The sequence below is a fragment of the Ixodes scapularis genome, unplaced genomic scaffold, assembly GCF_016920785.2.
Source record: "Ixodes scapularis isolate PalLabHiFi unplaced genomic scaffold, ASM1692078v2 PGA_scaffold8__174_contigs__length_109621045, whole genome shotgun sequence".
Taxonomy (NCBI): domain Eukaryota; kingdom Metazoa; phylum Arthropoda; class Arachnida; order Ixodida; family Ixodidae; genus Ixodes; species Ixodes scapularis.
This window is the reverse complement of record NW_024609883.1, coordinates 38,372,796-38,433,743: the sequence shown is the minus strand read 5'-3', so window position 1 is coordinate 38,433,743 and position 60,948 is coordinate 38,372,796. Positions and strand designations below refer to the sequence as shown.

At 46.2% G+C, this 60,948-nt stretch overlaps 1 protein-coding gene and 2 pseudogenes across 1 annotated transcript; 1 reads left to right on the top strand and 2 right to left on the bottom strand.

Annotated features, from left to right (window-relative positions):
• Positions 1 to 13,863: 13,863 nt before the first annotated feature.
• Positions 13,864 to 15,012, bottom strand: LOC120837842 (annotated as a pseudogene).
• A 1,506-nt stretch (positions 15,013 to 16,518) lies between these two features.
• On the bottom strand, positions 16,519 to 27,769 carry LOC8023592 (chitin deacetylase 8). The gene is made up of 4 exons (XM_029993985.3): positions 27,599 to 27,769; positions 24,509 to 24,899; positions 19,578 to 20,027; positions 16,519 to 16,995 (listed from the first exon to the last, which is right to left on the bottom strand). Exons 2-4 carry the CDS (start codon positions 24,874 to 24,876, stop codon positions 16,629 to 16,631), a joined length of 1,185 nt encoding a protein of 394 aa, XP_029849845.2. The 5' UTR covers positions 24,877 to 24,899; positions 27,599 to 27,769; the 3' UTR covers positions 16,519 to 16,628.
• Positions 27,770 to 28,757: 988 nt separating this feature from the next.
• On the top strand, positions 28,758 to 30,189 carry LOC115331755 (annotated as a pseudogene).
• The last annotated feature ends 30,759 nt before the right edge of the window (positions 30,190 to 60,948 follow it).

Here is a 60,948-nt window from a genome sequence, read left to right as displayed (position 1 = left end):
TCTTTCGAGCAACCGAATTCTGTTGCTAGCTCCGATTAGCTAGAGTGACTTTAACTGAGCTCGTGAAAATATCGCTTTTTTGCCGACTGTGACTCATATTGCAGCCCAAAGTTCGTACAATGAAGGTTCTCCCCTCGCCTTCCCAAAGGCGCCTGTCACGATCCTTCTCGAACGTGGACGAAGGGGGCCAAAACACCCGCCGAGAAGAGACGACACGCAGCCTGGTTGTGAGGGTGAACGATGACTGACCGGTCACCGGAGCGGCGTGCGCTCAACGGCGTTTATTGGGCGCGGTGATCAATGTTGCCCGCCGAGCCTGGCGGCCACAGACGGGCGGACTGGAGGGGGCGCTACATGCTTGTTACACTCCTCCCCCCAGTTTGTTTTTCCTGAAAACAAAATAACTAAATACGCAACGCGCACTTCCGACACCAACTCGGCGTCTGGTCATTTAAAGTCTTGGCCGGTCGACGATGAAGGTCACCCCGGCGATTAGCGGTCAGGTGGCCTTCGCTGCCTCGTACTTCGCCTGGGTACTGATGTCGACGAGCCGGGTTTGGCAACGCCGGTCGCTGCCTGAATCGGTCGCGCTCCACCCGGTGGAGCTGCAAAGACCGGATTTGGGTGTGGCAACGGTCCAACTGGTGCCACAGGACTGGGGACTCTTGTCGCCTCCGTGGTGAGTGGCGCTCCACTGGCCGCAACTGGTGCTGTCGTTGGTCCCCCTGCGGGCTGGTCCTCTGAAGCGACGGCCGAGGGTGCAAGCCAGGTCCCGGAGCTAGGCCTGACATGGTCGGCGTGCCGGTGCCAGGTGGTCCCGTCGGGTATGTGGACGAGCAGCGACGAGGCACTCGCTGGTGAAACCACATGTCCGGCAGACCAGGGTGGGCCAGGACGGAAGTTCCTGGCGTAGACCGACGCTCCCGGCTCCGGCAAAGGCGCGGGACGGCACCCTCGATCAGCAGCCAGCTTCTGCTTCAGCTGCTTCAGGAGCGCCGTGGACCGGAGGTCTGGATGCAAGACGTCCAGGGGGGTCTTGACCATCCGGCCTAGCAGAAGCTCGCAGGGGGCACGGCCAGTGACCTCATGGGGTATGGTCCGGTACTGGAACAGTACCCGGGCCACCTGCGTCTGGAAATCCCCGGGCTGGCTCTTCTTGAGCTTGTTCTTGATGGTCTGGACCACCCGCTCTGCTGCACCATTGGAAGCGGGGTGGTATGGTGGAACCAGCATCCGGCGGATCCCATCCCTCTGCAGCCAGTCCAGGTACTCGGCGCTGGCGAAAGCGGGACCATTGTCGGACTCAATAACGTCCGGCAATCCCTGCGCCGCGTAGACTTGCCGCAGCGCCGCAATGGTCGCGCTTGCCGATGGACTGGTTACTGGCAGTGCCTCGACCCACTTCGAGAAGGCATCCACTACCACCAGGGAGTAGTTGCCCTTGAAGGGTCCCGCATAATCCACGTGCAAGCGGGACCACGGCCTCTGTGGGAACGGCCAGGGGGTGATCTCCACGCGGCGCGAGGCTCGCTGGTTCTCCTGGCAGACCTGGCAGCCTTGCACCTGGTGCACGATGTCCTGGTCTAAGTCAGGCCACCAAACGTGCGACCGTGCCACCATTTTGGTCTTTTCAATGCCAGGATGCCCCTCATGCAGCAACTGCAGGACGTTGGCTCGGAGACTCTGTGGAATCACCACCCTGGAACCCCACAGCAGGCAGCAGGTGGCTGTACGCCTGGTGACGCAACTCCTCCCCTCGGGCAACCGCCGTGACCACCTGAGACAGGACCGGGTCCCGGCTGGTAGTCTGCGCCACCGCGGTCCTGGTGAGCACCCCCGGGTAGGCCCGCTCCAGCAGAAACAGGTCAGGTGGCTCTGGAACGGCAGCCGGCACCTCCGGCAGGGGCAGGCGGCTAAGGGCGTCGGCAGGTCCGAGGTCCTTCCCAGGGCGGTAGTACAGCTTGTAGCTGTCGGCCGCCAGCGTCAAGGCCCAGCGTACCACCCGAGGCGAGGCTTGCACTGGGACCGCCTTGTGAGGTCCCAGCAGCCCCAGCAGCGGCTGGTGGTCCGTGACCGCCTCGAATTTCCGGCCCCACAGGTACTGGTAGAAGCGCTCGACCCCGAACATGAGGGCCAAGCCTTCCTTGTCGAGCTGGCTGTAGCGTTGCTCCGCCGCATGAAGCCGACGTAAAGCAAACGCCATAGGGTGTTCCTGACTATCCTGACCCCGGTGCGACAGGACGGCTCCTAGCCCGTACGGCGACGCATCCACAGTGAGGACTACAGGCTTGGCCGGGTCGAAGTGCACCAGCACTGGAGCCTTAACGACCAACTCCTTGCTGTGCTGGAAGGCCAAGTCCTGCTCCTTCTTCCAGGCCCACTGCTGCCCATCACGTCGAATCCCATCCTCGTCGCCAGTGTCACGATCCTTCTCGAAGTGGACGAAGGGGGCCGAAGCACCCGCCGAGAAGAGACGACACGCAGCCTGGTTGGTTGTGAGGGTGAACGATGACTGACCAGAGCGGCGTGCGCTCAACGGCGTTTATTGGGCGCGGTGATCAATGTTGCCCGCCGAGCCTGACGGCCACAGACGGGCGGACTGGAGGGGGCGCTACATACTTGTTACAGCGCCTTTTGTTTCTATAAAGTTTGCCCCCAAAAAACCCTCAAACCAAAGGTGTGGTTTTACGGAAGTAAAGATGCCACCCTGAGGTTCAAGCAGACCGGGAAACGAACTACGAGAACAATGCAGACTTAAAGAAATAACAAATAGAAGAAAATGAGAAGTGGACACACACAAAAAAGTTGACATTTTTGTTTTGCTTTTTGTATATTTGACCGCGCTAAAGCAAAACGTCGAGGTCTTTTCTTTTTTTTTTCTTCTTTGTGTTGTCAGTCCGGCAGTTATTGTTCTTGCAAACACTGTCTGTAAGCGAACATTTTTAAGCAGAGAACAGTACAGGAAACAAACTAGGAGCTGGTTGACCTCTCAAAATGCCAACAAAGTGTCCCCCAACGTTGAGTGCTTTTCTGAACGCAACCTACTTGAAGAAGGTGCGACCACTGCCGTGGTTAATATGTCGGTTTTCTTTGCTATCCATTCACTCATATCCGTGTTCCAAGTTCGTTTATTAGCCCCGAGAGCGAACACAAGCGTCGCTGCGGTCGCCGCGCCCTGATTGGGTGAGGTGTACCGTGACGTCAGGGGAAGGACTCCGCTCCGCGATCTCGCATACGGCTAGGTTCCCTGCACCCGTTTCCTGGTTTGGCGTTGTGTGCCGCAAGCTCTTCGAGGAGCGGAACCTCGTTTACGCGGTGTACAATACACTGGTTTAATCCGATATTGACGTGCTTCCGTACATTTTATAAGTCTGTTCGTCACTTTTAGCTTTATAATTGGGTTATGAATCCAGAAAGCTATCGGTGGAGGCAATTCCGCCGATGAACTTTACCGTCCGTCCACACGACACAAGGCAATCTTGCGAGGGGTCGGTGAAGTGGTGGCGTAAGTGTTTCAGACGCTGGAATTCTATTCCTTGCATGTTCATGTTTAGGGGAATATTACATCCCGCTTTGCAGTCATTTGAAATGGCATTTATGTCAAGGGCCTTTGGTCGGTCGGCAAATTAGCTCGCGACTTCGACTTTACGCGTGCCACTCTGCATGCTCTAGTTCGCAGGTGTTTAAAAGGCCCTGGGTCTGAAGGCTTTTGAAGTACTCGTGAACAGGGTTGTTTTACATAAATATAGCTTCTTCGTGAATTAATTATACAGTTCATACACGTATGCAGGCATATTTTTTAGAAGATGCACAATTACTGGAAATTAGTTTGTATGGTAGCAGGAAAAACGGCCGAATTGCTCCCAGTTGCCTGTATGATATGTATTGAACTGACCAAAATATGCACAGCAATAGTACCGTAATTTGGTATGTTTATACATTTTGCTGGCATTCTTTATTCCTGCCTTGGGTATTCAGAAAATACACCGTTTAGTTTGAACTGTCATTTCCAATTAAAAGAGACACTGCTGCAAGCCCCCAAAAGCTTCCTTAGCCTCCGAACTCCCTACAGCTGGAATATCTGACAACAGAGGAAAACAGGAGGAACAGCAAGCATTCGAACGGCTGTCCAATGGTAGATGCAGCACGTAGCAAAACATGTGGAACCTATGAAGGGTGACAGTCTGCGTGAGAAAAGCTTCTGGTATGTTAGCTTCAGGGCAAATTGATTTACCTAAAATATAAATTTTAGAGCCTAAGGGACTGATAACGAGTTAGACACCTTCGCTTACGTTTGTTGTACATTACTTGACGGTTGATATAAACAAGTCCACAGATACCACCAGTGTAGTCCACAGAAATACTATCCGAATCCAGCAAAGGTCAAATGCGAGTAATGTATATAAATAAATGTTCCTTCATTCATTACTTTGCCCCTGTACTTGGGCTGTCTCACTTGCGATTCTCTCTCCTTGGCCCAGACTGTATTTGACATGTTGCTCGAACAGCATGCAGCTTTTCTGCTTCGGCGATCTTGTTAAAAAACAGATACAAAAAAACTCATTTTTGAAAAACAGCGCGAATATCACACGGACAAAAAGGAGGAACACACAGGACGAGGCGCTGTCCTTGTGTGTTCCTCCTTCTCGTCCGTGTGATATTCGCGCTGTTTTTCAAAATGAATTCATACCAACTCGCCCAACTTTCCATTCTACAAAAAAACAACACAAAATAGTATATGCACAACCTGCCAATTCCTTCAGACCATCAGCAGCATTAATTGTGTGAGATGTAAATCTATAGTGATGCTCGTGCAAATGTGGCCATATTTCTTTATTTTCATATACCAGTTGCGATTCATGTGTTGCCTGCCCTGTCAACCGTGACTGAAAGGTTGGTTCAAGTTTCGCTTGCAGCTACAGGCCACGCCTCAATAAAGCCACATATAAAAATTTATACTTCCTGCAAAAAACACGCAAAAAAAAAAAATTGAATAGAAACGAGCGCGCCGACAGCTAACGTCGTCCCAGCCTCCACAAGGCGAGTGGGTCAAGTCGGGGAAAAATTCTGTCCTCGCCGTGACGTCACCCCGGTTCGCCGCAAGGGAGCGCCATGCGAACTTCTAGGGGCTAATAGCGAACTCCCCGTATAGGGAATATGGACTGTAGTTAAACGATACGTCTAACGTGCGCCGAAGGATGTGATATTGAGCGATGTCACTATTGGCAAAGCGCTCTGACCGGTTTGTCCCCCCCGCACCCCGGTGTTAACCCAACACAAGGCCTGTGCACATGCCCACAGTCCTTGTGGGCATGTTCGCGCCATTTTTTAATAGAGTGCGGGGCACAGCGTAATGAAAAAATACCAACAATTAGTGAAGTTACCTTAAGTGCCGGATCTCCCCCGAAAGCAGTCGTCAGAGGATGCGAACTTGACCCACTTGGGCTTTTGTGCTGAGCTGGGCAAGGTGCATGCTGCATTGTTCATGCAGGCCGGAGTGGTAACAAAAGAGCCCCTCCCCCCCTCACCGGAGAACACCAACTCCAGCCGAACGCTGACGCCGCGTTCGGTTAAGTCAGCCGAGCGCTGAGCCCTTGCATTTGTTGTCCCCATCCATTTAGTTCTAAAGTTAACCGCTTGGGGCACCACGGTCTGATCTCCTCCCCAATAGCTAAAGCGACCTCTTTCTTGTTGTCCCAGAAATGCTTTGTAACCTTGTTGCTTTGTAACCTCCATCATAACCGCCTTGTTGCTTTGTAACCTCCATCAGTGATATTGCCACCTGCGTTGCCCAGCGAGCGCGTGGCCGATGAGCTCCGCTGGAGCGGCTTCAGCGGCCCCGAGGGGCCGCGGTATCAGGTCAGCTGAAGTGACTCAGGATTATTCAGTCGTTTTGCCTGCACTGCCAACCGGGTCTGTAGTTTTAAACACTGTCTTTTTGCACGCCGACGTGATGGGGCGGCCCTACCGCATCGAAAAATTCCGGAACGAGCTGGTTCGTCTGCGTCTGCTCCAAGAGGTTGCCGCCATCGGTGCGTACCAAATGAACCACGTCTGGGCGGTAACGTTCATGAGCGCCGAGGGCAGAATAAAGATGCTCGTCACGCCCGAAATCGTGGTAAAGGACCACCGGTGCATTGTCATCGACCCCGACCACCAGGACGTTCGCGTCAAACTGCACTTGCTGCTCTTCGGCGTCGCCGACGACGACGTGAAAGCAGCCGTGGCACCGTACGGAAATGTTTTAGAGGTGACCAGAGAGAGATGGCGCGTCGACGGCTGCATGAACCTCGGCACTACGACACGCACGGCAGTCCTTCGGCTGAAGGGGGGTGTTACCTGCGATAACATACCACACCAACTTTGTGTCGCCGGTGAGACTGCTCTCGTCGTGGTCCCGGGCAGGGACCACTCTGTCTGAGGTGCGAGAAGAAAGGGCATATCCGAAAGGATTGCCGTGCCCCCAAGTGCAAAGTCTGTCGGCGGGTCGGCCACGACGGCGCCCACTGCGAGCGTACGTACGCAGCGGCAGCGACCCCCGCGGGTAGCGACGAGATTTCGGAGCTGCGCATGGACGAGGCTGACGCCGAGGACGCCGTTAAGGGCTCGACCGCCAACACCTTGCCGTCGGCGAAGCCCAAGACTGCACTCGAGTGCAAGTCTGAGTCAAGTGTGAACGGTGAAGTATCCGCTGTAAACGCAGAGCGGCCTGCAGACCAGCAGGCTGCTTCGTCGGATGCGAAGACCGTGCCGAGCCCGGCGGCAGTCAACGCGTACAAAGGAGTCAACAAGGAGAAGGATGACAGCGAACCCATGGAGGACGAGGGAATGCCAAGTGCCGCCACCATGAAAAATTCGCGGGAGAACGGCGGTGTTGACCAAGACGGGACAGGCCAGGGGGAGCCGCCTTCCAAGACGGTTCCTGCTAGAAGTTCGCGGATTATTGTGAAACCGGACGTTCCCGATGACAATAGAAGGCCGTCCAAGCCACCCCCGTGAGGGCATCCCGCGGGTCAGGCGACAAATAGAAGGCGTGGTAAGCAACATGCGGAATTCCTGTTCTCGTATTCCTGGAATGGGCCTGAAGCTTGATAGAGCCCTAAATGTGGCGACTATAAATGTTCGCGGGCTTACTGCATCCGGGCGACAGTCCCAGCTAAGTAGACTGTTTTCGGAGAAAGAGCTGAATATAGTTGCTGTCCAGGAAACTAAAGTCGAAAGTCGGGAACAGACTGACCGCATGGTGAAACCGTTTCTTTCTCTTTTTAACGTTGGCGTGGCTCACTCGGTCGGGATGTCGGGGGGTTGTTGTCTGTTTATTCGTCAGTCTATAGGTATCGTTGAGAAAGCTGTGGTGGTCTGTGGTGCAGGTCCGTTTGTATTATGTGATTTTTCTTTTTCGAACCTAGAGTGGAGAGAGATCTGCATCTATGCACCGAATCGCGAGAGTGAACGCAGAGTTCTTTGAACGGATAAGCACGTATATTGAAAGTGATAAAGTTACTATTTTACTAGCCGACTTTAACTGCGTATGTGCCCCAGAGGATCCAGCAAATCTAGCACGTCTTCGCGACCAGAGCGCCTCTCTTTTAAACGTGTTAATCGCAGAAACGTCTATAGAGGACGTGGCAGCGTTCGGGTCTAAGGGTAATGTGCAATTTACGCATTTTCAGAGCCATAGTCACGCGGGACTGGACAGGGCGTGTATTTCGCTCGACATAGTTCCGTTATGTCACAACTATACAGTTGAGCCAGCGCCATTTAGCGATCACTCGTTAGTTATTTTCACCTTGGGTAACAAAGCGAAAATGCCAAAATGGAAATGGGCGTTGTGGAAGCTTAATGCTAGTTTAATAAAATATACCGAGTTTGTAGAGAAAGTGAGGGAATCATTCAGAAAGTTTTTCGTGGATGAGCAAACAGCAGTAAAGTGGAGATTTGGGCCAGTTGGTTCATTGCAAGCAAAAAGCGCCGAAAAAATACAGGGACACAGACCAAGGGAAACAGGACAAGGCGCACTCTCAACTGATGTTTATTGAAAATTCACACGTTATATAGCCCAAAAAAAAAATATATATATCCCTCTACTTTTTTTATTCAGCCCGCGTTTCAAACAGAGTGGGGCGTGAAGTGGGAAAGGTTTAAGGAGGAAGTTAAAATAAATGCGATAGAACGAAGTAGCTGCATTAATTATCAGAAAAAGAGGAAAGAAAACAACCTGCGCCGAAAGTTGCAGGCTCTCGTCATTGAAGAAAGCGCGAACCCCGGCGAGTTTGGGCAGGAAATAAGAAAAATAAAAAATCAGCTAGAAGCGGTCGACGCAATCGTTCGAGCACGAAGTGAAAAACTTTGGTCTAGTGAAATGCCGACTAAGCGAGCGTTAAGCGATGAAAAACGATACGCATTGCGTAAAGAGATAAAAGAAATACAGTATAATGGCGTGAATACAAGCGATAAACCATTGATAGAGAAGGCTTTTGTTGAGTTTTATCGTTATCTTCTGGGGCAAAGAACGCCGATAGAGAACGGATCTGAACGCAAATTTTCGTCAATGATGCCTAGTCTAGAAGAGCAGGTTCGCGAAAGCTTAGAAGGGCCGATTAGCGCCGAAGAGCTTGAAAAGGCTATCGAAGAGTTGAAGGCTGGCAAGACGCCGGGACCGGACGGTCTCAATCCAGAATTTTATAAAGTGTTCATTCAAGGAAGATGCTGTAAGGGCGCTTCGCGAGGTACTGTCTGAGGCTTATGTAAAGAATAAGCTGCCGTCATCATTTTCTAGAACGCACACGGTTCTTATTCCAAAGTCCAATGACCCGGTGAAACGTTTGTCCGTGGCATCATACAGACCAATTACATTAACCAATGTAGACTATAAAATATATATGAGAGTTTTGGCTCGACGTCTACAATGTGTTATTGAAGATATTGTGGGGCCGCACCTGGACGTGCGGCATAAAAGGCCGTACTATTTGCACCAACATGCGGCATAAAAGGCCGTACTATTTGCACCAACGTGCGGCATAAAAGGCCGTACTATTTGCACCAATCGCTAGGAGTGTTCTCGAATGCTGCGACGCCTTTGCAGGTCGAGTTGCAATGCTTCAGCTAGACCTTGAAAAGTCATTCGACCGAGTATCACACCAAATTTTGTTCAGTATTTTGGAATATGTGAATGTAGGTTCAATTATTTTGGAGGGTTTAAAATGGCTTATGCAAATTGTGTTACGTCTATAATAGTAATTATAATGTTAGTGAATATGTTGCAGTCCGCTCTTCTGTTAGGCAAGGTTGCCCACTTTCGCCGTTCCTTTTTGCAATATATTTGGAGCTCTTTTGTTTGAGACTAATCCGCAGTGCAGGAATCCGTGGTTTTAAACTGGAGACAGCTGAAGTAAAAGTACTTGCGTATGCGGATGATATCGCAGTTTTCTGTGTCGATCAGGAAAGTATCCGTCAGGTAGCTAATATCGCGACTGACTACTGCAAAAAAATGGGAAGTTTAATCAATTGGGATAAGTGCGTAGGGTTTTGGCACGGCAATTGGGTCTCACTGTCGGAAATTTTTGTGAATGTTCGATGCACTATACTTTACCTACAAAGTATCTCGGCGTTCTTCTCGAGCACTATCGGGACAGCACGGAATATTAGATTGAAGAAACAGAAAAGGTAAGGGCCAAAGCTGAAAGTTGGAAAGGAAGAGATCTGTCAAGTTTCGCCCGCGCCACAGTATGTAATCTTTTCCCAATAGCGAAAGTCTGGTATATATTACAGTTCCTGTTCATGCCGCGTCTCAATGTGCAAAGGTTACATAAAGTGTTTGCCGTTTTTATCTAAGGTTCAAGTTGGGAACGCACCAATCGCACAAATTTGTTTAGACCAGTCAGAACTGGCGGGCCAAGTTTATCCTATCTGTTTATACGACAAATTGTGTCTAGGTTTATTTTCTTGAGAGATCAGAATGATCCTTTTTTGCGCACAGTGATGCAGGCGCGTCTGCGAAGTGTTCTACCTGAGTGCGTCGTCTCGTCCAGTGACCGTATGTGCGCCGGGGTGCGAGGCTATATGCGGGAGGTTGTGCTCTCTTTTAGAATATTGAAGGTTAGGTTTTCAATGAAATACCTTAGTTCGGTTACGCGTAAAAAAATGTATCATGATTTAATCGATGCGTTACTGCCAGTACCTCTTTATAGATCAATTTACAGTGAAGGACCCGGCCTAGGTGTGGTGAAACGTGTAAAACAGATGCCAATAAGACCAACAGTGAAGTCTTTTTTCTTTAAACTGCATTGCGGTGCACTGCTTGTGAAGACCTGGCTGGAGAGGAAGGCGATAGATGTACCCTGGTCCATAAATTGTATTCTTTGTAAGAAACCAGAAACCATAGAACATGTCTTCGTCGATTGCTGGGACGCGGTTTTCCATTGGGATATACTTCAACGTACTTTAAAAAAAAGAGCTAGTAATAACTCCCCAAGGTATCCGTTTCTTACCTGTGGAAAACGAAGGCAGGGTTCCGTATGACACGTTTATGGTTATTGGTCTGCACAGCCTCTGGAAAAACAGAATGGCAGTACGCCACGAAGACCTGAATCTCCGGACTGCCACAGAACATTTTATTGAAAGTGTGTCGTACATTACAGCAGTTTCTAGGGCACAACCGGAACCCCCCAATTGGTTGCCAATCCTTGATGATCTTGTGTGTTTGAGGCGATATTCATGTAGCCACGTTTGACATAGAGTGGAAGACGTGTTTTAGCAGTTGTGCTGTAAGAGTTTTTTGTAAATGTCAAAACAGGCAAAAAAAAAAAAAAGCGCGTGGCCGAATGGTTATCACGCTTGGCTCTCGCGCGGAGGCTTCGGATTCGAAACCAGAAAGCGGACTTCTCTTTTATTGATTTCTTCAACTTGACATTCTGGTAAGTTCGAGAATTTTGTCGTTTGATCGAGTTACGAATGTTCTACGCGCCGAACTTTCGACGCCGAATGTTCCAGAAACACACGCGGCTACTAAAAGGTGCTCCGCGTGGCGGTCCGGAGTCAGTCTCGCCCCAGCGGTCGATCCTGCTGTTTTGCCGACATCGACGCCTGCGACGCTAGCCTTTCCCTCTTTTGTTTTGGGAACAAGTTCGCCCCATTAAACGTTTAGTTTCTTCGGTTATTCGCCGCCTTGTCATTTATCATTCGTGACAATATTTTGCTCTTTATGCATAAAATAGCCCTACGATACCTTTTTTTCGTTTTGTGTTGCTGCGTGCTAATAAACCATTCTGGTAACCCAGATTTGCTTAGCTGTATAATTGTGGTTGTCAATGATGACGATACAAATTAAGCAATGCTGAAGTATCTTCAAAAGTAACTGAAATACATTTCTAAGTATCTGTACTCTGCTCAAGATACTTTACAGTGAAAGTAACTTGAGTAGTATTTTAAATACTTTTTGACGCAGGCGTTTAGTAATTTAACTTAAATACTTTTGTCGAGAATTTTGTCCAACACTGACTAAAACTCGCTAGTGAAAGTTATGGACCTTAGATAATGTATAGAATAGGGAAGTGGGGCAGTTGAAACTTCTGCCGCGGGATAGAATGATGGGATGACTACGAGCTTCCTTGCGGCTACCTCCGGCAGTTTATTGATTTTAAGGTATCGGCGTTTATCGAAGCGACACTTGTGTTCGACTTTTGTAGCAGGACAAATTAGCATTGCCAATGGCACCAACGCCAAATTCAACTGAAGAAATCTTCATTGATACAAGCGCGTTTTGTTTTTTATCTGGCATACGTTTGCATCCGGTTATTAATTAATATTTTTTAATAGGAAACATTGCGAAATTAATCTCCAAATTTCGGAGAATTTGGGATTTACGAAAAATAAACTACGATAAACACCGAATTTTCGCTAAAAATTAACACCGAAAAACACCCTCCGAATTTCACAAAAAACAAACTCCGAAAAGACAGAGCCCTAGTTCTAAATTATAATAAGTGAGGGGAGGTCGCCCAGTCTACAATAGTACGAGGGAAGAAGGAGGAAGTAAAATAGATCGTGTTGCCTGCGATGGGGGTGGGAAACGTGGCACGGGTGATTTATCCGCGATGAAGTTCGTCTGGGGGTAGGAGGAGAGGGTATCGGAGCGCAGGGAGGTGGTAGTAAATTTCGTGAAAGAGACAGAATCGCGCTACCTTAGGGCGGACGTTTAGTAAAGGAAGGTTCAGTTCGCGCTTTAGGGCGGATACACTAATTGACCAAATATATTTCTTCAGAAAATAAACCTGGCAGAGCGGTTCTGGACTGCCTCGAGATGATTTAATAAGTATATTTGGTGAGGGCTCCAAATGGCCGCAGCATATTTCGATTTGGGTCGAATTAATGTCTCATTAGTCAATTTTCGCACGAATGGGGGGAGCTGATTTAAAGTTTCGTCGGATGTAACCGAGGCAGCGAGACGCTTCAGCGCATATAAGCTCGATGTGAGCGTTCCAGGTGAGATCGTTCGTTTGAGTCACACCGAGGTATATTTATAGGACGGGACGGGACGTCTTCGATTAAGGTATTTTCTAATTTGCATGAGAACTGCGATCCTTGTCGCTTTTGTGAAAACTGGACAATCTTGCATTTTGATTTGTTTAGTGTCATTAACCACCTGGTGCACCATGCCTGGATTTCGTTCAGGTCACTTTGAAGTAGAAGATGGTCTTCAAAAGAAACTATCCTTCGATATAGGACGCAGTCGTCAGCGAACAGGCGGATGTTAGAAGAAATTTTGCCTATAATGTCATTAATAAAGATAAGAAAAAGTGGGGGACCAAGATTCGACTTCTGGGGAGCTCTCGAGGTGACCTCAGCGCGGGTGGATGAGGAACTAGTAATTGTGGTGAATTGAGTGCGAGAGGAGACGAAATCTCGGGTCCAGGAGAGAACGAGAGGTTCATTTCCGAGGCATGAAATTTGGGCAAGCAGGCGACAGTGGGCAATGTGGTCGAAAGCCTTTGGAAAGTCCCAAAATAGGGCATCAGTTTGGTGGTTGGTTTCAAAATTAGTGTATAACTCGTGGGTAAACTCTACGAGCTGCGTCTCACAAGACAGTCCCTTACGAAAACCGTGTTGCTTGTTGTAAAAGAAGTTATTTCTCTCAAGATGAGATACAACGTTTGAGTAGATAATATGCTCTAGAAGTTTTGAAGCTACGCATGTTAGAGATATAGGGCGGCAATGGGAAACCGAAGAACGATTTCCAATTTTAAGGACTGGAACGACCTTACCCAGCTTCCAGACGGAGGTAGGCATCCCTGTGATAGTGACGATGAGAATATTAAGTAGAGAAATTCGCTAGACATTGCTTTGGTGTAGTGAAGAATTTCGGGGGTGATGTCGTCAGGTCTTCAGAAGGATGTAAATTTCAAGTTGTCAAGGAGTTTATTTATCCAGCGCATGAGATGTCAATAGGTTTCATAGACTCGTACGGTAATGCTGCTAATATACGGACGTCGGCGTCTTCTGATGCAAACACAAACGAAAAATGGTCGTTTAATGCTGTGGCACTGTCCGTTTCAGATATTGGGGAACCGTCCTCATCGGTTAGCTGGATAGAGGAGGAGCGATAGTCAGAGGATATTACCTTCCAGATTTGTTTAGGGTTGTTACGCAGGATACTAGAAAAATCCTCAAAAAGAACTTATGTCTAGCCAGACGAAGGTTCCGAGTGTAGGTCTTAAGACACAAAAAGTAGGCATCCCAGGCAGCGTCCCAGTCTAGGCACCCTGCTCTTCTAAACGATTGCTTTTTTTATTATTGAGAGACCTTAATGCTTAGTTATACTATGGGTTGCAAATCATCACTTCGTACAAGGACAGAGGGTAGAAACAAGTCAAAGAGATTATTTAACTTGTTTTTAAAAAAGTAACGAGTTCTGTGCCGCGGTCCTATAGAGTAAAAACTGGCGGCATATATCATAGATATGCAGAAAGATTCCTGTTCATTGCGTCGAAATTGGCGTTGGAGTAGTCGTTGATAATACTTTGAGGATGAGTTTCTATAATGGATAGGTAAGGAACGATAACTCCGAAGTCAGCCAATTGTGGTCGCTAAAACCTTTCGTTTGGCTATGGTGCTTGGACCGCGTCTCCCGCTGGTGTGTTTACCGCGGCCAAAAAAGTGGTCCCTCAATTTCCGCCTGATGACGTCATAAAAGTGTCATGCTGTCGCCGGTCGCGACCCTGGCGGCGTCCCAACAGTTGTGGTATATATGGTAGACGCCTGTTCTGCTGCAGGTCGCTCTTCACTGTGACAGTTCACGGAAGCTAGGGCAGCCGGAAGTTGGGACGCCTAGGACGCCGTGACGACAGCGACACTCGCGTTCGCTCGTGCTTTTCGACAGCATTTTTACGGCCAACCGCCAGGATCGCGACAGGCAACAGCATGACACTCCTGCTTTTATGATGTCATTTGTTGCCACTTGGGGACCACCTTTGACGTATGGGCGGGATAAGACGTTAAACACACCAGTCGAAGCCGCGATCCAGGCACCATAGTTTGGCTAATGGATGTCACGAGGCCTGGTGACGTCGTAAACAAGATCAGGGATGCTGTCTTCACGTGTAGGTTTGTTGACGACTTGGGTGAGATTATGGTTTAAGCATAGATTGAGTATATCCCTGGCTTCACTGGATTCACTAGTTGTTAGACTAAGATAATCTATGTTAGGGAAGTTAAAGTCGTAAAAGACTAAGACATTTGACCTTGGGTACCGAACATTGATTTCAAGCATGCTTGAAATCAATGAGCGGCTTCATTCTCTGCTGCAGCAGAGAATGAAGCTCTTTGCAAAACATGCCGCTGATAATTCGGGGATCGGTAGCAGACGCCGATAATAGTTTTTGTGCAGGACGATGTAACACAAAAAAAGTAGCCTCAATATTGGAGCTCGTAGTAATATGAAAGGAAGAAATAATTTTTTTTTACCGCTATTAGCACACCGTTTTCTCTTTCTGCGAACCGATCACATTGGTAAATATTTAATCAGAGAAGACCAACGCTGGAGACAGATTGGAAACAAGTCTTGCGTCAGCGTTTTTCATCGAATCAAGTTTGAGCCGAACGTTGACAGAATCGCCGCGTCCAATCGGTGTCCAGCGTTGGCCTTCTGTGATGACGCCATCTCATTCAGCACTACGGCTTTGGTATCTATGAAGTGTTGTGCCGCGTCGCGGTGAAATGAGGGTGTGCTCAGTTGTCGCTCTGCCGTCGCCCGTTGTTTTCTTTCGCTTTGGGTTTCCGTAGTAGCAGTGCGTGGCAGTGATGCGTGTGTGTAGTTAAAACGATGGATGCGGTTCACTCTGCGAGTGATATGGATGACTGTATCCAAGGGCGTCGACGTACCCTGACAGGCAGAGTAGAAAAAAGGGGTGAACAAAATTACAGCAACATGCATTGGTGGGTTCTTGAGGAATTCGTTAGCGTAACCCATGGAAAACGCCACGCACGTCCTCCTTGGGAAACGATAACACTGATCCAATAAGAAGGCCAAAAAGAGGCAGCAAAAATAGAGGAAGCAAAAGGGAAAGCCAAAAGAAAAAAGTGAAGGGGTCAGGGTTAGTGTTTCCCTGTGGCGTTTTCAAGGGTCGAGCTAACGCATTTCCGAAGAATCCACGAATGGAGTTTTTCTTGGTGCGTTTTTTGTTTTAGTTTTATCTCCAAACGGTGTATAGGCTTGAGACTACCTCAAGATGCTCCTGAAACTTTTTAGTCCAATCGGCACTCAAAGAGCAAGAACAAAGAAATTGAAAGCTAAACAGAGAAGAGGACGATTGCGCAAGTAGTCAACCAAGTGGCGTCGTAACAAGAGAGAAGGGGGAAGGGAACGCCCCCCCCCCCCCCCCCCCCCACACACACACACGCGCATACACTCCCGAATAGTCCCCACGCCCCTGAGTTGATCACAGGTGAAGATGGCCGTTTTGAATTCGTAAATATCAAAGACTAACATAAAATTTCAACAACACAAAAAAAAAAAAAAAAAAAAAAAAAGCATCTTTCCGTGGTGAATGATGTTGATCGGGGCGAAGCTCTGGTGGTGCTGATGATACTGATTTTGTTCATATGTAGTGCGGTTGGTGCTCAATGTGCTGATGATGCAAAGTTTAACGCGATTATGTACGAATTTGACCGCAGCGCCCTCTCCTGTATAGACGTTGAGTGTCTACATGCAACCTTTCATCCATGACATCTCCAGCTCTTGAGTTACTACAACATCTCAGAGCCCCCGACTCATTACGCAGTCCTGGCCGAGTGGTTAAGGCAATGGACTAGAAATCCATTGGGGTCTCCCCGCACAGGTTCGAATCCTGTCGACTGCGCAAACATCTTCTCTTTCCATAATTTTTTTTTGCCCTAAACGAGCACGTGAGCATGTGAGCACGTGAGCACGTGAGCTCACGAGCACGAGCACAATCGATGTGAGCGCGAACGAACAAGGCTAGACTCTAAGAAACTTCGCCCCTAAAAAAAGCCTGCGACAGGAGCAGTTTTGAACTTGTTTATTTCAGAAGCGAGCGAAAGCGTCATAAATAAGCGCCGAACATCAACGCTGAGACAAATGAAGAAGGGGAAGAATGGGGACTGAGATAGGCTCAGTTGTTTTCGGCTCTGACCCACGGGTATTCCGGAGCGCACTTGACGCAACTTCGCATCACCCGGTCACCAATGTTGTAGCCGATCTTGACCCTGGGGTAGACGCAGACCTCGGGGTTCTTGCACTTGTCACTCGGCTTGACTTCGGTCACGCACCGCGACTCCTTGTAAGACTTGGCGGGCTTGGGGTCCTTCATGAACTCGATGACCTCTTTGACGGTGACCAGGAAGACGTCGTCCTTGGCCAAAAGCCAGTCGATGAACCTGAGGAACCCTGCCTTTCTGTCTCCTTCTCGAAGCCAGCCTTCGTGCAGGAACATCGGGAACGGTGCCTTGTTGTTCTCGTAGAACTCCTTGAAGTTGGCCCTGTGAGATTTGCAAACGTGTGTTTATAAAATAGTGTTTTTTTATATACTTTGTTTCGCATTAAGTCTAATTAGAGCTGACAATCTGATCCGACGGAGCCAATCAAGTCGCTTGAAAAGATACATCGTCATGGCACACGTCGTCTGTGTTTGCTCGCAGTCACCGGCTCAACCGACAACGCACAGAACAAAGCGCAGGATTATGGGGCGTTCACTGTATACCTGATTGGTGAAGCTGGGCACGGCAAACGCACAGAGACGACGAGCATTTTTGCTCGTCGTCGAAATACTGTAACAAATGCATTTTTGGCGCTGCTTGATTGGTTCCTACTTATCTCGTTCGAGAAAGAAAAAAATAGAACCTGTGTCGGACAATCGGTAGGGTGTCCCCGAAAAAATTTACAGGATTTTTTTTTCGCCACAAAAATAAATTAGGCATTGCCGGACGCTCATTCTCCGCCCCAATGTAGTGCTAAAGGTCCGAACCAGATGGCAAAGTTTCAGCGAGAACCAATATTTTCTTCAAAAGTTACAAATTATTTTTCTGAAAATGTCAATGGAAAAATTGTGGCCGACAACGCTTTCGGATACGTGGTGTGCTCTAATGGCGGCAGGAACGGAAACCGGGCGAAAATGGGCCCTATTTGCCCATAGAAATTTTCAGGAAATCACTTATAACTTTTTAACAAAATATCGTCAACTGCCGAAACATCGGCATCTCGTTCGGACCTCTAGCGTTACCTTTCGGTGGAGAATGAGCGGTCGGTCATTGCGTAGTTTAATTTTGCGGTGAAAAAAAACCCTGTAACTTTTTCTTGTTTGAACACCCTCGTTTTTTCCCGCGCGACGCAGACGGTGCTCGTTGACTCGGAGACGCTGCCGGCAGATGGCGTATGCATCCAAGGCGCAGCAAGCGTGCCTGGCGTGCCGATTCGGGTTTCGATAGCATACGATCTAGCGGAAGATGATGATGATGAGGATGACGTTTTAGCTGTTCCCTTTGAATCGGGCGGTTCCGAACAATGTTGGTACCTAGCAAAAGAAATATCAAACGAAAAAAGCACCTATTTCTTTCACTTTCCCCTTGTCCTTCCCGGTCACTTTGCTTTTGTCCTTTGCCACTAATCCTCCAGTCATTGAAAGAAAACCTAAAAATGAGACAGATAAAAAAAAAAACAAAAAAAAAAACGGATAACACGACGCAGTTTTTGTTTCGTGCTGTCCGTTTCTTTGTTTCCCAGTATCAGGTTTTCTTTCAGTGATGTTTACCAACCAGCTCTCCTGCCTACTTTCCCTCCTTGCGTATTCTCCAGTCTCCTTTTCGTTCTTTCGGTTGGTTTTTCGATGCACACGCCATCTGTCGGCAACGTCTTCAAGTTAACGAACACCGTCTGCATCGTAGTTTATTCGTTGATATTTTAACCTTATGCGTGCACAACCTAGACGCACCTCTGTAGCAAATTCCAGCACGATACGTTGAGAAACCGATTTTTCTGGACGGTCCAAAGTGGGATCAAAGTGTGTATGCTGTGGATGATGCTATTCTTTTATACAGATGCGTTCATAGATAATGTTTATTGCATTATAATCATAACCTTAAATTGCAAGCTTCACCCTTGTTTGTGTTAGACTAGTGGCGGCTGATAAGACCCGTTTGCTCTACTGACGCCTAACCCCTGGTTGGCTGTGTTGGTACGCGCTCCACCTGTAATGGAGTGGTCCCGGCTTCGATACCCGGACCAGGCGGATTCTTTCGGTCGCGCACCAGTCACCGGGCTGAGTTTAGAGATTTGTGTTTGTCCTCTGTCGCTCTTGTTCACCTTGTCCAGGGATTATTTTCGTCAGTCAAGTTTGCTTCGTTTCCCCTCGCCGCGGTAAACATTTGTCAAAAACACACCATAAAAAAAGAAAAAAAAACTTTTTTTGTCTGCAAGTCGAAAGTTAGTCCACTCCTAATTTTCACCTAATTTTCGCCCAATTTTCTTTTGATTTTGTGTAGGCTATATATCGGCATATCACGGTAATAGAATATAAATCGAATGATTTTTTTTGGTAATTGGGGGCATAAAAAAGTGATGCACATGACGTCAGGGCACTTTGTTATTTAAATAAGGTGATATTGCACGATCGATTTAGGGATTTCGTTCCAGACGAAATATTAGGGCCTCTGTGGAAAGGGGGGGGGGGGGAGAGGGTATGGAGACGCTATACTTCGTTCACCCATATATGTATATATATGCTGGCAGTGCGGTCGAAGCTATGTGCTAGTTGGACCAGCCGGTCATGCGTCTCTATTTCGTCACGTGATCAAGCTGCCGCCCATATCCACGCCCGGAGAGCGAAGTCAGGCGATGGAAGGAAGGCGGCTAGTTAGTTCGGCGAACGCGTAGCTTCCACAAGGCTGTAAGCTTAGCACGCAATGGGTCTGTAAGTACGTACACTCTACGATGTATGTGACAGGGTAATGCCGAATACTACCGTCAGAACGTCGTTAAGATAGCGATGTGCTCCACCATAAAGATGGTAATGATACCGGAATCGATTTGAAAATGTTCGCGCCTTCAAGATGTGGAGGCCACTTACATGAGGAACTCGTACGCTTCGTCCGCCGACGCAGGCGGCGGTGTGCAACTGTCGATGGTCGAGCAGGGGAAGTCTATCTTCAGGTGTTCGATCTGGTTTTCCTTAAACCACACGTTCAGTGGGATGGCCCACACTCCAGGGTACTTGTCCTCGGGGCAGGGCTCGATGACGCAAGGGGTCTGGAGCCCATAGTCGAGCGTGTACGGGAACATGATCCTGCCGCTGTCCTTCACACGGTTGTGCGGGATAGATGCGTCGTAGAGGAGTCCCGCCTCCTTGATCATCTTGAAGCTCTTGTCGCCGCCGGTGGTCAGGAGGGGAGCCTGCATGCCGTAGATGTCCGAAGCCGGGATTGCGGCTTGGGTGGCCAGCAGGTCGCGCTCGCCGACGATCTCGGCTTTCCAGCCGTCGGTGTCGAGGTCCGACCAGTAAGCCATGGTGCCGTTGAGTCTGGAAGAGGCAACGGGAGACGTCAGCATTCTCATGTTCCCATGACTGTCTAAAGGAAGTCTCAAACCGCAGTCTGCTAATACATAATACAGAAGACTGGGAGTCTCTTTGGGGACACGATGACAGATTTATCCGCGGAGATCTTCTCAAGCATCTATGACGCATGTCTGCTTTATACATATATATGCTTAGACCATGTCTGTAGACAGTTTTCGTATGACCAATATGACGGGACCGTTATACAAGGAAAAAACGTACGCCTCGGACCGTTTCTGCAGACTTTCCTTCGCATGAGGTATTAGCCGTATAACTGTGGCTTAACGAGTTCGGGTGTCTAATCGAGGCAACCGACCGACCCATGGTTGAAACTCGTTGTCGGCACACACATTCAGCAGCAACACGAGTTGTTGCGAGCCAGCGAGCGCGGTTCCCGTATAAATGTGACCGTTAAATGTTTCCCGGTACGATTACAAGTTGTTCCGGTACAGCCTAACGATCGGTTAGAGTCATGTACGTTTAATCTTACGATTGCGGTAGTGGTTTGTTTGTCGGGGAATTTCAGTGAATCATTCCGGAAAACTCCGATAACGGTATACACCATGCATGTGCGAAGGTGCAGCCGGAGTGTCCAGCATCGTTATCGGAGATGGCGGAAGTTTCTACTGAAACTTTCTACTTCCTCCGCTCTTCTTATGTTGTAAAAGTCAATGAAGCGCCAGTGATATGCATTGCTCGTATCCGGCAGGTACGCTCAACGTTATGCAGCGACTACGCGTATAAGAACTCTCGTACGAAATCCAACCGCCGATGCCCCGCTCACACGCAAACGCCATCTCTCTCTCTCGCTCAAGTTTCGTTCGCGGAGGAGAGCTGCCCTGTTACCAGACCCTCCATCAGAATCTCTCAACTTACTACGCAGCGTACACCTCGCTGAGCCGTTTCGTTACGTAGTAAATAAACGCATTTTACCGCAGCATATGGGAAAGCCAGTTTCCTGTAAAAATATATCTGGAATTATTTGTTAAATTAGTAAGAAATTAGTTAAATTAGTAAGTTTTATCGTCTAATTTGACGAGGAAAGCTTTTAATCTCAGTAAGATAAGATAATTATCAAAGTTGCGAAAATAAATAAAACGAAGTAAATTTTGATTTTTGCAGTACGGTGAATGTCAAAATCGGCTAAATAACAAATTTAGGGGAAAAAAAAAAAGAATAACAAAAAAACAACAACAACGAGACCATGTTTTACAGCACAGAGCGCGAAGCATCTTGCGCGAATGCGCAATCGTCAGTTTTCCCAATTTTTGTTTGTTTTGATTGTATTCAAAAACAGTATATATATTATCAAAGCGAGAACAAAATTTGCTTATGCGGGCCACCACCAACTTAGATTGTAAAAGTTTTCATTTCACGCGAATATGTGCGAATAAAAGTTAAAACAAAATATCAGCGATTGGGCTAACGAGGATTACGTTGCGCGGTGTACAATTGCACGGAAGATCCATTACATGATATACCTAACGTCTATTAGGCAGGAGATCAAACTATAGGAGGCGCTTTATCTAGCTTGTTGCTTCCACAGCCCAATGTTCTCTAACAGGGCATAACAAAAAAATTGAGCCTCGTCATGCAGTGTCTGGGCACGAGCCCTTCGCTCTTACCAGCGCTTTGGTCGCACGAGGAGCGGCCCTTTTAATCGTCATCTTCAATATCGTTGATCAAAAACAAACAAAAAAAGTTCGGTTTGTTATCCCCACAGCTGAAGGATGCCACTAGAGGCGGGACTGTTCGATCTCCCCCTCAATAGCTTTAGACTCATTATTTAGTGACGAGAAGATGCCGTACGTACAAAGTATCACAATTAAAAGTCACAAAGAAGAACGGTAATTTTTGATTGTTCACACGGCCAACGAACAAACTAAATGTCGTATAATTTTTTTTTTTGCTTTGCTGCTACCTTTAATTTTTTTAATCTACACAGACGACTGCGTTAGTAACCTTTTTTGTTGTCTTCTTTAGGATGTTTCTACAGGGTGATTACACTGGATCCTAGCGCGGTAAAACGAGTAGGAAAAATCGAGGCCTGCTCATAGAAAGTTCAAAATTTCACTGAATGCGCATTTAGATAGTACATTTTACCCGGTGCAATTTCATGGCGTAGGTGTATTCTTGAGACTAACAACACTATGATGGTGCTCTTCTGATGTTGTCTGATTGGCCACATCACCTCGTATTGTCGACTACGTCCGAAACAAACGTTAGTCTAGGGTAGTAGGGCTGAAGACAAATACGCTCTGCCTAGCGAATCCCTGTTCGTTGCCTTGTTACTTGTTTACATAGCTCAATGGGCAACAAAAACGAAATAATATCTAAGTAGAAAACAACAAAAAATGCAAGAAAAAAATAGTAAAAAAATATTCGTAACAAAAACGCTACATATTGTGCACATTGGTTACTTAAACAGTTGAACACGATTATTCAAAAATTAACAATGGGGTACATCCTTGTAATCAAGAGGGCAAGGTAAATGACGTGTTAGAATATTTATTCTCCAGCATAATAGGTTTTTTATGCTGTTTTAAAACTGTGCGTTGAGCTACGTACAGTTTTGCTTAATTTATAAATTGGCTCAGTGTTTGTTTAGGAAATCAGGCATTAAAGGGTCATGAAACGAATTTTTCAACATTTTCTTTCTTAGCTTTCCTCCTCAACTCAAAAATCGCGCCTTGTAACAAACAATTAAAGAAAACGGAAAGGAGGGGCTCCCCTCTTTCTCGGACCCTCGTTTGTGTACCCGGACGCCCCCACCGCCCATTCTCCTCCTATACTCCGCAACAACGTTTCTTGGCGATGCAGTGGAAGGTACAGGCCCGCGTTCTCTCTCCCATTTTGAGTGTACGCAGGCTCTCCTCCTCTCCTCATTTCCGGAGAGAGGAGGAGCCCGCGCACACTCAAAATGGGAGAGGGGACGCGGGCCTGTACCTTCCACTGCATTGCCAAGAAAAGTTGTCGCGGAGTATAGAAGATTAGCCCGTCGCTCAAAACTCGGACTAAAGTAGCTTTCCCCAGCTTGTTCACCCTTGAAGTGACAGTGCCGCAGAAGCTACGTGCTCGTTGGGCCAGCCAAACTTTTGCCATGTGATTACGCTCCCTCGCGCAGACCCACCTGTAGTAAGTTAAGTCAAGTAATGAAAAGGAGGCGGCTGATTGGTCCGGCAAATGCATAGCTTCCAACCACACTGTCAGCTTAGGGGTAAAGGGAGGGAATAAGTGAAATCCGGTGTCGTGTGATGTGCGGTTGGTCCGGGTGACGCGCTTTGGGGGTACCGCGGATGTATCACAGTGAAAAGGCAGAGCGCTTTCGAAGGGAGGGAGGTAGAACAGAGTCCGCTGTGTTTTCAGGTTTTAGTAACGAAAGTCAGGCTTTTGACTTTCAACGTTCTTTCTTTTGGCCCATTAAGCGATATGCTATTAGTGAAATCCCAATCTAGGTTCATTTATCCCAGCCCAAAATTCATTTCATGGCCCCGTTAAGTAGGCCAATTGATATGTGTCATTGTTGCTTCTTGACCGAGGTGTTATATGAGCTATGACGAAGAGTCTAGTGCGTACTACTTAGAAAGAATGATTCGAAGAATGGGGGCAGGCCACGTTTTATGTCATTGTAGATATGAAGTGAAAGCTTCAGTTCCAAGAGTTGGCGCATTCTATTTTTTTATCTTTTAGTTTTATCTGCTCGCAGTCGCTGCGAGCAGATAAAACTCTTCGCTGTCCGCTCGCTGCGCCTATCGGCAGATGGCGCCAGAAGTTACGGTCATCGCTAACTCGATCGTCTGCAAACACTTTCGCCATTCATCCTGGCGAATTCATAAGTATATTTTAGCACAAACCGAAACCTACGTCTTCAGATTTCACCAGGTAAAAGGACAATCTAAAGGCACATTCAATGGAAAGATTGAGCTGCCTATCTGCTGCCACCAGTTTTTACGGCTCGTTTTACACCGCTAAGATTCATTGTAAAACTACATTCATAGTTTCTTCTTTATAGATAAAGCTGTTAGCGCCCCTTACTCGTAAAAACTGCTGCTGTACGAACGAAAAACTCCACTCTACAGCAGAGGCACTGCTCTCCCTCTTCCCGTCGTTCCTCCCCCATACACGCCAACTGTGCGAGGGCTCGCTCGCTCCCCCTCCCCCCCCCCCCCCCCCCGGCCTCCCCTCCTCCCACACACAGATGCACTGACCCCCACCACCTGTAGACCCCCGCTGTTTTGAAGAAATTCCCCCAAAAAATACGTGATCACGGGGAGAGTGCCCTCTGACTCCGCCCTCCCATCGTTCCTGCTACATCCACGTACCCTTCGGCGATGCAAGAAAATCGGTGTGTGGAGAGCCGATATTATAGGCGTGGCCTATTTAGTGGCCGTAGTTAAACCCTTCATGTAGAAGGCGGCAGACAGAAAGCCGGTCTGTATACGTACGTGATTGATCGCAGTGCGATTTCGCTGCCCCTGTTGTGGAGCTCGTGCACGGCCGAGTAGTCGAGGTACTCGTGATTCACGAAGAAGGTGGTTCCGATCCTGCACCCGCTCTGCTTGTTCTTCCTGTCGGTGGTGTCCATGAGCTCACGGTAGAAGGGCATGTTCACGGTATTCACGGCACCTTCGAAGGCGAGCATGACCAGCTGGGGCATGTCCTTGGCCTCTATGCCATTGGGAGGCTTGATGCTGGCGCACATGCAGTTCTCGCTTCCCTTGCACTTTGCCGGGTCGCATTGCTCTTCGCCACCGGAGGCAGGAGCGGCCACCGCGGCGGCCAAAAGGAACGGCACCACAAGGACTGCCCTCATGGTTTGGTCTTTAACAAATGAGTCTATGGAAGACAATAAAAAAAAGTTAAACTTCGAGGAAATAATACTCCGTTTTCACACCACGGGACTAACGACGAGTAAAGGCTCATTCACACACGCGGCCGACTGAGACGAGATAGGTTTTCAAACCTCTTGTGACGGCTTACGTCCGGCTGAATTGCTGCGCAGCCGGTCGTAAGTCATCAGTAGAGGCTTAAAGACCAGTCTTGTCTCAATCAGTCGTATTCAAAGACAGAGCGTGAACGGGCCTATAAGACCCGTTCGTACCCTTGCGTTTGCTCGCGACCGAGTTCTTGTTATCTCTTACGACAAGAGAACGATGATGATGATGATGATGTATATAGCTATCCCATTTTGAACGGGGGTCTAGTACTAATCGTGTCTAAGCCGGCGGGCTCCTCTGTGTAGCCCTAGAGCATACCAGCGCGCTTTCCCTTTGTGTAACCCTAGAACGCACCGCGCGCCGGCGCCATCTATGAGGTGACCCTGGAACTGCATTTCACTAAAGCGAATGTTTTGCGGTATTTGCGATATCAAGTGTACCTATACTATATATGAAAATCGGTCGTCTATACTCTATAACATTGTCAAAAGTCTGCAAAAAAAAAAGTAATGATACGCGAAATAAAATAAATATAGAGAGAAATAAGTATTCCGCGCGGTTAGCTGATAGATAACGTCAGGGTGTTCTCTTGCCGTGAGACATTTGAAGAGGTTCAAAGGCTTACGGTCGTAAGCAGTTTATTGCAAGTGTGCGAACCAGCTGTAGGCTTATGCAAGAAGCGAATTCGTTTGTCTAGGAAGAGAGAAAGCGAGCGAAAAAAAGTTTAATCAGGGCCTCCTAGATAACAAAGACCTATTGCAGGATTTTTTTCACTTCCCCTATCAGAGGTTGCAGCAAGGGGCACAGATTAAGCACGAATGTTACGACAGCGTTCGTCTGGGACTCGCGCCTTATTAGTGAAGACACGTGCTCTAGCCGACCGCTGACGCAGTTCACTCTATGTCCCACGCTAGCCTCCGGCCGGTGACGTCGGAATTCCGGCGACATGGCCTTGTTATCATTAGACTCGTCACCTCAAGAAAAAAAGAAAAAGAAAAAGAGCGAGTTTTGCGCATTGTTCATAAGCCGCGCGAAGTAGATGGTACACGATTTGATGGTTGGAGGAAGCCCCGTCTTGAGAAGATAGCATATATCTAATCTAAATTGTACCTACACCGCGTAAAAGTGGGAAATTAGTGTTCCTCCGCGAGGAGCCGGACTATACTTTTAATGGGGTTGTTGCGGTGAAAACGACTAGAGGAGGAGTTCGTTTCTCTCACTGTGATGCAGCGGCAAGCGTGTGACTTGCATTCTAAACAATTTTAACCCTACTGTCACCTATGGTGCCTGATTGCCTACAAATGTTATCTCCCTTCGAAAGTTTTTAGTTCGCCTTGTTCGGTAGACGCAAAATAGAAACCAGCTGGCCGGTAAGCCAAAAAGGAATCAGTGAACTTAATTTGTCCTCCAGTGTGTAGTGAGGTACTTCAGAAAGCATTTAGTGGCAGTAGTAGCGAATGATTCGATAACTACGAAAACTATATCTTTTTTTTAATACTTTGACAGATCATTAGGAAAAAGATTATGTCTGAAGTATCCGACTGTACTTTGCCGGCCGTAGATAGAGGCTAATGCGGGGGGCAACGCATTACTAAAACAACAAAAATGTAATTTACCAGCTAGTGGTTACAATAAAAAGAACGTGTTCCTCGCGACCTGTGAATGCACCAACAGCCCTTGCGTTTTACCACGTACGCAATAGGACGCGTCATCCAGACAGTCAACTTTTGTGGTCACTCAGCCTCCTTAATTAGAGAAACTTACTATTTGGATGCCAGATTTAGGGCGGATTTTGTGACGTTCGTTTTAAGCATTCATCATAAAATCAGACAACGCTAGTATCCCTAATACGCCAAGTATGCACGGTGTCGTTTTTTAGTCGACACAGAATTACACAATGGGAAGAAATTTGCGTTAGATCTTTTTTAGCCCTCGAGTAACGTTGCTGGCCATGGGGGCTGATAGAAAAGAAGGCGATGTGGGTTAATTAGCCATTAATAGAATTGGCGCTTGATCGCTATACGGTCAGGCAAAGATTTGTAATTGGTGCTATGGGGAGTAAAACGTAGCGGGACTACACAGCTTTACACCGAAACTAAGCTGTAAACGGGCGGCGCTATTGCAGTCGCCTTAGCTTGCGGAGCCGGCCGATGGTTGAAGAATCGACAACACTGGCGCTTTTTGTTCGCATAGTTCCGAATTGAGGTTGTCTACAAGAATGACAATTGTCGTCGTGTAGCACTCACCCCAGATTTTTCGATCACAATTTCACGGCAAACACAAACCGTATACGGTGGTAGAGCGTCAATTCTACAAATACATTATGCTTCCCAATGCTGAAAATGAAAAAGGAAGGTGACTTAAAACTTTTTAAGTTAATGACCTAACTAATTGGGCCATTTTACCCCGTTTCTTGTGGCCACCTTGACCGCCAACTTAACCACAAAGACAAAAAAGAAAACAGCTTAATAAAAATTTCTATTAAAAAATTAAAAATTCTGCGCGGACAAGAAAAAAAAAGCCCTCGTATATTATTCATTCAAATCTGTTGAAGCTCTGGTGACACACGCACACACAATAGGACTCGTGCACACTAACCGAATGTTTGACGACCGATGAGCCGGCTTCAGTAGCTAATAAGACTCCTCGTAGCAGGTGATGGTGACTAGATCGTGATGAACGTCAGGGACCTATATTTATAATCAGTTTGAAGTGGGTCGATTTATGACGAAACCCCTTCGAATGACGGCCCGTGATAATGGGATCGATAATACACAGGAGGTGGCAGGCACCTCATGAAACAATGTCAATGGGACAATCTTATCTTATCACTGGGAGGTGAATAAACGTTGTGCTGCAAGACGTCAAGACACGATGAGATATCGGTCGGACTCAAGTATCCGGCAGGAGACATTAGGGAGGGTCAAAAAAGAGTTAAAGTATTGCGTGCATGAGAAAACGTAAGCGCTGTGCGTTTGTGTAATCGTTGGGTGTCCCACAGTGCGCATGTGGCATACGCATGCAACGCAGCGATGCGGATTTTCGGGTGCGTATGCAGCGGCCCCCTGCGAGCCGTCCTCGTTGCACTCGTCCCGCGCAGGACAGTGCGACCATGGTTTCAGAGATCCTAAAGCGCGAGACACATGGACGGCAGAATCGTCCGATCCGATATCCGAACCGACAGTCCGAACGCCGCTCCGAATTGCCGCACGCAACAGTTTGAGACACACGCTTCCGACCTTGCATGCGACACGACGATCCGTTCGGCTCCGCCCAGGACCCAGGAGATCCAAGCGTTCCAGCGGACTCCGGAGGTCATCTCTGGTCTCATATTAGAAAATTGTAGTAGACCGTTCCCGCAGCCCGCTAAGCACCCGGATAGCGCTCCGTAATCCGCCACATGACCTTGAACTATGCAGAAAGATGGCCTGAGGTCATCGCTCTCTCTAAACAAAAGCACAAGCTCCTGCGAACGACAAAAATGTCTGGACGAAGTGCCAGCACTAAAATCAAGAACATCCAGAGGGAGATAAAAAAGAAAACTAATTTGGCACACCGCACATATGTTGCCGACATCGCAGCTCGTGCGATGAAGGAACCCAAGCTCTCCTGGGCATATGTTAACTTGCAGCGCAAACCCTCATCCCCACGCCCCAGCTTCTCCCACAACAACGAGAGAGTAAGCGACCCTGCAGTCACTGCTGCCTTTTATCACTTCGCCTAAATGTGGTCCTCCCCCTCTCCCAAACCTGCCGAAATGCATGACCCGGCTGCAGGTGCACTGGATCCAGATGACTTCCTGCCAGACTGCCTGTCCGCAATAACTGTGACAGAAGACGACCTTGAGGATGCTATGGCTTGCCTAAGCCCCTTCGAGAGGTCGGGACCAGATGGTCTACACCCCTTCCTCCTGAAATCGTCAGCTCCCACCGTCAACCCTGTGCTGGCTAAGCTATTCCAGAAGACACTCGACTCCGGCACTGTACCCACCATGTGGAAAACCTCACATGTCACTCCCGTTTACAAGGGTTGCGGCTCAGACATCGCCCTTGTTGACTCATACCGCCCAGTTTCCTCCAGGTCTGTGGTCTGCTTGACCCTTGAGCGTATCATTAACAAGAAGGTCCTGCATCACCTGGAGTCAAACAATCTCCTGTCCAGCGCCCAGCACGGATTTTGCCCTGGCCGAAGCTGCGAGACAGCACTCTGCACAATAGTGCACACGGTAAGCGCCCACCTTGACAACCGTACGCCTTGTGAGTTCGTCCAACTGGACTTCTTCAAGGCGTTTGACGAGATCGACCACCAGCTCCTTAGGAACAAGCTGCACAAGTATAGTATCAGTGGCAGCCTTCTCCGTTGGCTGCAGAGCTTCATTAAAGGAAGGACCCAGCGGGTAGTGTTCGGAGGTGAAAAATCCCCACCCTCTACGGTGCTTTCTGGAGTGCCTCAAGGTAGCGTGCTGGGCCCAACATTATTCCTGATCTACATTGACGATATTGCAAAACTCTTAAATTCCACACCAGTCGTGTATGCCGATGACCTGTCCCTTCTTCAGCCAATCTGCTCTGACAGCTCCTACCAAGCCCTTCAGGATGACCTCGACCAGTGCTTTCGCTGCTCGGCCGAAAACAAATTACCCTTTAACTGTTCTAAGAGTGTTGCAATGACATTCGCTATCTCTTCCAAAACTTCGAGAACTAGAAGCCAAGCCTCAAACTTAACCCTGGGTGGCTGACTACTAAAGCATGTGCCCTCCACAACCCTCCTTGGTGTCGTCCTGGACAGCCGCCTCAACTTTGCCCCCCAGGTCCACTGCGCCGCATCGAAAGCAAGACGCATGCTGCGCTTTGTCACTCGAGTCACACGCGGGATGCCACCTGACACCTTCCGCCATCTTTACACCGCGCTCGTGCTGCCCCGCCTAGAGTATTGCTCTGCGGTGTGGTACCCCCCAGCAAAAATATTTCCAAACCACACTACAAGGCGTGCAACGGCGTGCCGCCTACACTTACTATCGCCGCAGTGTTTCCCCGCCGTCAGTCCCACTCCCCTACAGACTACCCTCTAGTGACCTCCTAAAGACTGCTGCCTGGAGGAGCCTGCACCAGCGACAGCAAGTAGCATCTGTCCGGCTGTTCTGCAGGATCATGGGACCAAACCAACAGGAACTTTATAATGCCCCCTGAGTGAACAGAAGAGCAGGTAGACTCCAGCCCGTGATGTCCCGAACATTATGGCATAGGGAGTCCTGCCTGCTGAGGGCAGCTACGCTTTGGAGGGGGCTCCCCCCAGACCTCACCCAACACATTCCGTCTGATCCCCAAGAGGCGAAAGAAGTAGCTCAGACGCTCTTCCGGGACCCCTCTAACGGTGTTTGAAACTTTTCCCCCTATACTCCTAACTTAATTACCTAGTTCTTTTATTTATTTATTTCACCATTCTGTACAACATATACAAGTTGTAAGAGTGCACAAATCGGTGTTGTAAGCACACTAGTTCTTTTTTTTACCCCCCCCCCCCCCCCCATTCTGTACAAATGTATATATATATATTGTAAGAGTGCATAGGTCGGTGTTGTGGGCACACAAGTGCATGGGCGTCAGCCCTCCCCCAACACCAGCACGCCTGTACATTTCTACCGGTCAAGTGCAATAAATAATATCAAATATCAGCGAGTCATTAGCACCTTTCGTAGATCGTTTCCGCTGTCCCGTAACGCTCTCCGCAACCAGCTGCGCTAGCCGGAACTGTGCAGTCAAGGCCACCGGCCCGCCGGCACAGTAGCGGCTGCTTCGTTGCGGAGGGCTTAGCGGAGGGGGAAACGCGGTCAACGAAAACTCCCTATTTTGTAGGTACGCACACTCCGCTACCGATTTTTAGGTGCGTAAGCGGCGGCCCCCTGCGAGCCGTCCTCGTTGCACTCGTCCCGCGCAGGACCCCAGTGCGACCATCGCCTCCGAGATCCTGAAGCGCGCGAATGCCGTGCGGAGAGGGATAATCGGAAAAAGAGAAGAAGGCGCCGGCCTCTCCACGGGGAGGCGCTCCCAACCCAGTCATCGACGGCATGGCGCGAGGCAGCAGAGCTCCAGAAGTCTTGTTACGTTGAGTTACTGCAACTTCTATTTACAAATTTTTGAGTATTGTGCTGGAACGGTAAACAGCTGCTTTGGGGACGTAGATAGAAAAGCCGTAATGCTTATTTAATTATTTAATTTAAGATATTCATCTGGAGATATTGCGGCTAGCCCCGAAAGTGTGCCTTTTGATATATTTGACTGCAATCTGTATCGCTTATAAAAAAAATCTGTGTACATAAACAAAACTGAATTTACCTAAAAAAAAAAATCATGCGGCACTTTTTTTCCTTTTAATTTCCGCACGTTGTTTGACGTAGCTTTTGAACCTGAGCATCAGGAGAGACGGGCGTTGCGGCAGATAGGTGGAAGGCCCATACGAGATGGCCTGCAACACCGGCGTGGGGCGCCTGCGAGGGGCGCCGGCGAGGGGGCGCCGGCGAGGGGACGCCGGCAAGGGGACGCCGGCAAAGGGAACGCATTGTGTAGGCGCGTATGTGTGCGTTTTGATAGAAGAAAAGGAACGCCACGCCGCTAGTCGTCTGGAAGAGCATTTGCTGCACACACCGAAACGTGCAAAAACATAAATGCACGCACACATGCTTCAGCATCTGTTTCTCCCCCACAGCAATTACTGCCTCCCCCCCCCCCCCCCCCCCTTACACACGCTTCCATAGAACATGTTGCTAAAAGAAAAAAAAATAATAACAACTGGCTTGGCTCGCTTTGGCCCGCCTTGTGGTCTTGAATGCAAGGACCGTAACAGGCCCGTGCCCTTCATGAATGCAGCCGTGAAGCCCGAGCCCGGCCCTTGGCGCGCGGGCTGGCCCATACCTGAGCAGATCTCTACCTGCGGCGCTGACGACTCCCCCCCCCCCCCCCCCCTCCCCCCGCCCCCCCTCTGTTATGACTGGGCGGACATCGCTGCCTTGTAGCTGGCGACGGAGTTAGCGAAATTACACTCGCACTGCTGAGGAGCGAGTCCAATCTATAGAGTTATTATAATGTACACTAGAGGGTTCAACTGGCGCTAGTGTCTATGCGACTTCGTGACGCAAATTGAAGCAGACAGCAACAAGTCTAGTTTTGCGGTGCTCCTGTGCATTCCATGCGAAAACGCGAGTGCATTTTGTCTCTTCGCCCGAAAATAACACAAAACATTATGGTTATGTGGGTCGTACCGAATAGTATGTACCTTGATTAACATTGTAAAAGTGTAATTACTTTAGTTAGCGCATTTTTCTTCATTAGTGAACGATGTTTAACTTCTCTACATTTCAGTCCCAAACGTGCGTTCCGCAGCACGTATGTAAAACCAAGCGACGAATCAAAGGAAAATTACAATCGAAAGGAATGTAGAGTGAGTTCAAGACTCGCCAGCATTCCAGTGAGGCTTATATATTGCTATGCCAGTCCTGTCACTATATGAAGATGACCCCGTCGTGCATGAGCGGATAAAAACATTCAAAACACAAATGATAAAGCACGTGGGCTATGAAAGGTGTTCCTTCGTATTGTTTTCTCTGCCGGGCAGCTTTTATCGGGCACTTGTTCTCAAAAATTTTGATCGTGCAGGTGATACTTTGAACGTAGAAGTTAGCACAGAGCAGAAAAAATAAAGCGGTACTTACTTATTTAAAATCGGAGTATAATATGTGGCCTTCAATTTATTTTGACCGTACATGCGCGGGTAGTTACTGATCCAGTGTTGCTGCGTAGTTCTTGCCGTCTCTTTTAAATTCCAGACGTCCTTCGTTCGTTTGGCACGTATATATCCCTCATGCCGAAAAGCGCCGACGTCGTGTTCGCGCTAAGAGTGTGCGACAGTGCACATAAATATACACCTACGAAGCCGTTTAAGCACCGTTTTTAATGCAATGAATTTGAAAAAAAAAACAAAAAAAAAACCCGCCGTTGCTGACCAATTATTTCGTCGGCCTGAGTGAGGAATGTTCCAAGCTACTTAGTACGTACAAATTATTCAGGATATTTGCTCTTATGATCGAGCGCAGGGAGGAAATGCACTCAATTTTTCCCCTAGAAATGCATTACCGGAAGTCAATTTTCGACTGGTTGCTGTCTGCTTCAATTTGCGTCAGCACACTAGCGCGACTTGAACCTCTAGCATACATTATATTAACTCTATAGTCCAATCGGACGGCCGGTGAAGGCTTCGCGCGTACGATTCGGGATCTCGGATGCCATGGTGCGACGAGAGCAGTTTGCATGGACACATCTACAGGGTGAAACAAGGAGACTCCAGGCTCTTTAAATCGACCGGAAAATTCGGTTTCTTAACCTATCGCGCTACGACTTTGTGCAGCGCTGCCAACAGATATGGTGCATTTTTGTTTTGTAAAATTTGCGAAGAGCGAACTTACGCGAGGAAAAAGTAAAGAAAGAAAAAGGCTTGGCTCCTATGGAAACGCAGCGACGCCACCGGTCTGCGAACAACACGGCGCCGTTTCGCATGGGAGACAAGAGATGGCGGAAAAAACGCCGCCAACGAACGAGCCTACGGCGCCTAGAGCAGGCCTTTTTAGCAGACGATCTCTTGGACTCAAAAGCGGGGCGCGTTCCGCAGGCGGCGACAGTCGCAGAAACAAAATAGACAGGCGCGGTAACAGCAAGGAACTGCAGTTCCTTGTCTGCAAAAGGGCCGGCTCTCGGCGTCGTCTGCTTGTTCGTTGGCGGCAGTTGGCGTCGCGACCGCTTGCGCCATCTCTTGTCTCCCGTGCGAAACGGCGCCGTGTTGTTTGCAGACCAGTGGCGTCGCTGCGTTTCCAGAGGAGCTAAGCCTTTTTCTTTCTTTACTTTTTCCTCAGGTAAGTTCGCTCTTCGCAAATTCTACAAAAAAAAAAAAAAAAGCACCATCTGTGGGCAACGCTGCACAAAGTCGTAGCGCGATAGGTTAAGAAACCGAATTTTCCGGTCGATTTAAAGAGCCTGGCGTCTCCTTGTTTCACCCTGTAGATGGCACAACAACTGATTTGGTATGCGGTTACGACGCGCTGGGCAGCATTCCACTCAAAACTTGCGTTAGTCGTACACAGTGGTAACACAGCAGTCTTTACGCTATTCTAAATTTCTGTATTGACTGCATGCATTCCGTCATAATAAGCGACATTCCAAACCTGTCTTCATTTCATAAAAAAAAAAGAAAAAAAAAAAGAAAAAAAATATTTTCACGACGTAACGCGGGAAGCAAGGGGAAATCGGGCATATCTTTTGCGATCACAGCAAAAGTAGTTACTCACGTTACACTCTTAGACATGCGAAAACATACGTTCCTGTTCTCGAACACGCCGTAGTGCTAACTCAGAAGCTCTAAATTTGCGCTTGAAAGTGGAGTTTTGGCATAATATTGGTGGTCATTATTTTTTATAAATTTTTCACCATGGACTTTCACCTATTTCCACCACTTCCATTTTCCACCCCTAATATACCTACAAAATATCTAATCGAAATATTACTTTTCTTTCGAAAAAATGAATTTTCAAGTTGACGCGTACACCTCTAATCACAGTGTCGCTCTTCTGGCAACAACGAGAAGGGTCACCCGTGACGTCAAATGTTATATCCAAAAGCAGACAACGATTTCTACTTCACGTCGTTATGTGGTGAGCGTCTGTAAATTGGTGGAGTGCTTCTGGTTTAGGCTATTTGCGGCATGCAATGGATTGGGGGATATTGGTGATGTGCTGAGGGGTGCAATAACAGAGCGACAAAATGCAGCAGATCGACATCTTATCGGTTTCCGACCGAGTAGTCTCTGCGACGAAAGTGGGTTAAAGCAGTCCGACGCGAACGCTGGCTCTACAACGTTCGCGTCGTGCTAGAAAGCAGTTCGCACCGTGCTAGCAAACAAAACCTTCGCTACCTTTGTGCTTCTCAAGCGGCATCAAGCTCCCGATGTCGGCGGATCGCGAATGCAGCAGCCACGGGTGGTCCTCCCTGATGCGATGCCGGCGGATAGAATGCGAACGGCGAATTGTCTGCAAGCTTGTGTTAAAATTCTTAACACATTTGCTGGTCATTGCTTGACTCAGACAGGCATGAGGAACTGTAGACTACCATTTCCCGCTGACGATTGCGACAGCCTTCGGACTGCTTCTGAGATTGGGCGAAACAGGCTCAAGCTGCCCATTTGCTGATGTTTAAACTGCCTCTTTCGTCACAGCAGGACGGCCGACAAGTAAAGTTGCAGTTATTTTCGGTTTTCGTTATATATATCGTATTTCTGCAATGAATATACTTGAAGAGCTGTTCGCAAATTTCCTTGCTGTTCTAGGCTTTTGTGTTCCTTCAGAAGATATGTTTAGTTGAAAACGTCCAAATTGAGGCTGGAGCTTACATCTAACCCTTTAGCAAAGAAATTAAGTCTTGGCAGAACATTATGAGTTAAAACAAAAATGGTCGTCCTGACTTTGTTCTTGCATTAATTAAAAAAAAAAAAAAAAGCTTCCGAGCAAAAATGTTCAAGGGAATTGAGAGATCACGTTCTTTAAAATTTCTCATGTATGAAATGTATCGTCCGTTAAGTTTTGTTACGTTTTATGCGTAGAAAAAGTCTATAAACCAAGAAAAATAATGTATTTAAAACTGCTTAAGAATTATCTTACCGAGAGTTTTAAATAGGGCGTACAGTTTCACGTCTTGAGACTTGTAGTTTAAGTTGCAACTTAGAATGGTAATGATCTCATCTTGAACAAATGATAGGAGGCGATAATTTTGTTATTTATTTATTTATTTATTTTGAAGACTCTGCCGGCCAACTTTTGAAGGCCAAGACATGGCGTAACTTAAATATGAAAGAAGTCAGCATAGAAAAGAAATACACAGAAACATCCAGTAAAACGAGTAAGCATGTTAGTTTTTTGAGTTCATTCTAACGAAAAAAGTTCAGTTGCACTAGAAAATGTAGGAAAAGAGACAATTCCCGTCACGCTTCGAGACAACTCGTTCTACTTGCAAACGGTACGCGAAAAAAAAATGAATGCCTTAACGCGTCTGTTTTCGCACCAAACTCATGAATCAGTTTCTTATAATTCTGTCTTTTGTCACGGCTCACGTTATACTCTAGATCGACATCACACTTTAGACAGATGTCTAAAGTCTAAAGTTAGTTTTCTTATGTACTATGCTACGTAGAATATGCAAGCGCTTTAACTTCCCTCGAACATGACTACTCAGGCAGCCCAGACGCAGCATACAATAGTGAAACATGTGATTCTTTACCATACGAATTAGAAATGAACCTAAGATATTTTTAATCCCCTCCGATTGTGAAAGGGGGTCTCATAAGATGTCAGCATATTTTAGTCAAGGACGGATTACATATTTATACGCCGTTAGCTTCGTTTTAGGGGTGCACTGTACCATTGTCCTTCACGGCGACCATAGCTTTCTAGACGCTTTGGTTCAATGTGTGAGGTACAGCTCAAGTTAGATGTAATTGTAACACATAGATATTCACTGAATACTGCTGAAACCTTGTAGATGACAGCGTAGGACAAAAAAGCGGCACCTTCTTCAGCGTTATCGTTAATTGCACGCTTTTCACAAGGTCCAAGTCCCTTTGCCACTTCTGGCATCACAAAAAACAATTTGAAGGCTATCATGTAAACGATTTCTTTTTTATCATAAACGCCAGCTATTTTGGAAAATGGTATACAGTCGTCTGCGAAAAATTGACACTGTACTAAGAATTTATTAACCATCAGATCATTCATAAAAACAAACAGAAATGGTGCTCCAGATAAAACAGCTAATTTAATGGATTCTGTTCTGCCCACAAACACGAACTGTTTACGGTTGGTAAGGTAAAAGTCTAGCCAATTCAAGAAGCAATCATTATTGAATATCTGCTTTAGGTTATGCGCTAAGTTGCGATCTGGAAACCCGCGAACACCTTTGCGAAATCTAAGAAAACAGCATCGACTTATACATTCAATACAATACAATAAACACAATTTTTCCAGAAGTACTGGAGGGGTCCCCAGACAAAAGCAGCAGCTCGGACAACAAACATATAAAACACTTCATCAGGATGATAAGAAAAATAAAACAAGGTCATATAACACTGAAGTAGCAGAACAACAAAATTAGTTATGAATAGTTGAAACAGTAGATACGCAAGTCTTTTTCGATAATTGTGTAGATGTTTATATTGTTCGTGAAAAATTTATTTAACACGTTCGGTACTTTGTGATGTAATGACTGGAGGTTGTATTTTGTGCGGCACCGAGGAAGGAGGCAAGTGTCCACATGACGTGTGCTTATCTTACATTCAAGTTTTCCAGGTTCAGAAATAAAATACAAGAAAATCTATGAGTGTTGGCGATGAGAAACGAAAGGTACAGAGTAAACGATAATTATATACGCATTCTATGGGAAGTATTTGATATCTAGAAAATAATGGTTCTGTTTGATCTGTATACGAGACACCCGCGATATAACGTAAAACTTTTTTTACTAATAATTGTAGATTTTGAGGGTATGCCTTATTTGTCGTAGCCCATACAAGATGAAAGTAATTTAAATTGGACTCAAATAGTGCGTAGTAAAGTTTTAACTTAATACTGATTGGTAAAACATTACTACAGCGGGCAATAATGCCAACAAATCTGGGAAGTTTCGCAATTAGATAGTAAAACACGGCAATCCCATATCATATACCCAGAAAAAAAGTACTCCTAAAATTTTATGTTGGCTAACTCACTCAATTTGGGAATAACCAAGTTTGATTTCATTTTTAACCAGAACTGGTTTATTACCATCACATGATTATCACTATCAGTTAGTGTAGCAGAATTATGGGCCGTATGGAGGAGTTTTGTCACTGTCGAGCACACTCTACGTAACCCGTGTTGTGCAACTATTAGAAACGCTGCAGGGTCTAGAAAAGTTATAATGTGCTTTAAAATGAAATGTTAAAGAACCTTACTACATAGGCTCCACAACGACACTGGTCTATAATTGCAAACATTATTTTTCCCTCCACTCTTATGTACTATAGGCACTAATTTGGCTACTTTCCAATTTTGTGGCACCTGACTCGTTTTAACCTGCAAGAGCAAATCACGTAAAGAAGCTTGGAGCACCATTGGGCATACCTCTTTAGGAAAGCTTTATGAATTACATCCTGACCACCCACAACCTTCTAATGCCTATCCGTAGAAGGATGCCATGGATCGCTTCAAACTACTAAGTCACTGATACCGCGGTAGTCATAAATGAATGATGATAACAGAGTTATCAATAGTGTACACATATAAAAAAAAATGATTAAACGCTCTAGCGATGCACTATTCACCTACCAGGTGAATAGTTACCATTATAGGTACTTACCATTATAAAAGCTCCTTAATTGTTACACTTTTTTTTGTCAAATGCGCCCAAAACTTCCTTGGATTTTTCTTTGACAAAGTTGTGCATTTTGATATTGTATTCATATTTGAATATACACACTAGGGCGTGCGACTGATGTCAGAGAGAAGGAAGCAAAAAAAAATATTATACTTGGTTGGAACTTTTTTATTTCATTTACCTTTCGTTCTAGATCTAAGATTTCAGGCGTTACCCATGCGATGTTTCTCTTGATTTTGACTGTTCTCAAAGAGACGAACTTGTCGACACATGTAAAACCACTTGTATCGGAGAAAAGAAAAAAAAAAGTTTACCTACCGACTCCTCGTTTATCTCAGAAAGCACAAGAAGTCTATCGAGGTCCTCTTTTGAGAAATCAAGAATATCAGTATCATTTGCTCGAGTGAAATCACAACAGCGTTTTTTTCTGCTTTTACATACAGATACCACAAAGCAGAGAGGCCGCAGACAGCCAGTGCATGGCCAGATGTGCCTTTTGTGATTGATATATCAAGTGCACTCTTGGTTAGGATGTCAAACAGGAATTCAAGATAGCGACTTGCTAACATTTTACTTGTGCGTCGGACTTTTGACTACTTGAATTGAATTGTTACTTAAGCAATATCAACAAGAAGCCGTGAATGCTCGCAGTTTCGTTTGGGAATCTGATGTGTCACAATAGAAAAGGTTCCATCACCAGGAACTGCGCGAACAGCGATGAGCATCAGAGCTTGCGAAAGCGCGAGAGACATGCGGACACTCTGGCACGAGACCTTGAACTGGACGGACGTTGGGCCCGGCTGGCCGTCTCTTATTTTTTAATAATATTTTTTTTGTAATTAAACTAACTATGACTTCCCAGACATTACAATTGGCGACGAGGGAGACGCAGGACTCACCAGACACCCTGCCTCGACAATAAACGACCTCCAGCGCAACGCCATGAACACGCCTGAGTTCGATCGCCAACCAGAGTTCAGTGACACGGGCAGCTCCTAGAAAGTTTGGTACGGGCGGCTCTAATTTTTCTTCGAAGCCAACAACGTCAAGAACGTTCCGAAGAAACGAGCCCACTTACTAACGCTGTGTGGGACAGATACACACGATGTGGTCTGCGCTCTCATCCAACCTCGGCAGCCCGGCCAGGCGACCTTCGGCGATATTGTACAAGTTTTGAAAGATCACTTCCATCCACAACCATCCGAGATCTACAGCAGAGCACGTTTTCAATTTCGTGACCAGGAGAATGGCAAAACAGTGACTTCTTGCGCAACGGTCCTGAACAAACGCAGAGCAGACTGGGGTTTCTGGCAACGCCTAGCAAGCGACTAACCCGCCAGTTCTTCCCTCAGTCTGCAAGACCTTCCGTTAGGTCGTCTAGACATAGTGCTGCAAGATCGTTTTGCCTGTGGACTATAAAGGGAAAGCTCAACAACTGATATTCGCAGAAAAGGAATTGATCCTTAAAAGGACCTACAACTTCGCCCTCGAGCAGAGAACGCCACAGAAGATCAAAAGAAGGTAAAGTCCGACTTCATAGATGTGCACAAGGCAAGCACAAGGGACTGCGAGTCACGAAAACAAGATCGTCCTAGGAATAATCGGAAAGCTCAACGCTGCTGGATATGCGATGCTCAACACAGCCCGGAAAATTGCAAGTTCCACACAGTTTTGGCAACTACTGCGAGAAACGCGGGCACATTGAAAAAAAAGCGTGCATCAAGAAACGAAAAGATGGAAACAGCTCGCACCGGAACCACAACATGGAGCTACCGCAACACCGACCGCCGTCGACTGCAGTTGCATCAGGTATCAGTTTCCACCACTCAGTGGACAGATCCACACTGTACGAGCTGAACTCGTTACCCGACTCAACCCATGTATTAAAGATCAAACTGGAGGTACCTATTGACAACAAAAGCCTGCATTTCGAAGTTGACACAGGAGCGGCCTGTACGTTCATCAGTGAAGACACTTTCAGGTCCACTTGGAATAACGACCCACCACGGCTGGAGACCAGTAGCGTATTCTGCCCACACGGTCGGGATAGTCACTTCACGTTTTGGGTACGGCAGCAGTTCAGGCAACGCACAACGCAAGACCTGCAGTCTGCCACTCTAAGTTGTCGAAGGACCCGGCTGCAGCTTGCTAGACCGGAACGTTTTTCCATACCTCGGTAAAGATATCGCTAGAATCAATTATTTCACACGAAGAACATGTCTCCAATCAACTAGATAGGTACCAGTCTGTATTGCACAAAGACATCACGAGACACGTCGGTCCTGCAGTGCAACTGGAGCTGGTTGAAGTAAGAACATCGACATTCTTAAAAGCACGGTCAGTTCCCTTCGCCCTACAATCAGCTGCAGATGCTGAATTAGACCGACTTCAAGAACAAGGCATCATATAGCCAACACCACACTCTGAGTGAGTTACCGCTCTGGTGCTGGTACGAAAAAAGAACGTCACACTACGAATCTTTGGCGACTACCGTTGCACAGTCAACAAAACAGCAAAAAAGGCAGCCTACCGCCTTCTTACAACAGACGAAGTCGTCAACAACTTGAGAGGCACTAAAATTTTCAGCACTCTCGATCTGGCCCAAGCGTGTCAGCAGCTTCGTGTAACGCCAGGAACTGCAGATGTTCTGACCCTCAACACGCCGAAAGTGCTTTAGGACGTAAAGCGACTTCCTTTTGGGATCTCCGCAGCACCGGCCATATTTTAAAACTTCATGGAGTCTATGCTGACGGGCATTCCAGGTGTTTTTGTGCATTTCGACAGTGTAACTGTCGGGGACAAAGATACCACAACACGCTTCCTGGCTGGAGGCCATCCTAAAGCAACTGGAAAAGTACAGCCTTCGCCTTGGGAAAGACAAGTGGGATGATTTCAGATAAGATCGCCAAAGGGTGGCTGGTTGACATTTTTAAGTCAACTGACGTTTCTATATGCCGTTGTTTTTAGATAAGATGAACGAAAGGTTGGCTGGTCGACATTTTATGTCAACTGATGTTTTTATATGCAATCGTCTAGTGTCTGGTATAAATGAATCCACACTTAGTTTTGACCAGAAAAAATAAATAAATTTGGAGACAGGAAAAGCCGTATGGCATGGAGGGGGCCATGTTTGAAAGCGAATAACTAAATCGTTAAAATTAGGAGAATTTTAATACTTTTTTTAAACAAACTATGGGTAAAGGTTGCTTGTAATATATAGTAATTATATTTATTTATTTTACATTTCGTTTTCTAAAAATTGCCAAACATGCCTGCTTGAACGAGAAATGGTAAAATTTGGAGGCCTGTATCTCATAAAAGAATTTAATCATTGTCATATACCTTTTAGATAGTATTCTGCTTATATATGGCTATCATTTAAAAAAAATATGCAAGGTATATGAGTGTTACGATAGTCGGTATATATTTAGGCAAACATGGGGAAAAATTCAAACAACAAAAACTTCCGATACACAAAAAAAAAAGAAAAAGAAAAACACCACCTTTGATTTTTTCAAAATTTGGGTACCACGTGATACTCTATTTCGGCATTCATTTCTAATAAAAGCATGTTGCATTGTTTGATTGAGAAAGAAGACACAACTCCCCAAAGTAGAGTCTTTTTTCGAAGCTTACACTTAGCAGGGCCCTATGCGAGAAGTGACTCTGAGTTCCAGTTTCAGGCACCTAACGCGCTTCTTTCATATATCTTATTCAGATGAGGTTACTAACAACTAGAGCAGTCGGTCCTATATATAGCATTTTACATACAGGGTACAATTAGAGACTGGTCACTCGAGAAAGAGATAATGCATTGTGAAGTTTTACTTTCCGGTATATTTTGTATTTAAAATAAAATAAATACCCTTACTTTCAGAAACAAAAATAAAGATAAAAAGCAAGAATTGTTTAGGTTAGCTATGTTTTTCTGGGGACAAACCATTTGAGGTGAGATGTGCCACCGCGCCGGATTGTAAGAGCTTCGATACTCTCGGTGTACGTATGGATGGTGGCAAGCCGAGATTATTTTATCCTGCGCGAGGATAACGTTTCGGGGTTCTCATATGGTGATCAGATAAAGAATGTACGCTATCACCAAGTAAAACAGTAGGTTAAATACCCTGCGAAGAAAACTGTGATAAATATGTCCCTGCATTCAAAATGAGCAGTCCTTGGGGAATCGAATTCGGCACTTTACGCTAAGGCTTTCCTCGAGGTACCCATTGAATAAAGTTTCTTCTAACCAGCTACGACTGTCCCTGCAACATATATTTAACAGCTTCCTTCTGTTGATGAGTTGCACGTCCGCACGCGTTCCAAGACTGAATGCAGGAAAAGCGCGCACAGTCAGCCACTTTTTTTTGTGACGATACCGAGCAATCTCATTTTCGTCCAGATGCACCAGATGCACCCAGTTTCCCGGATAGAACGCTCACCATTGTCCTGGCCGTTGGAATTGTGTTTTTTGAACGTTCTCTCAGGTCGTTCAGCTTGGACTGGTGCTTCACGAGTGCGCCAACTCCGTCGCATGCATTTTGCCATGTCCAGATGCAGAAAATAACTACTGGCCCTGTCGGCAAGCGTTCTGTGCAAACTCGTGAAGCTACACTCTAAAAATGGTCACGCATAGCAACCGTGACGGAAAGCGATTTTTTGCACGCTTGTTCTAAGCGTGGTGTTTTTCAACGCTTAGAATTCACGCTCCCTAAGCGTGAACTGCGCGTATGTTTAACGCTTGCAGGCGTGACGCAAAGCGATTTTTTGCACGCTTGTTCTAAGCGTGGTGTTTTTCAACGCTTAGAATTCACGCTCCCTAACCGTGAACTGTGCTATGGTTTAACGCTTCGCAGACGTGAGGGGGCCTTTGTGTTTACACGCCTATTACAGCGTGCGTTTTCTCCACGCTTAAATAATGGCGCCTACTAACCGTGTGAAATGCGCTTTGCGGTGGAGACCTCGGGCCGTGGGCATTGAGCTTTCCCGCATTTAGTATATCGTCCCAATAACTACGATTATTAGGACGACATACTAAATGCGAGAAAGCCCAATGTCAGCGGCCAGAGGTTTCAACCACGACGCGTATTTCACGCACCTAGAAGGCGTCATAATTTGAGAGTGGAGAAAACACACGCCGTAATCAGCGTATGAACACACGGGCCCCCATGCATCATATTGTTATCGGATATCGTTATAGGAGCTCAAAAACGATCTACTAAATCTCTCTAAGTACTCCTTTAGGCGAATTGAGTAGTACAAGAAAGATAAACGTGCTGCTTTATGTATAATTACGCACATATACGAATGGCAGTTGTGAATCATGTTACACCTGGTACATTGCGCTAAGTAGCTGCAAGCTGTTCACAGCTGTGCATCTTGTATAAAGATTTTGGGAAATTTATTTTTGGCGTCTAAAAACCCAAACAAAGAGGGAGAGAGGGATCTAGTTAGGCTCTAGTTACAAGAAGGAACAGTCCAAAAGGAACTAAATAGAAAAAGGCAAACAAATTTCAGCTTCGGGGCTAAACTCTTTATTTGAAAATCTTTTTTTTTGTACAAATAAGCCATTAAAAAAGTATAATGCCCACTAACTGCTAAGAACTGCCACAGCTATGAGTATAATGAAACAAATATGAATGAATGTCAATATTTTGCATTTTTAGCGGGTTTGAATCAGGATATATTTTTTCAGTAAATGTTAGAAAAATATCAATATATAAATCATTGCCATATGTTTTGCAGCTATGCAGTGATTGTGTGGGTGGCGTCATACTTCTTCGCGGTTCGTTTTCTATAACATACAGCAATTGGTATATTAGAAAAATTGTGCTTTATGGCAAGTCTGTGATTTTCTAAAAGAAGTTAACCACAGAATAAGGAGATTTTTCCTTCTAAAAATGGTTCGTAACGAAACACAACCAGTTTAAACAACGTCATCACTTCGCTAACAAAGGTCAAACTGGCATAAATATTATATGAGTTCTAATGAGCAAACTGTTGACTTCGTTACGAAAGTCAACATTTGCTAACAACGATTGAATTGGCGCAATCACTAGATTTAGTTTTGGAGCATTTGACCACGTGGCACTTGCCATTTTTTTCTACATATCATAGATTTTTACATTTTTAAGGGCGGCCCTTTCATTCACTTGCTAGAGCGATTAATATTTTGATGTACATAACTCCCCTCCAACCATTCCTCAAAACCAAGTACGAAAAAAAAAACAAAAAAACTTTGTGCGAGCAAAAAGTGCAACTTTGAGAGAAGATCACGCAACCTTTTCTGGGCCCACACTACCTCAGACCTGCTTGATGGTTTCACTACTCTCTGTACAAAAACCAAGCAGCTGCCCAAATGCTGCTGGGTATGTTACGTTTTTTTTTTTGAGTAGTAAACACAGAGGCATAGCACCAGCGCTTTCTCGAGAGACGTGTCTGGTTGCAGGTCGATTTCATGTCGTGGTTCGTTGACGCAGACTAGCCGTCTCGTTTCGCCCCACACAATGCAGGGTCCCAGAATATCCATCGGTGCAACCTGTTGACCATAAGATTAAGATATTATGTCCTAAAAAAACTTAGTATTACAAAGATGAGTATAAACATTTGAACGTTCACAATGTCCACGTTGCACTAACTGAAGCGCTCATAACAGACTGTTCTTAGTTCGTAAAGCTGTGTAACATTAAGTGCGCTTTGAGCGTGCTTGAAGTATTCTGTTTATTGAGAAAGTGCTCTACTCGCCGGTGAAATCAGTGCGTTTTTTTGCGAGCGTCACAAAAACGCGTCATGCCAACGCGTTACGGTTATGCCGACGGCGACGCCGCTCAAGCTAACTTGATATTTCTGCAAAGCTTGATCTCAAAGAAACGATTGCGTTGAGACCGATCAAAACCAAAATGAAACATGCCTGCAAGCACCGGAACATGCAAAGATTCACGCGGCTGCCTCTGATTTTACTGTGATTCTTTGCGTCTCCTTCACCGCTGCGACGCTTTTCCTCCTACAATGCAACGTTGTGCACCCTTTCCCTTCTTTCCTGCTGCCACCCTTTTCCCCTTGCCACATTGCCACGTACCCATCCTCTCCTTCACCCATATTTTGGGTGTTCGTCGATTCCGAACGGTAAACTTTCAACACGGGAGACCGACGCAGAGGCGGGACTTCAGGCAAAATATGCCTTTGAAGTTTTTGCGACAGCAATGCAACACTTGGAATAACAAGCTCACCTCTGTACTGCAGTGTCTACAGCCGAGAACAAACTCGCCCGGCTACCTCAACTACGCCCCAACATGCACGGTTCATTCCTTCACCTTTCCAAATAAACAACATTTGTTTTAATTACGCGCTCAATCACAAGCAGCAAAAACTGTTTCCTAGATGTGGCAGTTATGCTGAAAAGCACATCGCTTCAAGAAAAGCAACACAATGGAGATTGTGCTACCTGATACTTGCGCTTTCACAACGAAAGAAAGAAAAAAAAACAACAGCGGATTAAGACAGTAATGGGGAACAAACGAAAACAGGGTTCTTACCCAAATATTGCTGTCTTCCAGGAATAGCTGGCGAACGGCCGCAGTAAAGGCACCAGCCAAATGGGAAGCCCTTTCCTTGGCTGGCATTCAGGTCCGTCTCCCGCATGAATTCGGGGCACTCGCACTCGCTATGTTTCCAGCGACCTCGCGGCACTCCACGCACGTCAAGTGCGGTAAACATGGCACACTGTGTCCGAACTCACGCGCCGTCTCTCGCAAAATCTCGCAAGTCGTAAGTCAAGCTGGTCCAGCCACCAGCCACAGCCACAAACAAGGCGTGTCGGGAACTGACTGAGCAAGCCAGGGAGCAACGGGGACAGCGCAACGGCTTTCTCGCTTTTCCCGCCAAAAAGAGGACACATGCGCCCTCTATGCTTCCAGAAGCAAAAAAAAAAAAAAAAAACTCACATCAACAAAAAATTAACAAAAAGGCACGCGCAAGTGGATCGTCAGGAGGGTCGACCCATTCGGATATATATTAGCGTGACGATGAATGGAGGGGCGCGTGTTTCTCCGAAAATCTAAGCGTGTGTTTTGCGGTCGTCACGCTAACGCTGTTGATCACGTCCGAAAAAAAGGCTGAGCGGGATTCCTCAGACTGCTTTAACGCTTGGACACAGAAAATAAACGCTTATTCTCGACCACGTGGTGCTTAAAACGTCATTCCCGTCGTATTGACGTCGGTTCCACGCTTGAAACTCGCGGTTAGCGTGAGGTTCAGCGTGACAGTTTTTAGAGTGTAGGTTGCGATTCTTAAAATAACTGGCGGCCCCATCACTTACTTACGTCACGTGCGAGTATACCGCAACCTTGTCTTGAACCCTCTCTTTCACTTTTTCTTGAGCGAAGCACGTGTAAGCGTCGTCGTCACATAGGTCCTCATTGATGATAGCAAAGCTGTTCGTAAATTTTTTATTGTCATCACTAGACATGTAAATATCGTAACTTTTTTTTCCCAGTGCTAGGCTTGAACTTTGTCAGAAGCACGATGGTCCAGTTTTCAGCAAAGTCAACATGAAAGACCATGCTACCGCGTGGCATGCACTTCTTTTCGTCGTAGATCGCCTTAACTTGCGTTTGTTGGATATGGTTGGCTATGGCTGGCGAAATATAGAACTGTCAACCGTTACTTGCACGACCTATAGGAAAGACTCAGGATTCAAAGTTTTTTTAACAAGGTCGCCGGACTCTCATGTTGTAAGCACAATATATCTTCATCCTCTGGGATATGAAGTTCCTCGAGTGTAAGAGACTGGCCTTTTGGGCAGTGTGCACAGCGTCCTTAAAGTCACAGACGTTTTAGTGGGTCGCACAGAAATGCGTTAACTTCACCAGTGTTGAATGTTGAGCCTGTAACGTTCTCTACAGCGGCAATACAAATGTAATAATTGGCGCAGCGCGCATAAACGCCCATTTCCTGGTGTGGAATACTTTTGACCCATCTAGAGCGCAAGGAATAAAATTTTGTTAGCCCAACGCCGGAATCAAGATGCTTGTCTTTGTATACACAAAAGGCCGCTCGGATAGAGTGTGTCAGGAAGCGCTTTGGCACGAACGTTTTCCCCCCGTTGAACATTACAGATATCACGTCCTTCTGGTTGGGACCTTGGCGCAAACAGTGTCGCTCGTCTTTCGGGAAGTACTCTAGGGCAGCAGACACGGTCTGAGGGCACACCTTGCACCTCGTGTAAGGATCCGGCTTATACCACACGCCGTGTTTTTCCTTACCTTGAGCGTAAACACTGTAGCCATGTTAACCTTTCCTAGGTTGACATGGCGACAATGTATGTGCACTATTGTATTGAGGCGGGGCTTGAGTATTTGAGGGTTCTGCTGTCTGTCGGTGTGCCTCTTTGTGCCTGATATTATCGCCCGTGACGCCAGCGAGTGGGATGGCGACTGGCACGACTGCTCAGTAAACAGGCATTGGCGGCCATATTTTGCTATTTGAAGCGAACCCCCTCGTCCTTGACAGTGAGCAGGGAAACACGAAGAAAGATTGAATCAGCCGGTTCGCCAGATCTAATGATGAGTGTCGTCTGGTACTTCCGTCAACTATTGAGAAATGATCGTGATCTTCCCGAGGAAATGATTGCTGCTAGCCACAGAACACTATCATGCAGAAAGGGAATTTTTGAATACCTTTTTATGCTAGATATAAGTGAGGGATATATATAAGAGAGAGAGAGAGAGAGAGTTAGATGGAGATAGAGGGGAAAAGACGAGCATAGAGTGTCGCAGGAAAATAAAGTAAACAAAGTTCCCAGCGGCCAATGGCTGCTGGATCTTTTCTCGAATAACTAGTTCGTAATATGACAGCTCATTGTGCACAGTAGTTTCTGCTCACTTTTACTGTGTGAACGATTGCTATATTTATCAATGGCCTCATCTAAATAAAACTATGTAAAAGATATGTGTTATTGTCATGAAACTGGAACTCAGTCACTTCTCTTATAAGGCACTGCTAAGTGTGGGCTTTGAAAAAGGTCACTATTTTGGGGAAGTGTGTCTTCTTTCTCAATCAAATAATGCAATATGTTTTTAATAAAAATGAATGCCAAAATAAAGTATGACAGGGTTCCCAAATAAAAAAAAAAATCGAAGGTGCTGTTTTTTTTTTTTTATTCGCATCAGAAATTTTTGTTGTGTGATTTTTCCCCATGTAGCCTACATATATTCCGACTAACGTATCACTAAGAATCCTTATATATTTTTTTAAACTAATATCTATATATAAACAGAATACTATCTGAACATTATGTGATAATGATTAAATTATTTTATGAGATACAGGCCTCCAAATTTTGCCATTTGTCGTTCGAGCGGGCAAGTTCGGCAACTTTTAGAAAACGAAATATACTATAAATAAATATAATTATTACATGTTAGAAGCAAGCTGTACATATACTTTATTTCTAAATTGTATTAGAATTTTCCTAAATTTATCGTTTTAGTTATTCACTTTCAAAACATCCCACCCCTCCATCAGTGCGTGTTAATGAAACTGCCCATCTCTTCATGACTTACAATTCATCTTATTCCCAATTTTTTTTCTGGTCAAAACTGAGTTTGGATTCGTTCATACCAGACACTAGACAATAGCATATAAAAAAAATCAGTTGATTTAAAAATGTCGACCAGCCACCCTTTGGTCGATTTTATCTTAAATCATCCTTTCTCTTTTAGGGTTCAAAAAGTCTTCTTTCTGGGGCACCAAATCGACGAAACGGCTAGGGGTCTACGCCACAGAGAAGAAGGTTCGAGCAATCGTTGATGCTCCAGCGCTGACTTGTATACAAGCCTCACAGTCATTCCTGGGCATGCTTGCTTTTTATGAGAGATTCCTGAAGGACAAAGCAGCCATCGCCAGCTGCCTCCACCAGCTCCTACAGAAAGACACCTTCAATCAGTCAATGTTTATTTTTCTCTTGTGCAAACCAACAGCTCGAAAGCCTACTGGGTTAAGCACACACAATTGAAATACACCCAAAATACAGAGTTGACAAAATAAAGAGTTGTGAAAAAAAAAACATGCAAGCACACAAACGTGTATATATGCCAGTTAAAAACACATGCATCAAAATGATCGTTCTCCAAAAGACAGGTTTGTACTAAAAATATCGACGTCAGTAAATTGCGTGTTTAAAACATGTTGGATACGCGAAACCGGCGATGCGTTTCGAATGAGGTCTGGGTAAAAGACTCTAGGATTTCTAGAGTTCGTTCTAAGTGGTATGTGAAAGTGAACACAGGTGAGGAAAGTAGGGCTGTCTATTGCATTATGAATTAGCGTATGTAAAAACTGAACATCCCGAATAGACCTTCTTTTACCTAAGGTGCCCAATGTTAATTTTGCTAAAATCTAATTATATTCATAAAAACACTTTCTTCCAAAATATCGGTCGTAAATGATGCGCACAAATCGCTTTTGTACATGTTCTATACTTTCACTTGCTGTTATAGATATGCAGTTCCAGACTACAGATGCAAATTCTAGTTTCGAACGTACATGGGTACTATATAATTTCAAGAGACAGTGATGAGTGATAAATTGTCTAGTTAAGCTTGACATTATTCCTAGCGTGCGCAATGACTGGCTGATAATGGAGTTTACATGAGAAAGGAAAAAAAGATGGTTGTCCACAAGAACACCTAGGTCTCGCATCTGCGTGGTCCGACAGATCGTTTCATTTTCCAGAACATATACATAGGATAAATTGTGACGCTTTCTTGACAGCGACATGACTTTTGTTTTGCGCGGATTTAAGAAAAGATTGTTAGAACTGCACCATTCTACCACTGAACGAAGATCGTCCTGCAGCAAAGTACAGTCAGTGACTGAGGTGACCTCCCGAAACAACTTCACGTCATCTGCGAACATAAGTAATTGAGAGTGTTTTACGGACGACACCAAATCATTTATAAAAATAGGAAACAACAAAGGTCCAAGGTTTGAGCCTTGGGGCACTCCTGACATAGAAATGAATGGACGAGACAAGAAGCCAGATGCCCCTACACAGTTCTGCCTTTTATGAAGATAACTCCTAAACCAGGTATTGTACTCAGGACTCAGGCCATAGTCCCTAAGTTTCAGCAATAACAGCTCATGATTGACCTTACCGAAGGCTTTGGACATATCCGGATATATTGCGTCTACTTGGCCCCGAGACTGAATAATTGGAAAAGCAAAATTTAAAAATGTGCACAGATTTGTCTCGACGGATCTGCCTTTGACGAAACCGTGCTGTACAAGAACAAACTTCTGGAGATGGAAAGAAAAGCACCAGAAAGCGTTTGAGCAACTGAAAAATCTGATCCTGAACCAGAGTGCTGGCACTACGACGAACGAAAATAACTCAACGTTTCTTGCGACGCATCGCCATACGGTGTGGGAGCAGCTCTTTCGCAACTTCGTAACATGATGACGAAGGAAGGCCGGCACCGATCACTTTTGCTTCATGAACACTGGGATCAACGAAGGGAAACTTTGCTCGACTGGACCGAGAAGGCCTTGCAGTGGTTTTTGCAGCCCGAAAATTTCACAAGTACATCGCTGGTAAAAGGTGACGTTAATCAAGGACAATCAACATCTGCTGGGTATACTGGGTCCGGAGAAGCAGAGAGCTGAAGCCCTGTCACCACGAATGACGAGATGGTGCATCAGACTGTCTGCGTAGGACTGCGACATAACCTACAGACAAAGCAAGCGCCACCAGAATGCTGACGCGTCAAGTGGACTGCCATTAACCGACAGCGACGACGAACCGTGGGCGACTGGTAGTATTTTAATGTTTGAGTCCTTTTCGAGACTACGATTCATAGTCGCAGAGATAGCACGTCTGACACAGCAAGGGGACACTTTCTGTGAACTGTACACCGCCGTTCGCAACGGCACAGTGAGCAAACTCGTGGGAGGTAAGCTCACGCCATACCGACGGAGAGGCACATGCAGCACTGACAATTCACGAAGGATGCCTTACTTCTGGGCCTCGTGTCATCGTGCCAAGCTCGGCACAGTCTCATGTCTTGGTGCTTATACATACGGGGCACAGAGGTAGGGTGACGATGAAAATGTGCACACGAAGCTACGTATGGTGGCCGGGGCCTTAGAACGAGGTTGTAGAGACAGTTCAGCACTGCCATGAATGCCAAAACAAGCAAAGAAATGCGCTTAACGCACGGACTCCTGTCTGAGAACGTTCGGAGGCACCCTGGCACACGATCAGTCTAGACTTTGCGGGACCAATACAAGTGCACCCAAACCTAGTTGTAGTAGACACCTTTAAAAACCAATAGAAAAACGTCCACGGTCGGCTATAGAAAATTCTTTGTATGGTCGGCTTTAGCTATATGGCCCAGCTAGCTAACGAGTTTTCTATGGCGGTCTTTAACATTTTTTATGGTCGCCTTTATGGGCATCTTTACCTTTGTCTATGGCCCTATCGCTCTCCAGCCATAGTGCCCATTAGCTTTCCTATTCGCTGGCTAAAGACTTCTGTATGGCTTACGCTACGGTTTTCTTAAGCCGGCATGTTAAAGCTGTCTATAGCTTTTCCACTGATTGCTTTAGGCATCTGTAGCTTCTTACTGTCCTGCTAAAAAAGGTGCGTGGGTCGTCCTATAGCTCTCTATAGCCAGCAGGCTATCGCTGCCTGTGCCGTTTTCTTTGGTGTTTCAAGCCACTTATGTGGTAATTTAAAGAAGGCTGCATGAGTTTTTCTATAGTTCCCTTTAACCAACACACCATACAAAGATTTTTTCAAGTTATTCCGTTTTTTGAACGCTACATGGTAGAGTTACATGCATCACTGAACACACAGAAGCTTTTTACGAGTCCTGCTAAAAAGGGTCTGCGGGTCGTCCTATGGCTATCTATAGCCACCATCCTATAGCTGCCTATGCCGTATCGTTTTATGTCTTTAGCCATTTACATGCAAAGTTAAAGACGGCTACATGGGTTTTCCTATAGCTCTTTTAAGCCAACAGAATTGAAAATTTTTTTCTTCAAGTTACCCCGATTTTTGAACGCCACATGGTAGATACACATACACCATTGAAGAATACACAGAACACAAGCAGAACACACTCACCGTCAAGCCTGAGCTGACCGCAGAATGACCGAAAAAGGAAATCCGCCGGTCGAACGTCAGGACACCTAATCCTCTCATAGTCATACTCATGAACAAACACATGGAACGAAGGATATGTATCGCACTTGGATGGAAGCGATCGTACGCGAGAAATCCAGGTCCCTTAGCGCACGTGATACAATTTCCCCGAGTTTATCGTCCGAGGCGTCAGGATGTAGCCTGGAAACGAAAGGAGCTTTTTTTTTTGGAGGTTTACATACGACTTGCAACTTGCTGCCATTGCACGAGCGAACTGAAGCCTTCACACGTCTTTGTGGCAGGGCTTGCTAAAAGCCGTCCGCATGTACAACCCTCTAGGAATGATCTGCAACAGTCTAGTTTGGCTGATCCGAAACGTTTGGCAGAGAGCTGTCTCCGTCGACTCCAGAAGAGCCGCGTCGCACTTCGTCGCTCGACGTTCGCGGGAAGTCTCGCCACCCGCGAGTATGATGCACGCTGCCTTGCCTTTCCTTCCTGTGAGCGTTCGGAAGCCGTGGGGACAGTGGACTGTTCTCCCGGTTGGTGCTTCGAGGCCTCGGAGATAATGGGCCAGTTTCTGGTTGACGACATGACGACTGCGTCGGGCTGTGAAACCTCAGAGGCTGTTGGCGCTGGTACATCCTGTCGCTCAGAAGTAAGACATTTCCGAAAAAGATTGTTGTTATTTGCGAGGGGCGTTCGTAGAGATTCGCTGCCACTTCGCATAGACCGCACATTCTCGGATAAGTCGTCGATCTTGCGGCAGAGCTCTCCTGCCAGATCACGAGGACCGTGGTCCTCTTACGAAGATTCTCGTTTTTATGCTTTTCCTGGACCAACGCAGCCGACGACTCATACTACTGGCGATTGACGTCTCTTGGCTCTGGCGTTTAGTGTGCATGCGCATTGCCCTTGAACACGCTAGCACGATTCATTAAAAGTAGGTCAAAGTCAGCATCAAGCACGTTTACGCATTCACAGTTGAAGCCGTTAGAGCACGTGCCAGAGCAAACGACGAACCTCTGCCGAGATATCAGAGCATCGCATATAGCAGGTACGTCCTTCATTCTCGAGGGGCGGCGGCAGAATCTATGTGGCAGCAAAACCGTGTTGGGAAGTACTTTAAGTGCGTTGGGCTTAAAGTATACTGATTTAAGTAGACTTAGAAAACTTGTACTTTAATTAATAATAATAATAATAATATGTTTTATTTTCTGTCAAAAGCGTATGACGGAGGGAGACCGAGGAAAAAAACTGCATGATGCAGTTTAACAAGTCCTCGGCCCCCCATCCTTACATTTGGCAGCAGTGGCACAGAAAACAAAACAAAAAAAGACAAAATTAATGTAAAAGAATGTTCACAGAAAACGAATACATACACGCAAAGCACAGTTCAAATCAAACAAAGTAAGGTAATACATTTATGTTAGTATTGTCCGAAATGTAAATATCATACATTTGCTACACACTCATATTAGAAGAAAAGAATGCTCGAAGGTCTTTAAATGACATGGTAAGAGGGTGCATGTTTTCGGTGTGGAGAAGGTTAAGTAGTCTAGGTAGTGCACATGATGTCATTTGCTCGCCATATGTTGTTTTGTATTTTTGTAGCATCCAGTACTCCGTGTTACGGGTGGGATATGCGGTCACTCTTGGTGTTAGGGACACAAGTTCCAGAAATTTATGAGCATTTTTTTCTACGTGTGATTTATAGGTTGTACACAGTCGATATTGATAGAGACACATTACAGGCATCAGACTCAGGCTTTTAAAAAGAGGCGCACTAGGATGGTCATATGGAACATTACAAATGTTTCTTAAAAACTTTTTTTGAAGGACAAGTATTTTATATAAATTAGCATTTGTTGTATTTTTCTCAGACTAGATGGCAATAATTCACATGAGAAAGAAATAATGAATTATAAACTAGTAATTTTACATGTTTTGGCAAAATATGGCGGTGACGGTACATCGCGCCAACCACGCGTGACAGCTTTACCAATACATAATTCACATGCTCGTCCCATCTCATTCGATTTGTGAAAATGACAACAAGCGTTTTAAAACTAGAAATAACTTCTATTATTTTTCAATTTAGGATAATATCGCTGGTAATATTATCATTCTTGTTTCTTGGACGAAATAAGATTACTTTTGTTTTGCTCTCATTACTTTTTAAGGAATTAGAACTACTCCAGGTAACCAGGTCCTTGAGAGTTTTATTTGCTTTAATTACTAATTCGTCGCAGCAGTTGCTTGAAAAAAATAAGCTCGTGTCGTCAGCATAGATAATATATTTAATATTTGGGTTTACGTTTACAATATCATTCACATACAGGTTAAACAAAAAAGGTCCCAAGATACTCCCCTGCGGAGCACCGGATAAGATTGGTTTTACATAACAACAGAAGCCGTTAATGTGGACATATTGTTTTCGATGCGATAGGTATGACGTAATTAAAGTTGAGGCATAACCACGAAATCCGTATAATTCCAGCTTTCTGATTGATAGATTGTAGTTTAAATGATCGAATGCTTTGCTGAAGTCGATGAAAATTCCGAGTGTCATCTCTTTATTTTCAAAACTGCGCAAAATGTAATCTTTTTGTTCTAAAAGTGCATGTTCCGTAGATCGGTTTTTGCGAAATCCAAATTGTGACGAAGTGATTATATCATGCTTATCAGAAAAATTCACTAGGCGCGAATGCAGAACTTTTTCAAGCCCTTTCGAAAACACTGATAATATTGAAATCGGCCTGTAGTTGCCTATGTCATTCCTATCACCCTTTTTATACAAAACACTGACCTTTGCAATCTGCATTCTTTCAGAAAATACCCCGTGCTGTAAGCACAAATTAAAGATATGGGTCAAAAAGGGAGATATGAGATCTATAACATATTTTATGGGACTTATCTGCAGGTCGTCAGGGTCGCAACTTGTACTGTTTTTCAGCGATTGAAATGTTCGCGTCACTTCCATTTCTACAGCAGGCTCAAGAAAGATCGAGCTTACATTCCCACGCTGAATATATGCGCAAGAGTTTTCGTTAGGGGTTTCTCTAACTAAGTTTACAAAATAATCATTAAAGGTCGTTCTGTCAATTCTATGTCATTAAGATAAAGTTTTTCAATTTGCTTTGCACCGTGGGAACGGTTTAAAACATTGTTTAGTTTTTTCCATGTCACGTCAGTTCGCATTGCAGAAGACATAAAGTAATTGCTAAAATATCTTGCTCTAGCATTCTTTAGTAAGTCTATTACGGTATATTTTAAAAGTTTTAAGGTTTTCAGGGTCCCTTGTTACAATGAATAGTTTATATAAAGCATTTTTTTTTAATTAATTTTTATTCGAAGTTCTTGAGATACGCAGGGCTTACGACTCTTTTTCCACAACCTAACAGGTTTATTGGAAAAATACTCTTTATATGTGCGTTGAAATTGGTTTAAGAACAAGTTGTACGCTTCATCAGCGTCTAGTTCATTGTAAACCCCATTCCTGTCGAGCTCTGAAAGTTTTGATCTAAATTCACAAAGGCTGCTCTCTGTAATATTCCGAAAGGATCCACGAAATTGGTTCCTCATAGTTTTGGCTTTTTTTTTCTCCACAGAAAGAAATATACCCTTATAGTCACTGATGTCCGTGCTTATTATCCCCGGTTTTAGATTAGCTAAGTCAAAATTTGTTATAAATAAGTCAAGTAATGTTGAAGATTCTGTCGTGATTCGCGTAGGCGATGTAATTACGTTTATGCAACCACTACTGTTTAGTAACAGTTCTAGTTGTATTTTATTAGGTGTATCCTGCAGCATGTTAAGATTAAGATCTCCACCCAAAATATTATAATATCCATTCTCGGTTGCAAATCTAAAGTAAGTTTCCAAAAAAAATGAAAGAAAGATACCACGTTTCCATCCGGCGGCCTATAAAATACGGAGATAATAATTTTATCAACCAGAAAGGACAGCACTTCGTAATCTTGACTGACACATGAGTACTCTTCTATTTTTTCACCACACATATTATTTCTCAGCATTATTGTTACACCCCCCGCGTCCAATTGTTCTGTTCAAATAGTATCCATTATAGTCCGGTAGACTGAAAACGTCACTTTCATTAGAATACCACGTTTCCGTAAACATAATAACATCAAATAAAAAATTGAATTCGTCAAAGAGGAGATCAAGCTCAACAGTTTTATTTCAAGCAGATCGGGTATTTAAATGAAAACAATTGAACGATTTGCAGTGGTCTTTTTCAAGGTGAGCCTTCAGCTCAGAAGCAGTAAAAAGGTTTTGTTCTGACAAGAGTACATTAAGGATAAACAACTGGCAGGAACAATAGCATAGTTCACCTCAAGTTTTGCAAGTCCATCTCGCATTTCACAAGAATCACTCTTTTTCCGTCCCTCCGCCTCAAAAATTTTTTTTTCATTTCGGTGCCATGAATACCGGTAGCCATTTTCCTTCGCCCATTCTTTTGCTGCTGAGAGCAAAGCACGGTCTTGTCTTGTCATGTTCTCGAGGATATAACAGTCCTCATCTGTGCGATTTAGTTTCCTTCTTTTGTCAAGCCACTGATCGCGTGTGGCCTGTCTTGCGAAACGAACGATTATACGAACGATTATACGAAACGAACGATTTTACGAAACGAACGATTATACGGAACGAACGATTATACATGGTACTTTATCGGGTCGAGCTGGCAATCTGTGCAAGGCTGCGATATCAGTTTCTGCTAGTACGGGCACCTCGAGTTTTTCTGCCACCAGGTTCAGCTTTCCCAGCAAATCTTCATGCTCAGAAACCGGGATTCCATGCACTTCAAGGTTCATTTTTCTAGTTTGCCACTCTAGCGCATTCATGTCTTGGGCGATCTGTTGCACATTTGTCTCTCTTTCGCGGTTTTCGATACTTGTTACTCTGTTTTTCAAACTTTTTATGTCACCGTCGTGCTGACGCATGTGCTTGAGTACTTCATCATATTTTGCCGACATCATGCTTACAGACTGTTCAAGAGCCATGACAGACTCTTTTAACCCCATTAGGAACTCTAGTTTTTCGTTTATGCCAACGAGTATGGTGGTCACGTCGATCTCGTCTGACTTTTGTTTTGGCTCTGGCTTGCTTTGGCTGCTCCTTAACTTGGCTGTTCTACACGTTTGGCAGCGCCACGCATTATGCCAAGTAGCACCTTTTGTTTTAAATGTCGATTCGGAGACACCGGAACAAGCTCCCAGGTGAGAAGAATAAGTGCATTCTGTGCATTCCATTACATTATCCTTGTCATACGGCTCATCACAACACACACAACCGTCAGCCATAGCGCAAGACACTTCTATTTGCTAAAAACAACGCTGTGATATTGTCACGGGTGGTGACCAAAAACAATAAATAAACAAGAAGAAATAAACGTTTAATGTGGCGAACTTGTGCCAAAAATAAAAAGGGTACAAAGGGTAATAACAGAGCGTCGCGGGCGTCGAAGTCGGCGTGACAGCAGAGTCGAACGCTGGGGCGAGACTGACTCGACAAGGTCGCGAGCGGCGTCTTATCTAGAGTAAGTCACTATCTCGAAGATTCGGCGGAGAAGGTTCGAGCGTAGCGCGCTCGGGGCGAGAATGAACACGCACTTTCTAGAACAACATAAGCGGGGATAAACGATAGAAGTTATGTCCGGAGCAAGAATAAACGAGAAAGTTCTAGAAGTCCGTGACCCCTGCGCGCGGCATTACTCCCCCTTTTAAAAGTGCATCGCCCCGATGCAACACAAAACAAAAAGCACATAAAAAGAACGGCAAACTAAAGAGTCATTTGAAACACAAAAGATCCACAGTCCTATCGAGCGTAGTACGGCTTCAGGCGCACGACGTGGACGACTTCTGGTCTTGGAGGGCGGCGTGAAGAAGCCCGTGTTCCATCGGGCATCCCTTCGTAGTTCAGATCCCCGAGTCGACGAAGCAGTTTGTAGGGTCCAAAGTAGCGCTTCAGGAGTTTATCGCTGAGACCACGGCGGCGGATCGGTGTCCAGACCCACACCTTGTCTCCCGGCTGGAAGTGGACGTCCCGGCGACGAAGGTTGTAGCGGCCAGTGTCGATACGTTGTTGGGCTTGAACCCGGAGTCTGACGAGCTGACGCACTTCTTCTGCCCGTTGGGCAACCACCTGGGCGTCGTCGCTTGCGTCGACTGCCGGTTCGTGGGGTAACATAGCGTCCAACATTGTCGTTACCTTGCGCCCATGCACCAGTTGAAAGGGTGTCACTCCGGTGGTCTCTTGTACGGCCGTGTTATAGGCAAATGTGACGTACGGCAACACCTCGTCCCATGTCTTGTGCTCCACGTCGACGTACATGGAGATCATGTCGGCGATGGTCTTGTTGAGTCTCTCCGTTAGCCCGTTGGTCTGCGGGTGGTACGCCGTGGTGCGACGATGGCTGGTGTGGCTGAGACGAAGGATCTCTTGCGTCAGCTGGGCCATGAACGATGATCCACGGTCTGAGATCAGTACTTCGGGAGCACCGTGCCGGAGGACGATGGACTCGATGAAAAACTTCGCGACTTCAACAGCCGTTCCTGATGGAAGGGCTTTTGTCTCGGCGTACCGCGTGAGATAATCGGTTGCGACGATGATCCATCGGTTTCCTTGCGTCGACGGTGGGAAAGGTCCGAGTAAATCCATACCGATTTGCTGGAATGAAGCAGATGGCGGCGCAATAGGCTGAAGAAGTCCTGCCGGTCTCGTCGGTGGCTTCTTCCGTCGTTGACACTCGTGGCAAGATCGGGTGTAGTGGTGCACTGTCTTCGCAAGCTTGGGCCAGTAGTACTTTTCGCGTATCCTGGCAAGAGTCCTGCTGTAACCAAGGTGTCCCGCCGTCGGGTCATCGTGGCAGGCTTGAAAAATTTCTTCTTGAAGACTGGAAGGGACCACCAACAGCCGCGCCGTGCTGTTGTCGCTGAAGTTCTCCTTGTAAAGCACACCTCGTCGGATGGAGAAGGTTGGTAGTGTTCGTACAAAACCACGCGGAACGGCGCTTCCTTGTCCCTCTAGGTGCTCGATGAGTGCTCGCAGCTCAGGGTCGTCTCGCTGGAGTCCTGCCATGTCGCTGACATCCAGAGCGCCGAGGAAACACTCATCGTCGTCCTCTTTGGTGCAGGAAGGACCGGCCTCGACTGGGGCCCTCGACAGGCAGTCGGCATCATTGTGCTTCCGGCCGGACTTGTACACCACGGTCATGTCGAACTCCTGCAGTCGTAGGCTCAACCGAGCGAGGCGTCCGGAGGGGTCCTTCAGATTCGCCAGCCAGCAGAGCGAGTGGTGGTCTGTGACCACGCGAAAAGGACTTCCATACAAATATGGGCGAAACTTTGTTATTGCCCAGACGACAGCGAAGCACTCCTTTTCAGTCGTTGAATAGTTCGTCTCCGCGTTAGACAGCGTCCGACTTGCGTATGCGATAACTCGCTCTGCACCGTCCTGCACTTGGACTAGTACAGCACCCAGTCCGGTGTTACTGGCGTCGGTGTGGATCTCGGTTTCAGCAAACTGGTCGAAATGGCCTAGAATCGGGGGCGTCTGGAGTCTTTATTTGAGCTCGTCGAATGACCTTTGGTGTTCTTCTGTCCACTCGAACTTTACGGCGTCCTTCGTGAGGTGTGTCAGCGGTGCGGGTAGTTTGGCGAAGTCTCGAACAAAGTGCCTGTAATAGGCACAGAGTCCGAGAAATATTCTTACTGCCTTTTTGTCAGACGGCGGCGCAAATGCAGCTACGGCGCGGGTCTTCTTGGGGTCAGGTAGAACACCTTTGTTGTTCACGACGTGGCCGAGGAACTTTAGTTCCCCATAGGCGAACCGACACTTTGTTGGCTTGAGTGACAGGCCGGCGGTCTTGATGGCTTGAAGCACGGCTCGAAGTCGTCTGAGGTGTTCGTCGAAATCTCGTGAGAATACCACGACATCGTCCAGGTAGACGAGGCAGCTCTGCCATTTCAGACCTGCCAGCACGGTGTCCATGACGCGCTGGAAGGTGGCTGGTGCTGTACAAAGTCCGAACGGCATCACTTTGAATTCGTACAGTCCGTCGGGAGTGACGAAGGCAGTTTTCTCCCGGTCACGCTCGTCGACTTCAATCTGCCAGTAACCACTCTTCAGGTCCATCGACGAAAAATATCGGGAGTGGCGCAGTCGGTCTAACGTATCGTCGATGCGGGGGAGCGGATAGACATCCTTCTTCGTCACAGCGTTCAGTCGACGATAGTCTACGCAGAACCGCAGGGTCCCATCCTTCTTCTTTACAAGGACGACTGGGGACGCCCATGGACTTCTTGAGGGTTGAATAATGTCGTCGTCGAGCATCTCCTGGACTTGAT

Excerpts from the sequence above, each read along its gene's own strand:
- LOC8023592 (XM_029993985.3), bottom strand. The coding sequence starts at position 24,876 with ATGAGGGCAGTCCTTGTGGTGCCGTTCCTTTTGGCCGCCGCGGTGGCC. Across the intron at positions 20,028-24,508 it reads ATCGCACTGCGATCAATCAC|ACTCAACGGCACCATGGCTT; the intron begins GTACGTATACAG and ends TGCCTCTTCCAG. Across the intron at positions 16,996-19,577 it reads GAAGCGTACGAGTTCCTCAT|GGCCAACTTCAAGGAGTTCT; the intron begins GTAAGTGGCCTC and ends CAAATCTCACAG.